Source organism: Eleutherodactylus coqui, chromosome 4, assembly GCF_035609145.1.
Source record: "Eleutherodactylus coqui strain aEleCoq1 chromosome 4, aEleCoq1.hap1, whole genome shotgun sequence".
NCBI lineage: Eukaryota > Metazoa > Chordata > Amphibia > Anura > Eleutherodactylidae > Eleutherodactylus > Eleutherodactylus coqui.
In genome coordinates, this window is record NC_089840.1 from 199,394,680 (window position 1) to 199,466,768 (window position 72,089).

Genomic DNA, 72,089 nt, shown 5'->3' on the forward strand with positions numbered 1-72,089 from the left:
CAGGCTTTGTTATGTTGTTCCATAACTCCCATAAAGTCAACACAAACAGCATAGCTTGCTGAACTGCGCTATTTATGTAAGATCCATTCATTAGTATGGGTGTTATGGAAACAGCACAGCCTGGTCGCACTTGGCTGTTTTTGCCCTCATGCCAAGTATTGTTCCCATCACAGCCATCACTGTTCCCATTACAGCCATATTTGACCAAGTTGGTAACATCTACTGTAAGACGTACAGGGTGTCCACAGAAATACCTCTTCAGGATCAAAAGAGATGTTTCCAACTTTGCACTTGGTCATGTGTGTGCAGCATGCTTGTTCCAGCACTAAAATAACAAACAGTTTCTGATTGTAACTGATAAGACAAATGCACAACTTGAAACAAAAAAGTGAGCTTTATTATCCTACAGAAAATGGTCAAAACAACTTCCATCTGTGGCTTTACTAAGATGTACATGGTGGAGCAAGGCAGAATAGGCTACACATAGCATTTCTGGAGTCAATGTTTAACAGGCCACTCATACCCACCTCTCTAGTTTGCCAACATCACGAGGTACTGCTGGGTATCCATCATAAACAGCTGCCTTAAGGTGACCCAACAAAAAGAAATCTAGAGGGGTCAAGTCAGGCGAATGTGGTGGCCAAGGAACAGGGCCGTTTTGTCAAAACCAGCGACTTCCAAACTGAGCTGCGAACCAAATGAGGTCGAGCATGGAACCAAACCCAAGCCCAATAGCAAGTCATCAAGCTATTCGTTAATTGGATTGAGTCCCTTTAGTTATTTTAGCACTGGAACAAGAATGCTCCACATAGATACCCTCATGCAATGCTGGGAGGATTTCTTTTACCCCTAGACAGGTATTTCTGTGGACACCCTGTATATATCTTTACATCCCGTTTTTGTACCTACTACTACTTACATTTCCCTGCCAGCTGATCTGTTTAGTAAAGTACCTGTATTTATAAAGTTGCTGCTCATCTTTGTACTTCTCTTAACTATATTTTGGGAGTTCTCCTTTCTTTTCTAATACTTCTATCCTCTTAACAAAGATTCAGATTAATGATCCCTCATTCCTAATTGTCAAATTTCTTTTACTTCATCCTGTGTCTAATCACCAGTGACAGAAACCATTACGCAAATGAGAGCAGACGCCTTGCCACAACTGTTCTCTTTGGTAAAAACCTTGTAATTTAAAGCTTTGATTTGTAAAAAGAAAGCTGTGTTTCCCCAAGGCGTGTAGGCATCTGTTCCACATACACGACAACACCATGCACTTCCTTTCCTTTTCCTTTCACCCCCGTCACTGCCATTGCCAATTATTCCTCTGCTTGCAACAAATATTTGACTTTGCAAAGCAGTAATTAGAACTTACTTGGCATGTGTTTATCATGGTAAGATCAGATGTTTTTCCGAGTCATCATCTCCCTTTACCCATATTTAGGTGAAGGGTTCATTAATCACGAAGTTTGGTGCCTTTGCTCAACTGATTCACTCGACATGAGATCCAATATCGACCTCCTCCAAAAAGTTGGTATATAAACCTAATGGTAACCACTGATACTATTACGCTTTGATTGCACTGACAGATCAGGTGTTGTAATGGCGGCACTGATTTGGAGCAGACCAATAAAGTGAACAAGTTTTACACGATACGGCCATCAATTAGCCAAGTCTCACTTGTCTTGAGCACCTACATTGGTGGTGAATTTAGGAGTATTGCAAAAAGTAGTGTTTTGAATAGAGTGCAAGGAGGAAAATCTGTTGGGCAACACAAAAAAAAGATTTAAAGTAAATATAAACCTTTAAAGAGATAATATACCATTGTTTTAATTAACTAAAACCAGATAAAGCAACATTTTTCATTTTTCTAATGTTTTTATTTTCTTAATGTGGAATTCTTTATTCTGTCATCTTTACAGGACTATGAAGGCGGCCATCTTGCCTGAGCTAGATTTCACAGCATTTAGAGATATGCTTTACAGCAGCCTCATGGGCCATTTACACAATGGACAGGAGGAAACCCACTGATTTGTATGGGAGACTAGTCTAGACATGCTCAGTTACCTGTGCAGAGGTCATTGTGCAGGAAGGGGAGTAGATAGTGACAGCTTATACTTACTGTGAATGGTCGATCCTGTATTATCTCCTCTAAGTGTAATCCTGCCTGTGATGTTAGTGAGGTGACTGCTGAAAAGTTCTCTCTACAGATCAGGAAGTAACTGCCTATTATTAGGCTATGTGGTCAGTGTGAAAAATGCAGGATTTTAGGATTTTTAAAAAAAATACAGATTGTGACCGAAAATAATAATTTAAAAAATCACCAAAAATTCTGTAAAAATGTTTAATACAACAATGTTATTTAAATAATAGGTCATGTTTTGATGACACATTCCCTTTAAACAGGGTTGTCTAATCAATAAAAAATATGGGGCGACGATTTTCTGGTATGATATTATTAATTTAGCAATGGCACATAATTTTTACATGTGCTTCTGACCCCTGTTGTCCTCCATGGTCATATAACCCAAGAACGCAATGTTTATCATTGCGGCAAGATGTCCTATCTACCAATCATGTGATTTCCCCTACTTGCCCCTCCCCTTAGTACAGTACAGACGCAGACAGCATGTGCACCTAAGGGGCAGGGCATGCTGAGGAGGAAGTCACATGATCTGTAGATAGCCTGCTGGAATGATAAATGCTATACTCTTAGATCATGTGACTGTGGGGAACACCGGGGATTAGAAGCACAGGTGAAAATAAAGTGTCATTGCTAACTTAAAGGGGTTGTCCCGCGCTGATGCGGGTTTTTTTTTTTTCAACCCCCCCCCCCCCCCCCCCCGTTCGGCGCGAGACAACCCCGATGCAGGGGTTAAAAAAGAACACCGGAGAGTGCTTACCTGAATCCCCGCGCTCCGGTGACTTCTTACTTACCTGCTGAAGATGGCCGCCGGGATCTTCACCCTCGGTGGACCGCAGGGCTTCTGTGTGGTCCATTGCCGATTCCAGCCTCCTGATTGGCTGGAATCGGCACGTGACGGGGCGGAGCTACAAGGAGCCGGCATCCAGCACGAGCGGCCCCATTGAGGAAAGAAGAAGACCCGGACTGCGCAAGCGCGTCTAATTTGGCCATTAGACGCCGAAAATTAGACGGCCTCCATGGAAACGAGGACGCCAGCAACGGAGCAGGTAAGTGAAAAACTTCTTATAACTTCTGTATGGCTCATAATTAATGCACAATGTACATTACAAAGTGCATTAATATGGCCATACAGAAGTGTATAGACCCACTTGCTGCTGCGGGACAACCCCTTTAATTGTATAATGCCAGAAAAACATTGCCCCATATTTTTTTCATTTTTTTAGCAGACAACCCCTTTAAGTCAGTCCAACATTATGTGCTGTTTAATTTCAGAGCGCAATTTCACTGATACAAAGCTTCAATTCCTTTGAATAGCCAAAGGGTTAGATAACATTTTGGCTGCATTCACCCTAACATTAGCCTTATGGCCTTAGAAGATTGCTATTTAATTTTTGTCCATTGAACTCAATAATAAGAGCACATTCATTGAGCTCCAATGCTGCCCTTTGTGGTGGTTGCAGTCAGGATTTTATACTGAACCTTTTAGGCTATGTATATTTTTTAACAACTGTAAAAAATCTATTAAGAAATTAATCACCATGTTGGACCTATTCCATGTCTTTTCCTCTAAAGATCTAAAAATGTAATGATTGCCAACAACTAATGTACTCCTCAAACAGGTCCAGTTTTTCAGAAAGTTTGGGCTGGTCCCCACCTGACCAACTATTGTAGCCACATAAAAGGGGAAGTAACCACAGAGCCCTCTTCATTGGACTCCATAGATGTTATGGAGACAGCCGAACCAGTGACTCACGGAGAATTTAAAAGAGTGATCCATATGCATGAATGACCATTTCTCTACCTTGGTTATCAGAGAGGGTGTTGGTGGACACTCACTATGTCCCTAAGTTGGTGGAGAACCCAGGACATATGCCCTCCCTAAAATCTGTCCCTGTTTCCCATTCATTACTAAGCTAATTTGTAATTCAGCAGTTTGGGGGAAGTAGGCTAACAAACCCTAGTATTTTTTTCTATTTTACTGAAGAGGACGACTCAAGGACCAATATAAGGAGCAAGTATTTTTTGAAAGATAATTTTCCCTTAAGATAAAGTCCCATATACTATACTGTACCTATTCAAACCTCTAACTAGTACTTATAGTAACATAATGTTAGGCCAAAAAAAAAATCTGATGCAGTACAAGCCAAATTTTAAGGGAAAAAATTATTTCCTGACTCCAAGTCTGGAAAGCCGAATAATCCCTGGATCACCAACCCTTCTGAAGTAATTAGTGATTATGAACCTCTACGGACAAAAGTGCTCCTTGCATTATCTATGGAAGATTTGAAAGAGGTCAGGGACTTCTACTTTGCCAGAGATTTCTTAATTTGAGTAAAATTTTTAAACAGAGTGAACTAACTCAAGTTGGATTGAAACATACATGGATCTTCACTTCACATACCTATTTCAAATATCAGACAGATATTGGGGTACTTCTGCATTTTGTGCGGTCTTGCTTAAAAATTCTGACTTTCTGATCCAAAGATCTCCAATTTCTTAATAACCATGTCAAGTTTTCCAGAATACACTTTCCACATGTACAGTATTCTTAATAAATATCAACGATAATGATATTCACGGTTTAATGATAAAATCTTCTGATTTCTACATTTTGGTGGCAGATAATAATCAGTATGTCTTAACACTTGACCTCCATTCTCATCCCAAAACCTTGAGCTAACCACTAGAGAACTTGTTGCCCTACCTAACTAGGAAGATAGATGCTCCTAGTACATGGTACGCTGGTTACACCTCTGTAGGATGGGCCCAGCCCATCCCTAAGGGCTCTATTCTAACCCTGGGTCTGAGGGCAGGAGATTCAGATATTCTGCGTATCGGAACAGCTATAGCATGAAGAAACAAGATGCAACTATTTAGTTATATCTGAGTTGGATTTCCTTTAAATAACATAAATGGTGAATCTGTGAATTTATGGACCCGTGAACCAATTATTATATAACCTACTAGATTACGGTAGGTATGCACTGAATGCAAAGGAGTATATAACTCACCACTACACCACAAAGTATACGGAAAAGTAGACAAAATCAAGATGTACTGAACCAGGAACCGGAAAGCCAATCAAACGTATCCCTGGTTCTCATTTTGCCTAAGTGTCTGTACTAACTACTTACATATTTCTATGAATAGACACCAAATTATCAGTTAGTTTGAAACAACGTAAATCCTCAAATTTCTCACATCTATAATTGAATACCATCAACTGTAGCCCTGTTCTGTAGATCAGCTTCTTGAATACCTTATACATCCACCAGTAATAATGTCAAGAGCCTGTGAGGTAGCGATAAGGGAACTTGCCATATCCCATGCTATACTATGCATTACCCTGCCAGTTATTGCTAGTCCCCAGACCCCCACTATTGATGCACCCAGAGCTATTATTTCAGTATTACTCAACAGTGTGGGAGGTCTCTCACAGGTTTCATCTAGCTGACAGGATTCCCTTTTTCTAAATTATAGTCAGTTGTTTGATGCATAAGAATACTTAAGTGTGATAAAGTACAAAACATACTGGTAAAGTGATCTAGCACTATTGTATATTGGTTTGTAGTAACAATCAATTAAGCTTGAATTGCATTAATTTAATTAGCCAGCTCTCATACTGTGAAATTTTGATAATCTAGACAATCTGTATCTTTTACTAACTAATCCCTCATCCATGGCATGAATTGGCAAATAAAACCATCTTGTTAGCCATGCCCGCAGACACTACCTGAGGCTATTTGTCCTCGGCCAATTATCTGCAGCTCTCTTTAAAGGTGTGTATTCAAAGTTTAAGGCCCTTTTACACTCAATGATTCTCGCTTAAACAGATGCACGACTGAACAAACTGACGACAATTTTGCATAAAATTTCTCGCACCTAATCATCTCTATTTTCCTTCAGTCACTAAAGTAAACTCAATAGCAGCTGTTTGCTCAGGTGGGCGTGCGTTTATGCGGCTGATTATCTGGCCAGAAGATTCTATTATCTTCCCATGGCATGAGTAAACAGTGTATTCACTGTGTATGCCAGGCAAACAAAACCCATCGTGCAGCCACTCAAAACACTGGACGAATTCCATTCAGAAAAAACATCTTTTGAGCAGCCGAACGATGGTTTTTATTCTGGCTAAAAACCTGCAGCTAACGACAAGTAAATGAATAGGGCATGACAGCCCGCGTTTACACTTAATGATATCGCTGACTTTCGGTCGCTTGAACAAAATTTGAGCAATAATCATTACATATAAAAGGGCCTTTAGTGTTTACGACAGACCATTATGCTGTAACATGAAATTAGCATGACTACTACTGTGTGATCTACAGGGGCACCAAGAATTTGATTAAACCATGACCTGATCTCCTCCATAAAGAGGAGCAAAGGCACCTAAGGTACTATAGGAGCAACTATAGGAGCATGAGTATACATTCAACAATTATTCAATTTTTCTGCAACAAGTGCTTCATGATTTTTAACAACTTATTGTACCAATTATTTTCCAACATATTTTTAAAGCCCCAAACCCATGGTACTATAAACATAATTTAAAGGATATGCATAGTCTAGACTAAAGAGTATTTGATTCTTCTTTTTGGAGGGAGACTCACATTCAGTGATTGGCTGGACCCAATTGTCTTTTCCTTTCAATTTGACTGAAGTAGCGACTATATCTGGTATGGTCCATCAAATCTCGATTCCAGACTTTTTTTTTCCCATATGTCCTTTTGAGGACAGCCCAGTCACCTATAAACACAACTATGCGACTCCTCTTTGAAGTCTGGATCTGGAATCAGGGAAAATACACATTTATGAGTGACAGTTAACTTCAGACATTATTCACGATGATCACCTTTTCTGATGCGGTGTTCCATCTGCACCGACGGATATGGCATTCTAACAGAACTCTGAATGGAACCATTGACTTTAGTTAAACGGACACCAAAGGTACAAAAAGAGTTCTCTGACATGGTTTCCATGCGTTTCAGTTATCTTGGAGGATAAAATAGCATTAGTCAATTATGGTGAGTAATACTGCGATATTCTGTCCTTCAAAAAAATAGGAAAACCTCAGTCAAAATTGAGGTTATTCACTTTAAAAAAAAAAAGGCGGCAGAGGGGTGACGTCATAACTATGTATAGCTATATCAGGGGACAGTACAGAGATCTTTCCCATCATCTATTTATACCCAGGACTGTGACTGTACCAAGGGGGCATCCCCTGCTTGTAGAGGTAAAAAGGTTTCTACACAGACATAGAAGAGGGTTCTTTATTATAGATGAGCGAGTATACTCGCTAAAGGCAATTGCTCGAGCGAGCATTGCCCTTAGCGAGTATCTCCCCGCTCGAGACTGCAGGTTTGGGTGCCGGCAGCGGGCATGGAGCTGCAGGGGAGAGCGGGGCGGAACGGAGAGGAGATCTCTCTCTCCCTCTCCTCCCCCCCCCACCCCCAGCTCCCTCCTGCTGACTGCCGCTACTCACCGCTCCCCCGTGCTGGCACCCGAACCTTCCGTCTCGAGCGGGGGAGATACTCGCTAAAGGCAATGCTCGCTCGAACAATTGCCTTTAGCGAGTATACTCGCTCATCTCTATTCTTTATTGTAAGAGCAGTGAGACTATGGAATTCTCTGCTTGAGGATGTGGGGATGATGAACTTGATAAAAGTACAAGATGGGCCTGCATGTCTTGCTGGAGTGATACAATATTATATGATATAATCATTAATAACTTCGGAAGGGTCGGTGATCCAGGGATTATTCTGATTGCCAGATTGGAGTCAGGAAGAATTTTTTTTCCCTAAATGGGGAAAATTGGCTTCTACTTCATAGGTTTTTTTCCCCCCTGCTCTGGATCAACATTGAAGGGTAATAGGTTGAATTGAATGCACGTGTCTTTTTTTGGCTTTACATACTATGTTAACAGAATCTAATGACAAAACACAACTGACATTTTTGTGGGTCATAATAGACACGTTTCCCAAGAAAAAAAAATACAGTTTTGGAAACCTGTGGATCTGTGACCATGTGATTTATTTTGCATAAATTGGATCTGCATAGCAATGCACCAATGCACATCTGTGCTCTAACACAGTAGCGATAGGACAACAGACGCAGTGAGGCAGAGAAAGTGCTGAGTTCAGGTTTTCACTCTGGAAAACAAGCAGACATTGATGACGACTCAAGAATACCTCGCTGCCTATGATGACGAGATGGCTTATTTTAATAAATTCTATATTGGGAAAGGGACTGCAGCAGTTTAATAATCATATAGTATATGGAACAGTTTCTCCCATTGCTTGTAATTTAGATTGCCCATATATATTGTTAGAGCACACCTAATATACCATTGAAGTACAAAATGCCAGATGACTTTTTCAAATTTACTTTTTTAATTAGATTGGGGAATACATTAGTTCTTAAAATACAGAACTTGCAGAACCTATGGCTAATACAAAGGGCGAGATTTATGCCACATGGATGTGTAGCCCGCCTTCCTCAGATGGTTAAGAATATTTGCTCATGCTGCTGCTAAGAAAAAACAGGTCTAGACCTATGTTTTCAGACAGAATATGGCGGACGGTCCGATAGACTCCTATGGGAGCATATGAGAGATAGCGGAAAAACAGTGTCTCTGCTAAACTCCCTCCCCCTCTCCACCCCACTTGCTGGCTGCCAGCAGAGTGATGTGGCAGGATGGAGTGGGAGATTAGCACACTAGCTCCCGCCACGTACTGCCCCCTCCCCTAGCTGGCAGCTAGCAAGTGGTGATGAGGGGAAGGAGGAGGGAGTTTAGCAGAGCTAAACCCTCTCTCCGCACCTGGCGGTATCCCGGCCTGCGGCGTAAACTTGCCACACCTGGACTGTCTGAATGGGCATTTAAACGAGAGATGAAGCCGTGACCTGGTCACGGCTACCTCTCATTCATGCGTTTTGCGGCCATACTGCGGCCAAATGAAAATCACAGTGCCCGTTTGAAGGAGCGCTTAAAAAAGATGTATGTGCAAGTTTAAAGAATATTAGTAGGGTCAGTAAAAAGAAAAAAAAGGCGTATTGCGGTCAAGAAGGAGTTAATAGAAGCTCCGTATGAAATGAAAAGTCACATGTGAAAAGAATTTTCAATTCCCTAAATAGAAAGATTATGCCACGGAGCAAAAATTGGAGGCATACCTGGATTTGGCATTCAGCGGACCAAAAATAGGAACAGGTTATTTCAGTCTACCTCTATTCTAACGCTGTCTTCATGAGGCCAAATAGGTCCAAACATTTTAATTGTTTTCCTTACAGTAAATAAGTCCTAAGTAATTTTTAGCAACTTTCATAAAACTGTATGGAGTGGTTCAAGTTATGCATCTCTGAAAAATTCCATCAACCAGCCGTTGCAAAAATTAGAATATATGTAGAATACATTTAGATGAAGTAGGATCTGCTTGCAGATAATATTTACGAGTGCAGCATTCTGTAAAATTTCAGTCATTAATGCAATACCGAAGAAAATTGTGTAGTCTAGTCAACACTTTGACATGTAAGCTTTCGCCATGAGATGCTAACGCAGTGTACAAGCATTGACAGCTTGATTGCGCCCTCTAGTGGCAAGCTGAGGTATTCTATATGTATCTAAAATGAATTACTTGCAAGTAGCAAAATAAAGCAAATTAGTGAATTTTATGTCAACTATAGTGTTAGTTCATAATAATCCAAGATACATTACAGGCCAGATCTACTCAAAACAATGAAATTAAATTTAAAAAAATGTGGGGAGTAAAATAAAGCAACCGACTATTGCTGTGAAATTCTGTTTTGACGGATCTAATAGTTGCAACACTCATGAACACAAGTTCTTATTACTGTATTCGGGGAGAAAAAAAACCCAAAACATAATAGTGCACGCCTTATCACTCCATCACCCCGTCCGCATATAATAAAGGGACGGTCCAGTTTCAGCAAATAAATGCTGTTCTTTGTACACTGAGTTATACAAGTTTTCCCACCCTACACAAACTATAATCTCACATTGAGGAAGAGAACGTTAGGAAAAGTTCTCATGTAACCCCTTGGATATAAACTGTGCGATCATTGTAAAGCTCTTACCCGGTCTGTGATCAAATCAGTTACTTTACACCCTTTTTTCTTGTTACTATTCACCCATGTGATGGGTGCTTTTAGATGTCCCTGTGTGTTATATACATCTTATTGGTAAATTTTATGAATGTTTTTTTTTTTACTGGGATTATCTCCTTACTGTATATGCGATACCTGATATCATTGATCATTTTACTTTTTTATGTCAGACTTGTGCTTGATAATGGAGTTTTTGAAACGCGTTGCATTGCTTCTACAAACCCTGTGCTTTGTGATTTTTTACTTAATAAATTGAATACACTTCATACCACCTGCCACTATTCATTTGTTGCTCACCATTCGGAGCACTTTTTGTTTTTACCCGATTTCCTGTGAGGTAAGGAGTCCCCGGGTACCCAACCAGATTCCCCCTCTTGCCTATATAGCATCACAAACAGATGCAGGAGTGGGGCGTCTCCCAGAGCGCAGGAGAACTTTTTCCTAACTTTCTCTTCCTCTCTGTAATTGCCCGAGATATTACGCATATCCTGGGAGTCTTCCTGCTTGCTCTCCAACGTGGATGTCCCGTGGACAGGGCACTACCTCATTTACCAGCTATCATACCCCTGGCCTACATGGACCACCCGGGTTTGGTTGCTCCATGCCAGGTGAGTCCCCTCTTCCTTGATACCACTCATTTGTGCTTAATCACCCCAACCTTCGGCAGAGGAGCCGTCTTGATAACATCTCCTCTCTTATCTCACACTGTTACTTCTCCTTGCAATCCTTCAATAAGAACTTTCATTATTTACGCACAAGGGATAAAAATCCATCCAGGTCATGTGATGCGCTTCTTTTCAGCCTCCCATGTTCGGCACTTTCAAAAGTAGCTCAGAAGGTGCAGTTTTAGCAATTAGGTTTTAGTCATACTGTAGGACTACAGGAAACCAATTTTACGACGCTGCTGATGTCTACTTTGGCTTTGTCAAAGCGGTTTTTCAGATAAATCCTACAGCATGTCCTCAGGATAGGACAACAGTTAATCAGCTGGGATCCGCTGCTTGAGATTCCGGCCGATCAGGCGCCAGCTGTCGGTGCCGCAATACACAGGGTATGGAGCAGAAGCTGCAGCTTTAGTCCTTGTGTAGTGGCTGGCACTTGTAACTATAGGCGCCGCTCCAAGTGATTTTTCAGGATAGCTGCACCTGCAATTACCAGCATCAGCCACTATAGAGAGGTCAGAGCAGTAGCAGCTTCCACTCCATACACCTGTGTGTTGTGGAACTGACAGCGGGCCCCCCGGTCAGCTAATTGGACAGAGTCCCGAACGGGAGACCCCAACCAATCTACTGTTGTTGACAAATCCTGAAGGATATGTCATCAATAGTATTTCCCTGGAAAACCCCTTAAATAATGCAAATCAGGCTACCTGCACACCTGCGAGTGCGATATCAGACTGAGAAACCTGGCCTGACATTGCACTTGTCCTTGTGCGTTTTACCTGCGGATGTGAGACATTTTAATTCAAAAACACCTTTTCGTCACTTCTGTAAAATTCCAATCCTCCGGCACTTGTTTCACATGTCAGAGGATCGGCAGGTGTTTCCTATTGATTTCAATGGGAAGCATCACATCGTACGGCATGCAACATGCTTGACTAATCCATTAAAAACCGGTTCGAGGGACAGGAAAAAAAATAGGACAAGCAGCAAACTTTTACATCACAGCACGACTCCGCGGGATACCATTGCTCAAGTGTAGGACTCCAGTCAAAAGAATGGAGTTCATATTCACGCGTGTTTTGTGCATCATGCAACGTGCGCGATTAATGCTCGTGTGAGTGCAGCCTGACCCTGACAAAATATCTGGAAATTTACTTTTTTGTATAAAACGCATCAGACCGCGATCTCATCTAAGTGCATGCAATACACAATTTATACAAAATACTAGCTAGATATAAGCGAGCACCCAAATGCGTTATTCGAGTCGAGCTTTTCGTAAAATTCGAGAGCGCTACTCGAGTAACGAACCCCATTGGCTACAATGGGAGACTCGAGCACTTTTGTATGTCGGACGCCGGGTGCCGAGCTTTTTCCCCTAGGTTCGTCCATCCATCTCTCTCTCTCTCTCTCCCTTGCCTGCCAGACAAAAAAATTTGCCAATGACGCGTGCTGCATCGCAGCGGGGAGGGGCCAAAACAGGCACGTCACAGCGGGGAGGAGCCAAAAACTGGGGCGGGGGTCGAACACGGCTGGATGCTCGTTTGAGTAACGAGCACCATCGAGTACGCTAATACTCGAACGAGCATCAAGCTTGGCAGAGTATGTTCGCTCAACTCTAATACTAGCATTATACAATTTAGCAATAGACCGCAAGAGTCTGATGCATCTTCATATAGAGCGGCGGCGGCCCTATCCTCACAACCCATCTGTCCCTCCTGTAAGGTTCTAATATGACTGGATAGATGCTTGGTTCGCCCACCACCCTCTTGAGCTACACTTGGACCCTCAATAACCGACTACTCCATTTCTCCTCTATCTACATGGTAAAATTATATGAGATGCACATGGTCCTCCATTTAGAACAAAAGCAAGCGATGCACAACGCCCTGGCCCATTGCTTACACTAAACCTAAAGGGAATCTATCACCTCCTATTAGAATTAACTAAGTTATGGTGTTTATAGGACATGTCCCAAGGAAACCAAGCCACCTTTTACACTTACCAGCCTCCCCCTTCTTATATGGTCACTCTGTGAAGTCAGCGCTCTGTCCATAAGCGTCTTTTCTTCAGTCCATGCACTTCTACTGTTCTCTATGGGAGTGCTCAAACACTGACTGAAGAGTCACGCTTACAGACTGAGTGCCGGCTTGCTGAGGTAACAGGAAACTTGGCAAGTATAAAAAGTACACCCCGGACTCCTTGAGGCCATTCTTATGAGCACCATAACATAGTGCAGGACACGAGATAGTAAGTCTTGCAGATCGGTTGGTGCAATAGTCATTACTTAATCAACAACAATCCAGTGCATAGTCTCTTCAGTGCAGCCATTACACATCCCTTTTAATCCACTAACCATAGTAAAACTTATTTTCCCAACAACTGATCACTTTTTGAACTTTTACAACCTTCTAAGTAAGAATATAACTACAGAGTTTCTGTGGCTTGCACTCCTCACCAATGCACTGTTGAGTTGTATGGCCTCTGTTTGCAGATTCTCATGGAGCCTTAGCCCGTAATTCTCTCTACACTACCTATACGGAGAACCAGTACTCCCCAAAGCTTTATCAAGGACCCGTCATCCTGGCAATCAGTATCCTGCTTTGTACTGACAAGGGACAAGAACCCTGAAGCAGTTGTCTGCAGCGGGTTGTCTTCCTTTTTGGAAAAGCCTCTTGTTTGATCAGAGATAGTTTTCTACCTCCTGAAGGAGCGCAAATTTTGCAAGCTGTCTGCAAATTAAGTCAAAATGTATTTCTTTCCTCTTTAGTTAGTTCAGTGCATGAGAAGTATTATCTTAGATGGAAGTAGAATCAAGGCATTAGCCCAGACCCACACAAACGGGTCAGATTCCGCATGTGGATATTCGAAGTGGAAGACCTGCAATCAATCTCAAAGAGTAATTGCGAAAGATCGCGGATGTGTGCGATTTCCCACATGGATTGACACGTATGCATAGAATATCATCTGCACGGAAGAAAACTCGAAAACAGGGAAGGACATTAGAACATCGCCCAGATGAAAATTCATTCGATATATATCTATAAATTCATTCATTTTCTGTGTGTTCTCCTATGAGCGTTTCCATCCATCATACTCAATGTTAATAGTGTATTGGCTGCGGTCCACTCGCATGCATTGCCTTCAATGGAAGCCATCCGCGCTAAAATACAGCATGCTGCGATTTTTCTTCCAGTTGCGGAATCCGCCATTGGTACCCGCAAGTGTGAGTAAAGATTCAAAAATACGTGCCTTTCAATGCCCGTGTTTTATCATGGATCTTCCGCGCAGACGGCGCTTGCGGAATCTGCCATTCAAGTCTGTTCTTATAAGTCCGGCCTTAGTCATTTTAATTAACCACTCAAAAGTACCTATATCCGACCTTCTGGAATCAAACTGTATACATTAAAATAGAATACAGATGCAAACATTTTATTAAAATGCGTAGAAAGTCATTCTAAAGACATGTAGATAGAAAAAGGCAACAAATGGTTTCCCTCTAGTTACAAAGAGTCCGGGGAATTGTTTTAATTATTTAATAATGAAAAATACATTAAAAAGCAGCTAACATTGAGGGCTGAAAATCTAACTACAAAATGTCCATTAAATGAATGTGCACATTAAACCAACATAATTGGAGCCTGAAGTCGATAAGTGCAGGAAGTGAAACCCAACTGCAGTGCTCCTAGAGCAACTGTACCCTATGTCATAACACTTATTGTAGCTACAAGATAGCTTTCTTGTACCGGCTTTACTTACGCTACATGATATCTTGTAAAAATAACGTCAAGGCAATATACCATAAGTATCAGAAAAACAAGTACCAAACTGATTGTTCCAGCAGCAAGAATAGCTATAGGGTAAAACCGGTCACTACTCCCTCTGCATAGTACAGCACAGTGCAAATCGGTGATGGGACTTGTGTGTTCTTACCATAGAAGACAATGAAAAGTTGCAATACTGATCCATAACCATCCGAATTCCATTATCCTGACGGCAATTGTGTTGTGAAGTCAAGCTCATACTGTAGCTAAAGCCAAAGTTGAAGGGTCCTCTGTAAACAATGTAACACCCCTCTAGTCAAGCTCAAAAAAACTTAGTTGAAGGGGTTGTCCCATCAGAACATCTGTATGTCCTCCATCATTTCCCCAATTAAGACCCTAATCTATAGACCAGGATCAAGCCTACAGATTGTGAGAGACACTGCTTGAAGACCCCAATGTATTAAATGGATGGTCATTAATATGAATGGCTGAATAACCGTGGCTGGCTGCGGTTTTCCCTGGCAAAACCAGCCTTCGCCGCAAGTTGTAGAAGGCTTTCCTTCATCCATTAGTTGATCAGCAAGGCAGCGTCCATGTTAAAGGCAGACTGGAGTGAAAAAGGAGGTGAAGCAATGCCGTGAAGGTAGGCTAGATATTCTCACTGGAGTCCCATGTGGTGCCTCGGTGAAGGTCTATATGCAAAGATTTGTGTGGAGGGACTGCCAACTGGAGTTGTGCCTGTGTGCACAGGGCATGAAACTGGTAAAGAGATGTAGGTAGAACTGCTGGAATAGGGTACAAAGCCTATTGAGGAACCAGTTAGGTAGAAGGAATTTTTTGTTGGACGAAACTAAAGGCCAGCAAAAAACACTGAGCATAACAGCTTTCTATTGACGTCTTCTACCCTGTTGAGTCCCTATGCATGACCAACTTATCCCCTTACAGATATGCTTGTGCTTTAACCCAGCCAAACTAAGAGGCTTTCTCCTCGAAATGCATTTTTTGCTGGCTTTTAATTTCATCCAATAAAAAAATTCCTTTTTATTTGAAGGGTTGCGCCCTATTCCAGCTGTTCTATCTACATCTCTACCATGTTAAAAATAGTCTACTTATGGTAAGAAAATCAATTTGTAAAGCAGCCCCCTAAAATTCTTCAAGTCACACAGGCTTACAAGAAGCTGAGAGATGGGAGATGTTTGAAGGGTACTTCCTGCTCTATCAGTTTTCCTTCCTGGTCGCTTTTCTTGACAGTAACCATATTACATGTTATAGTCACTGATTACTTCAGAAGGCTCAGTGATCCAGGGATTATTCCGATTGCCAGATTGGAGCTAGGAAGGACATTATTTTCTTCCTAAATGAGGAAAATTGGCTTCTACCTCATTGTTTTGTTTTTTTTTGCCTATTTCTGGATCAACATTGAGGAGTAATAGGCTGATCTAGATGGACATAGTATATAAGGCTAAAATAAGACCTATGTTACCTTGGACCCAACACTCGTTACTTCTACTCACTAATAAAACTCCAGCCCAGCAGGATCAGAAGAAACGAAGGCGATGCTTTGGTTCACAGCTTCACATACCTTAGTTTTATGGCTTATGCGGGGAGCAGAAGATGAAGAACTTCAGAGTGAAAATTGGTTTTAAGAGGATTCATATCCATCTATATCATTATCACACCTACATATACAGTTAGATTAGGCTGATTGATTGACTATGACAGCAGTTCTTACTTTAATAGTTTTGGAGGGGATAATGAAGCATTCCGTATTAATGTCAATTCTGACTTTAGCATTGTCAACTAGATAATTATTCCAAGTTCCAAATTCACCCCTATATCCTTTATGTGGCAGGAAACCGTCAATTAAAAAAAGATATATACATAGTGATGCATTAACGATTCATTAAGCAACTCATTCACAAACATAATTGTTCAATCGCTATAAAATAGAGGAATTTATTTATGCATCGGTGGTGGCTTTTTCACACAGTAGAGAATCGCGCACATTCTTAATAGGGTTGTCGCCAAAAATCCCATCAACATTCACCAAAAAAAGGAAATTAAATTTGCACAGCAAACTAAAGCCCCCCCCATTATTTCACAGTAAATGACACCATTCAATACGCACTGTATCCACAGAATGAAAATGTGAGGCTTCAAAAAAAAATAATAAAAATTATAAATCATCTGAAAAGTACAAAAACAGCAAGGAAGACTAGCACTAGGTTGATGTGGGCACGTAGAGATCAGTAAGAATTACAAATTGAGTTTCCATTACAAAGATTTGGCGGAGACTTCCCTTTGTACTATATCCTTCAACAACACACAGGGATTGATATGTTTTACAAAAAGTTCTAAATTCAAAAAGACTAATGCGTAACCTGAAATATTGTGATATGGCTGCTGCCGCCAAGTCCAGATGTTAGGGAAACGTTGCCTAACAATCACATCCCCTTGTATGGATTTGACACGCAGCACGGCCCGAGTAACAAGTCTCTCTCCAGTAACTCATGTCTGCAGCTCAGGATACAATGGCTAGTGAACTGAGATCAAAGTAGAGGCAAGTAGGGTTGGCAGAATGCAAACATTTCCTCTTTAAGCCCTGTTTAAACGGAACGCTCATTGTTCAGAAAGTTGTTCAAACAAGCAAAACTGTACAATAATCAGTTTAAACACGGGCAAACAACTAAATAAACAAGAATCGCGAGGATCTCGTTTGTCGTTCAGTTTCAGCCAGCATAAAAATCAGCGCCGGCTTGTGCATTTGTTGGGCAGTTTGATCAATCATCTTCAGTGTTTCACATAGGGAGAGAGAGTGGGGGGGGGGGGCGAGAGGGAGAGAGAGTGGGGGGGCCAGAGGGAGAGAGAGTGGGGGGGCGAGAGGGAGAGAGAGTGGGGGGGCGAGAGGGAGAGAGAGTGGGGGGCGAGAGGGAGAGTGGGGGGCGAGAGGGAGAGAGAGTGGGGGGCGAGAGGGAGAGAGAGTGGGGGGGCGAGGGGGAGAGAGAGTGGGGGGGCGAGGGGGAGAGAGAGTGGGGGGGCGAGGGGGAGAGAGAGTGGGGGGGCGAGGGGGAGAGAGAGTGGGGGGGCGAGGGGGAGAGAGAGTGGGGGGGCGAGGGGGAGACTCGAGCATTTGGGTGCTCGCTCACCTCTCATAGGAATGTGAAACATTAAACAACTAGTGAACGAGGACTACATGATGCCCAATGAGAATTGTGTAGTCTTAACAGGGGGCCCGAGCGCGTGATGATGTCACCAGCTCATCCGCTCAGACAAACGAGAAGCGTGAGATTCTCGTCCCGTGTAAAAGGGCCTTTACTGCCAAATCAAACATTTTTATAAATTGAGGTGGTGAGCTATTTTAATTTTAGTGTTCCATTGTAGCCTATCCAAAGCCACTTTGTGGGTTGCACCAATACTTTTGGGAAAACATCTTACCGATTGGTTACCGAATATGTCACTGAGGCACTTTACAACTACCATTTGTAGATTTAGACTAATAAGGAAGATGGAGCAATACCTCTGCAGCGCTACCTATAGGATGGCAGCATACTTGCAAATCAATGTTCAACACTTTATATAAGTCTTAAAGAGTGGGAAATGAAAAGCAAGCCAGATTCCATACACAGACAGCTGTTTCTGGCTTAGTTAGTGAAAGGCCTGTGACGTGAGTAAAGTTGGGTAATTTTCCTCCTTGAGTAGAGCACCTAGAAGGTGAGATTCAGACTAGTACCTATGAAGTAAATGGTCATAATCTGTTCAGAACTGTGGTTTCCTAGAATATTTGCTGAAGCAACAGAATGGCTTCCCAAGGTCTATGTAAAAGCCCTCAAGTATTAATGCACAGAAGCCATCCCGCTAGCTGATTATATTGCAGTCCACATCAAAACTTCACAATCATAGCTAGCCATGAACTCCTCAGGGGCGGGACTGTGGGCATATTTAAAAGTAATGTGATTTTAATTTTGCTGTTTTGCTTGCCTGGAGGATTTGCTGTTGTAGGTAATAGGAAAGTCCTCGATTTGGTACAATCCACTCATATTCTGATATACAAACACTTCAAAAGCAGCAATGAGAGGTACAAACATGGATTTAGTTAGGTTTCTGCAAATGCAATTTTCAAGGGGATAAAAAAAAATTATTTTAGAGTTCCAAAACATGAATTCCATTGAAGGTCCTAAGAAGGTCCTAGGAGTCAGTAGAGCAGCCACCGCCATGAAACTCTGTGTGTGCTTGCCAATGGTGAAGGTATCAAGTTGTGTCGCAGAAAAAACAAACAAATTGCCTGAGTAGTCATCTTGCCTTCTTTAAAACCGTTAACTTTTCATGATGTCTGTATGGCGCAAGTTTCACCCTAAAAAGAAAACTGAAATATTTCCATGGACTGCTTTAGAAAACAGAACTGAACGGGAAACCGATAAAGTCCACGGAGAATACCTTGGTTAAAGCAAAAGATCATCTCAAGTCTTTGGATACTGTACTTGATGCAGTGAATGGATGAAGTAAACACTTTTTTGCAAGCAGACAGGGTGGGCGACGGGCCGCAGCCCTAATGTCCGCTGTCTGCATAGAGTGCAAAGAACGACCTTAGATGTTGCATTGTTTTGTTACTTTCTCTTTGCCAACCGAAACATTAAACAAACAAACATTAAAAAAAAAAAAGAAAAAAAAGACTATTAACACAGTAGTGAGTGGTGTAAACCAATGTACAGGAGAACGTTGGCCTGTTAAGTGCTTCCAATCTGCAGTATTTCTTGTCAGTCATCTCAGAGGTGAACCAAGATAGCGGCAGCAGTCTCAAACACGTATCGTCACTGCTCAGTAAGCCAGCGTTAGTCGTAGCGCCCCTTGATCATCGTGTTTAACAAAGGACCGACCTGTAAAAAGAGTGGGGAAAAAAATAAACATATGATAAAAAATTCTCAGCGGAAGTATTTAGAGTGATGGTCTATTTCCACTAGCCAAATTCTTGACCAGATTAACCAGCGCTGATTGATACGCAATTCCATCAGCGCTCATTTACTTTTCTTTGTTACACAGGCTGTGAAGCAGCTTACAGGGACTAACAATCAGTACTGCGATTGTTTGTTTCCACCGACCGGCTGTACATCTCCCCAATTACAAAAAAATAACTCATTTATCCATCAGCGTAGATGTCGGAGGCCTTATTTTTTTGTTCAATGAGTTGTATTTTTCAATGGTGCTTTTAATGTAAAAAAAAGTACTGAAAAACTTTTAAAATGTTCTTAGACCCCATCATCGCTAGTGATATTGCGCTGCGGGGGAGCTCTGACGGAGAATCGCGGCAAATCGCAGTATGCTGTGACTTTAATCCCGCGGAGAATCGCTATGATTCTCCGCTCGTGGACATCGGGTTGCGTTTTCCATAGTTAGCCTATGGAAAGCGCTCACTGCGTTACCCGTGGGGCCGGATTATCACCGCGAATAACGCAGTGACGTATCAACCGTGGACAGGCAGCCTTAGTGGAGTGAAACGGGGAAAAAAAACAATCCCACCATCTTTTGGGGGGAGAGGGGTTCTTGTTTCTACGGAGTACACACTACAGTAAAAATGACAATGCTATTCTATGTCAGTACGCTTACGACAACACAAAAGTTATAGTTTTTTTTGTTGTGCTACTTTTAAAAACAAAACATCTTCGGGAAAAAACAAAAACTAATTTTCTGCCGCCATCTTATGGCTTTTTGTAGGATGTCCGGTAGTTTCTATTCGAACCATTTTGGAATACATACGACTTTTTGATTGTGTTTTATTACATTTTTTTCTTAGAGATGAGTGACCTAACGAGCGGAATTCGGACACTATATTTTTTGTTCTAACGATGTTCACAGTGTAGGATAAATGTGTTGCTTTGATAGATCAAACTTACGCTGGGACCTGTGCTCCACTTAATAATGGCCGTCCTCACATGAGTGCGTTGATACAGTGTATATATGCTGTACCACTCTCCCATAGGCGGCAATGTTACCGCTCACATGAATTGCGTGGAATACACGCGCAAGAATAATAGCAGCATGTTCTATCTCGGCACCAATTACGTGCGCACACAGGCCAAGAAAGTATATGGCGATGGGCTGCACACAGCCAGTACGCAAAGTCATTGTGCACATGCGTGCGCGTATATCTCTCAGCTTATATGCTGTGAGATATGGTCATGTAAGACGTAAGCCCGGCCTTAGGCAGCTAAATCTGAATAAAATATATATTTTTTATATATATATATATATATATATATATATATATATATTTGACTAAACACTGACAGGATGATTGTATTATTGAGGTGAACATGAATGACATATATATATAGTTTACACACCATTTGATTTTAGGTTTCATAAAGGCCTATGGAGTTGAAACGTCACATGTGGAGGGATTAACCCTTTCCAATCCACTGTCTGACATCTCAAGACATTCTGATTGAAGGCTGTACAGCTCCAATGTCAGAAGACATCAGGCTGGGTATTCTTACTGTAGATTACTGGCTGCTCTGTTGTCGGGGGGCCTCTCCATCATGTCCCATACCACAGTACTGGCTCTAGTCAGCAGATGGCGCCATTGTATAATGTCAGAAAGAGAAAGCCCCCTAGGAAACCCTGAATCCAAAATTGGATTGCAAAGGGTTAAGTTAGATCTTAATGTTGCACCTACTGCACACTGATGAGGGGCAAACACCCCGAAACAGCTGTAGTACTAGTTGTGCCAAGGCTCTGTTTTTTTTGTAGGGACATAATGCAGTTTCTATTGGTACCATTTTGAAGTTGATATGACTTTTTGATCACTTTTTTTTTTATTTCTTGGAGGTGGGGTGACCAAAAATGTGCAATACTAGCATTGTGTATTTTTTCTCCCTGAAGACATTCCGCTGCAGGATAAATAATGCATTTATGGACGTAGAGATATCAAATGTGTTTGATTTGGGGTTTTTTTACACTCAAAGTAAAAAAATAAATTAAAAAAAATCCCTCCCCTGGAAGTTTTCGGAATTGGATGAACTTTCTGTGTGTGATTGTAACGTCAATGTAAGAGATTACAATAGCAGAGCAAAAGGAGAATTAATTGTGGAAAACTGACCCCTTGTAGGGAGGCTCTAGCCCAGTGATGGTGAACCTTTTAGAGACAGAGAGCCAAAACTACAACCCAAAATGCACTTATTTATCGCAAAGTGCCAACATGTCAGGGGCGGGGCTTATCACGACGTATGATTTTAGCCCTGTCGTTTTAAAAAGGACAGGGCCGCTTCAAAATAGACAGGGAGGAACACTCTGAGTTTGTTTCCTAGTTGGAGCCCCATTGGTGCGGATTTTGACTGGAAATCAGCCACGTAGTCGCAGCTGATTTCAGACTATGCGGCGCTCCCCCTCACCTCTTCCGAAGGCTTCCTGCTGTCAGCGCTACCCAGCTTCTGGTTCCCAGCAACCTGTAGTGGCATCAACTAATCAGTGGCGTCGCACATGACCAGGCCACAAGGAATCGGAAGCGCCACATAGTATGCAATCAGCTGTGTATATGTGACTGATTTCCAGTCAAAATCCGCCGCAATGGAACAGAGTTTGACTGGTTTTTGGATGCGGGAATGCTGCAGAATTTGCTGTGGACATTCCACAGTACTTACGGTAACTTTCGGACTTGCCCGTAACTTTTAGACAGTGTTAGTAAATAAGCCCCTAGTGTTATAGGCCCAATGTACACGGGCGTATTTGCACTGCGGGATCCGGAGCGAGCGTTTGCCTCCGGATCCCGCCGCAAATACTGCCCATAGACATGCTATGCAAAACGCTTTTCTATGCCCACAAGCGGAAATCCACAGCGATTTTCTGCTCACAAGAAAGGGGGGACAAAAAAAAATTGCAGAATGTCTTATTCTAGTGTGAGCCTCGCATGGACAGCTTCCATTGCAGTCAATGGAAGCAGTCTGGGCCACGGCAGTTCGCCGCAGATCCGCACAATCGACGGTGCGTCATTCTCTGTGCTGCACATGTGCAACAACGCGCCAGCCGGCATATCCGCAGCACAGAGAAGAAAACAACTGACAGGTACGTGGGGGTCACCGCCAGAGCACAGGGTCTGATTCCGCTGCGAGATCTCGCAGTTGGAATCCGAACCGGCCGTGTGCATTCGGCCATACTCCAATGTCCCTTCACATTAAACAAAAGCAAAAACAGTCCCCAGAAGTCAAATCATAAAAGAACAAATAATGCCCATCTGCCTAATCCCCCAGACGGTCACTTACCTCCTGTGGGTTTCCTAGAGCTTCTCCCAACATCTTCTCAATGTTTCTCATTATTGCCACCTTTTGGTGTGCTTTCAGTGGGTATTCTATTCTTTTTGGAGTTGGTGCACCCTAATTCAATTGGAAACAAAGTAAAATAAGATCAAAATATGAGATCACAAAAAGGGGTTCTAAAAACTTATGGATCTGGAAATCAGCAACAATTTGGCATTAACCCCTTAAGGATGCGGCCCTTTTTTCTTTTTTGTTTTTTCCTCCCCAAAAATCATAGCTTTTATTTATCATTTGACTTAGATGTCTGAGGACCTTTTTTTTTGCGAGACGAGTTGTATTTATCAATGGTATTATCATTTGATGTACCATATAATGTACTGAAAAACGTTCAAAAAATTCTAAGTGGAGAGAAATAAAGGGGGGGGGATGACTACATGTTTTGTATTTCAGTGTACTGTGGCAGGGTGTAATAGGAGTACCAACTCAGCAGACCTGGGGGCCTGGCGATCATGACAACCCCTTTAAGCCAATGGGATGCCAAAGAAGATCTGTCCTCCGTTTACTGGGATCACACGCCGCAGTCTCTTTTGACCGTGGCAACTAAGTAGCTGAACAGCCAAGGTCGCAGTTATCTCCAATCCCCCGTAGTAGGTGGGTGTCTGCTGTGTAACACTGCCGCCCACCAACATGTATGAAGCAGGCTTATCACCTGAGCCCATTTCATTCACTCCCCTGCGACATGTGATGTATAGATATGTTACGTCAGGAAGGGGTTAAAGTATTTCAGGGATTATCTTTACAAAACCGTTTGAACAGCTTCATAGTCGCCATGTTTTTCCCAGAGAATTCATATTAACACTATGCATGCTGTATCCTGGCAAGAACCTAAACGACACATCCGACATCTATGGGGAGAAAAGGCTTTAACCCCTTAGTGACAAAGCCTGTTTGCACATTAACGCCCAACTCATTTTTCGTTTTTTTCCATTGTTGCATTCCAAGAACCATAACCGGTTACTTTTTTCCTCAACATAGCCGTATGAGGATTTGTTTTTTGCGGGACAAGTTGTATGAGCCCCGTGTGGTGCAGAGTGTTTAGGCAGCAGAAATGCAGTCCTAGGCTCTCGCTTTTTTTTTTTCAATGGCATCATTATTGGGTACATCTTTTTTTTTTAGAAAAGCTATACAAGACATTATAAGGGGATTTTGAAAAAAACAAAAATTCTGCCATGTGTTTTAAGGATATCATTTTTACAACGGTCAGTGTGCAGAATAAATAAGGTGATAACATTCATCTCTGGGTCGGCACGATTCTGCTGATACCAAGCTTACACGTTTTTTTTTAGGTTTTGCTATTTTTGAGCAAAAATTGTATTTATTTTTATAAAGATTTGCTTTTGTGTTGCTGCATTCCAAGAGCCATAACCTTTTAAATCTTTCCATTGACAGAGCTTTATGGGGGTGGGGGTTGTTTTTTTGCGGGATAAACTCTAGTCTTCATTTATCCAATTTTTGAAAATATGTAACATTTTGATTGCTGCTTTTTTTTTTCTAGAGGCAAAATTAACAGTCTACAATTCTGGCATTTTATTTTATTTTTAACAGCGTTCACCGTGTAGTACAAATAATATGTTAACTTAATTCTGTAAGCTGCTACCATTATGGCAATATCAAAAGTATTTTTTGTTCATCGCTGCGTGCAAAAGACATTAACATTTTTGTTTATGAAAATGGTGCTGTGTGAGGGGTTTTAATAGCTCCATTTGTTGATCACTTTACTATCCGGCTTTTTGTAAAGCAAGACAGGCAAAAACCAGCTATTTTCATCATGTTTTTTGTATTTTCTTTCATGATGTGCACTGTGTTAAATAATGTACTAGTTTTTTCTCAAAATCATTCCCAACGCGGTGATGCTGCATGTGATTTTATTTTTTTTACATAGTAAAGGGGCTGGGGAGGGGGAGTGGAATTTTGACGTTTTTATAATTTTTTTTTTTTATATATATACTTTACGGTTTTTTTTCTCCCACTAGGGAACTTAATTATTAACCTATTTTAGGATTCTTCTAATACACTACTATACTTCATTCTCATAGACCACCGTAGCTGGCAGACCCAGAAGCTATATTCAAGCCTCCAAGCACCACAACAACCTATTGGGAAACCGCAATCACATCGTGAGGGTCAAATGGATGAGGGAGCCCATTTCCTCTGTCAGCCTTTTACATGTCACGGTCACGCTGATCACTTTGTGTAAAGGGTTAAACAGTGCGGATTGGATGTCTCTTTGGTCCTCACTGTTAGAGCAAGTGCCCAGCAGTCAGACAGCCCACTCCCCCTGGCACGGGAGACTTGCGTCAGGCTTCTAATGCAGAATAAAAGCCCCTTAACAGCCGCCGTCAAAAGATGTATGGGCTGTCGTTAAGAGGTTAAAAAGACCCCCCAATACTGGAGAAACAAACAAAAAGATTGCTGAACCTCTTCTCTAACTACCTGCTGCACTCTATGTATTAGTATGCATCCATAGTCTTAGACTCTACATGCTGCTGTGATTGGTCAGCATTGTTCATGTGGGCAGCACTGGCCAATCACAGCAGGTGTACTGTCTTATACTAATGATGCAAACTAAAGCGCAGTGTGCATCAGGTAGTCAGAGAAGCGGTTCGGCCATCTTTGTTTGTCCAGGACTGGAGGGTCACTTTAATAAACGTTGCCCAACAACCACTAATTACCTGTCAGTCAACTACAGACCGCTAGATTAAACATTGATAGAACCTACCTTGTACCAGAAATTCACTGTGATTGTTGTCCCTCCGTCCATAAGTGACTCTATATGGTGCCACCTGTAATAGTAATAAACAGCTTTACCACACAAAATAAAAAACAAAGGCCCCTGTCTGACATGTAACCAGAGGATACGTATCAGACATGGCACATTATTTACATGCAAAGACAGCGGGCAGATATTTCTACTGAAAGTTTGAGAGATTTCTGGTGCAAATGTGCCAAAAAACATGTTTATTGTGTGTTTTTAGAAACTTTTGAACACTTTTTACAACTTGTCCATCAAAGGGCTGTAGATTTGTGAAAAGGGGCGTGGCATAAATGTGACACCATGCACCAAAAACTACATGGCTTCTGGCTTTGCTTTCAATTCCCGGCTTGTACAGAGTCTAACATTGACTTTAGAGATTGCTGCCTTCCAATAGGTGGCGCTGTGGAGGTATTATCCCATCTTCCTCATTTGCACACTCCTATGTGAAACACTGAATGATCAGTGTTTAAATGGCACGATAAGTGCACAAGCCGCTGCTGAAACTGGATGACGAGCGAGAACCTTGCGACACTCGCTCATCGTTTGCCTGTGTTTAAAATGAACGATACTTATCGTTCTGTCTAAACGGGGCATTACATAGCAGCACGATACACATACGGCTCTGAACATAGCTGTCCTGCCACTCCCTGGTCTCGGGAGGGAGCTGTAGGCCATCACTCTAATTCTCCGTCAACTGAGTCCCATTCTTTGCCATTACTCTAAAACCTTCACCCCCTGCTGTATCATCTGTACATCTTTTAACTATAGCTGCAAATGTGATAAAATAACAAAAGTAGCGGTACGTACCCATCCTCTCCCCTTAGGATCCAGTGCTGCACCTCGCGGTGCTCCTAGTTTTTGTTCAGAAACAGCTAACACCTGACTGCAGCAGTCAATCGGAGGCAACAACAGTCATGTACTTACATGCTGGATGCCATGATGCCAGGAAAATGCCACCTCACCGCCAAGGCCTCTGAATGGCGGTCAGGTGGCTGCCGTTCTGAAACGAAAACTGGGAGGACCGGAGGCCGTAGCGTCGGATCACCAGGGAAAAGACGTGCGAGTACCCCTGCTGGTATTATTTAACACATTTGCAGCTATAGTTAAACTACATCGTCTGACAAGCTCTGTAATAAAACACAATTGAAATAACCCTCTTACCAGTACATTGGGATATACAGGACATCACCGGGCCCCACAATAGCCTCGTAACCATGCACATTTCTGAAGTTAGGAAACCGCTCTACATCGGGGTTCTCAAAGTCCACCTAGCATTTAGAGGAAAAACAAAACATGTAAATGTTAAATACTGGACAGTGCCCCCCTTCATCCCAGCAACAGCCACAAACCATACCGAAGGACATAACCGCACTGCTGTAATAGTGACTGTCTGCGGTGAGAGGGTCACAAAAACCGGATGTCAGGAATGGTATAATCCTATTCTAGGTCGTCTCGGTGTCGCTGTCACTTCTAGACTAGAGCTGAACTCCAGTGATATAACAAGGGGAGAAGCAGAAGTCTGATACTGCTTTTACACTGGACTATCGTTGGTTGCACGAGCGAACAAACCGATGACGTCATCACCAGCTCGTTCACGCAGGCAGATTCATCATTGACTCATTCGAAGACAATCGTCCACTGTTCACACTCGTATGTGAAACACTGAATGAGAACGTGCTTAAATGCATGTTCGTACTCAGGCCGCCCATTTAGACTATCTCGGGCACTTATTGTTCAGCGTTTCACATTCCTATGGCACAATAAGTAAATGATTTATACTGCGATGATTTGAACGCCGTCCGAAACTGAACAACAAATGAGAACCTCACGGTTCTCGCTCATCATTCAGTAGCTGGCTCATAGACCTGCATAGGGGGAGGGGGTGACACCTCAGGAACCAGGGAGCAAGCGGGTATAAAAATGTATCACTGGCTCCCTAACAGCGCCATGGCTTAGTTTATGGTGCAGTAGGTAGGTGACAGGTTCCCTTTGTATTCTTTAACCCACTTATTAGCAGGAGGAGTCTGATAATAGAAGGTTTATGGAAATAAAGCTCCTCCGAGCCATCAGCTGTGTATGTAATCCTGTACAAGCCTGAGGTTACATTGGGCGGACTGATGGAGAAGAAAGAAAAGTTTTACAAGACTGACTCACAGCATTCTCTGCTTTATGGAGATGTAATGTAGTTACCCTGCGGCTCATATTAGAACAATGCTTTTCATTCTTCTTACAATGTCACTATGTCACGTGTGGATATACATGCCCTAGACATTGGTCGTCACATTAGAGGGGATTAGTGCTGCATACACTGTAGGCAGTGCGCTGGTAGTAAATCTTTACACTCCTTGCCCAATAAAGTTAGGTAGACGAGGGTTTTCCTTTAAAGACAACCTGCCACAGGATGAAGTCTTCAGGGTCGGCTCCATAGCTCTGCAGTCGCTGACTATTCCCCCATAGTCATGTCCATCCACCCTGCTGGGCTCTCATTATGTCAGGCTCTATCAATGTGTCAAAAAGACGGTCCCAGCCGCTCACTGTCAGTGGGTGACATCACACTGGACTGACAGCCTTAAGTCACCCATTCACTGTAAACAGTGGGGACTGACCAATTGACACACCGACAGCCAAAACTAAGAGCAGCCCATCAAGCTGAATGGAGGAGAGCATGAAAAGAGAAAACAAATAGAATCAGAGAGGCCATGACTGCAGAGCTATGGGCCGCCTGCACACGGGTGGATTTGCATTGTGGAATCCGGGGTGGGCGTCCGCCTCCGCGTTCCATAGCACGCTATGGAAAAGTGATTCTTCCAGCACACGAGTGGAATTCAATTGTGGTTTCTACTCACGAAGGAAAGATCTCCATTTTTCTCCAGATTCCACGTGGACAGCTTCCATTGTAGTCAATGGAAGCCATCCGACCTGTGCCCCCAGTTTCCGATTCATCGTCTAGCGATGGCGCGGAAAAATCTGTACTGCGCTTGTCCAACGGTGAGCCGTCCGGACCATACGCAGTACAGAAAAAGATGATGACTGACAGGTACGCAGGGACGCCGGCCACGGTCAGGGCGGGATTCTACATGCGAAATCCGGCTCTGCCATGTGCAGGCTACCTAAAGGGAACCCGTCATCACGTTTGCACCTCATAAACTATGTTATGGGACTCAAAAGGTGAGAGAACGGGGAGCTGAGTTTCACGTTTCCACGGAGCTGCTGCGCGAAGACAGCACGACTCTTTTCAACCTCCTGTGTGTACATTGGCTCATCATTCCTTCACCTCTGAATTACCACTTTGTTAGGCTGCTTTCACATCTGTGTGGGGAATTCCGCTTTCCTGCTCCGTTTGGGGAGGCGTAAAGGGGAATCCCCGCAGCTGGACGGTTCTGTCTCTGGATGGAACTGAACAGCACTGGGTAGACCCCATTGACTATAGTCAGGCAGACCGAACCAATATTACGGGCTAAGCAGTGTTGGTGCAACGCTATTCTACCTAACCTTAGATCAACTCTTGTTGGTGCAACCGACCCTAAAAGATCTAAAAACACTGAGGAAGCAAACTTTGTGAGAACCAAACTTTGTATCAGTCTCAAAACTTTTGCTAACTTAGTTCTGCCTACCCCATCTGAGGAGCAGGGGGGCATTGAGTGCGTGACAGTTCGTCCTCTAAGAGCAATATAGTAAACAATCCGGTGATGATAATTAAGAGATGAACGCGGCAGCCCTGACATTACATGAATGTTATAACCACACGCTAATACTGACCACAGCAGCGCTGTAACTATCTGCTCCCGGTCACCAGAACATACGATATGTTCTCACGGACATCAGGCATCTGCAAGTTGGCCAAAACCTGACTCTCACCTGGCTCTGTCTGTCACAGGGATGGTGAACCGGATAAGGATAGAGGCATTCAAACTGTTCGGGTGGAAAGAGGATACAGCGTTTGTATCCTCTAATCTGGGCAAAGAAGTTCTGCTGCTCGTCATAGTGCGCCGGGGTCACATTCCCTGCAGGCAAACAGACAGGAGGTTAGACACGTACACAGAAGAGCAAAACATCCCGACACAGAAGAGTGGAGAACGGCTGAAGGCATTCATTATTTACGAATACTATTCCATAATTAAATGCATATCCAAAAATCTAACAATTCGCCACATTTGTCAGACATTTGTGTTTTTGTGTAGCTGATGGATGGTGAAAAATGTGCATTTTAGTATCCATTACCCATCCATCAGCATCAGTTGCACTGTGATAATGCGGTTCGTACAATGTTCCTCCTGACCATTCCCAGGATCAGGAGGTATCTGCTTCTATACATTTCTCATTCACCAGCACCCATTAATAATGGTACAGGGTGGGAGAGAACAGAACCGTGGTGTGCCATGCTTTCCAGGCTGATATTAAAACACTGTGGTCTAGGAAAAGAATGCCCCCTCATTTTGAAGCCAACCCAAATTATGGACTATGGACACCTTTACTCCTGTTTTTTAAATTTTTTAATTGGTTCCTAAATGCAGAATTAAGCAAACTTTCTAAAAAAATCTTCATTAAAAATGTCCTATCATTTTGCGGCTGTGGATTGTAAAAGTCCCTTTACACAGGATGACTGGATAAGCATAAGCACCCAACCGCCGTCCCAGCGACTATCGCTTCTGTGCTTTAATTCAGCGGGTCGAGGATCACTTTGGCCAGCCGCATCCTTACACTGTGAACAGGCAGATGCTCAAAAAGTGCTCTTAAGGGTACATTCATGCGGGCGAGTGAGAGATCGCGCTTCTCACGCGGATTCGAGGTGTTTTTCATTCAAAAGTGCCTTGCATCACTTCTGTGAAATCGCAATCCTCAGGCGCTTGTTTCACGCTCGCTAGAAGATCACAAGAGTTTACCATTGATTTCAGTGGGAAACATCACACTGCACTCCCATGCAGATCGCACGACATGCCATATCTTTAAATGGTCCCAATGAAACATTGGGCGATGTGTTCCCAAGAGAACGCAAAAAAATAGGACACACATCGATCTTCATCCTTGCAGCATTGACGTGAGAGAAAAAAAAAATCATTCATGTGACTAACTCCATTCAAAAGAGTGGAGTTTGTATTAGAGCAAGTTTTGCGCGTCTCGCAGCACACAAGATTCGCGGTCGTGTGCAAGTAGCCTTAAAGGGGACAACAGTCACTGAGCAACACATCAGCGTTTCCTTGCTCAGTGTGCTGTCAGCAGTCGCTTGTACACGGGACGACTATCCCCCTGCCCCCGTGTAAAGATACCTCGACTCCTCCACCTGGTTGGTTGTCCTGCTGCTTATGACACATCAGACAGCAGTTGTTTTAATTCTCTCTTCCCTCCTTCGGATGCTTTTACATTGAATGATCATCTTTCGGATTGCCGCGATCCAGCAAGAATCTGAACAATTATTGTTCAGTGTAAATAGATGCTCCGACTGAATGGCGAATTAGACGTATTTCGCATCTCGTTCAGTTTCTGCATGCAGAAAACCGAGCGCCGAATCGTTCCGTGTAAACAGGCAGTCGGTCACTTATGAACAACTGGTTCACTTAATGTGAACGGAGGCGAGCGGACCAGAAAGATCCCCGATCCAGTCTGCCTCCATTCATTATTGATGCTTGTTCCTGTTTAAAAGCACAGAAACGATTATCACAGGGACGAGCTGCCAGGCATCTGCGCCCAACAGGTCATTCTGTGTAAAAGGGCCCTCAGAGAGTGTGATGGGAAGGTGGTGGTGGGGGGTCTGCAAGTACAGGGGAGTAAGGATCCCATAGGGGCTGTGGAATTAGTCCAGGAATGAAGCAGTTCTGAGACATGAGCAAGTGAAGGCAGCAGCATCCTGGGCACACAGACCTCACATCCAGTATGTATTACTGGGAGGAGCACGCCAACATGACAAAAGTCTGTATATCAGGAGAGTCTAAAAAATGACTGAAGGAATGAAGATTGCAGACAAACTTTGTGCTCGCTACTCGGCGGGTCACATACAAAAATGCTCGAGTCTCCCATTAAAGTCAATGGGGTTCGTTATTCGAATAGAGCTCTCGAATTTTATGAAAAGCTTGGCTCGAATAACGAGGACCCGAGCATTTTGGTGCTCGCTCATCTCTATTTGTTATCCCTTTTTAAGTGAAAAAGGTGTACAAAGTTTTTCCAAGTCTTCACCCATCCACTGGATAGGTGAAAACTGATAAATTGGTGGTGATCTGAATCGCTTTACCGTTACACCACCTTTGAGTCCAACTGGTCCTCAAAAACCAAGCACAACTTTCTAAGTATTCCTCATTGATATACCAGAGGGAAAGGGCATTAGGAAAGATGTATTGTCTTTTTCAGGGATAGTGTGCATCATTTTGTCTACAACCTCGCTTTCCCTTCATACTACCCAATACTGATCCAGCCAATCTGCAGATAGGACATGCAGGGTTCACACCTGCGTCAGGGTTCTGTTTACCTGCTCCAATTGGGGAGCAAGAAAGGGGGAACCCCAGGCCGAATGACTCCGTCTCCAATGGAACCAAACAGCGCCAGACCCTATTGACTATAATGAGGTCTGTTTGCTTTCCGCTCAGCTGCCTGGCTTTTAAATAAAAGGGGTTGCGTGCAATGCTTTTCCTTCCAATATTTTGAGCCATATCTGCGGTGGAGCCTCCGTCTGAAGGACCCAACATAGATGTGACACCGGCTTAACTTATCAGTTCTACAAGACTATTGTTCAAAAGAAGGAAGTAAAGTAGGAGAAGGAGAAGGGACCACCTGGTTATTACTCGATGTCTTCCTCCCAACTGCTCTGGTTTAGGCCTCATTTGCACAGGTGGGTCAGATACCGCATAAGGGAGCCTGCAGTGGAATCCGACCCTGCCCGCTGACAAGGACCCTGCGAACCTGTCTGGGTCTGTACTGCGCATGTGTGATTTTTTTTTAAACTCCTGCTTTCCCACGGAATCCACAGCCCGTCCACAATGTCAATTGTCGGCAGGCCGTGGATCGGACGGCTTCCATTAACTTCAATGGAAGCCATTCGTGCAAGAACCGCACTGAAATGGAGCTTGCTGCGATTTGTTTGCCGCATGCGAAATCTGGATAACAAATCCGCATGTCAAAATTTAAGTACGGACACCCATGCTTTCCTATGCGCAGACTCAACTGCGGATCATCCGCAATTCAAATCTGTCCGTGGACATTGGGCCTTATGCAGACAGTGCAGTCCAGTTGGGATGATCTACACAATAGTTATGGTAAAACAGCGGCATATTTTGCAAAACTGCACCAAACAGCAACATTTGATGCGTTTTTTTTTTTTAAAAACATGACTTGACCGCACCATGTGAACAAACACTTCCTGCATTAACCCAGCAAAATGTTCACATGCATGCAAGAGGCCACATATATGTTTTCCATCTAGTAGTAACTTGCACTTGGATAAGGTGTCTTGGGACCTGTTTATATAGAACGACCTGTCGAGCGCAGATGTCCAACAGGTCATCCCAGCGATAATTGGTACTGTGCTTTTACATTGGAACGATCCCCACTAGTGAATGGAGGCAGAGCAGGCGGAGATCAACCACCACCGTCCATAGTAAACAGGTAGTGGCTTATAGACGAACGACTGCCTGTTTACACGGATCGATTCGGCGTTCAGTTTTCTGCATGCAGAAACTGTATGATGAATGAGAAGCGAACAAATTCTCATTCATGGTTCAGACGGGGCGTGCCTTTACACTGAACGATAATCGTCCAGATTCCTTTGGATATAGGAGTCTGAAGATTTATTGGTCCATGTAAAAGGACCCTTAGGCCTCATGTCCACGGGGAAAATCAGGCCCGCTACGGATTCGACATGGAGAATCTGCATCGGGTCCCTCCTGCCCCGCGGACATAGGCGCTGAAAATAGGAATTTAAAAGAATTTACCCATCCGGAGCGGACCGGGAAGGTCTTCTCTTCCTCACGGCCGGAACTTCTTTTTCGGCCGGCGGATGAACTCGTCACGCCGGCGGCACGTCGCCGACGGGCCGCGCGCATGCGCCGGGCACATCCGCCGAGCCGAAGCAAGAAAGATCCGGCCGTGAGGAAGAGAAGACCTTCCCGGTCCGCTCCGGATGGGTAAATTCTTTTAAATTCCTATTTTAGGTCTCCTGCGGATCCGGACGGCTTCCATAGGCTTCAATAGAAGCCCGCGGGAGCCCCGCACGAAAATGGAGCATGGTCCAGATTTTTTCATGCTCCATTTTTTTTTTTAAATCACTTTTATTGACCATCCGCGGGTATTTATCTACCCGCGGGTGGTCAATGCATCCCTATGGGGTGCGGATCCGCGGGCAGGAGAAGAGTTAAAATCCGCTGCGGATTTTAATTCTTCTTTTGCCCGTGGACATGAGCCCTTAGACAAATCTCTTCCTCCAGCGCCCTGTTCCATTACTGGACTTCTGGCTCACGATTCATACATTACTGAGACAAGCAGCGATGGGTAGACACGTATCATGCAGATATATTTCCATGTGTAGTTCTTTACCTTCCATGCCGATGAGCAGCAGGTTGGAGGTTAGCTGGCCCCAGCCGTGCTTCGTCTGTTGTTTGTTAATCCAATTCCAGTTAAAGCCCAAGAAATCCACCACTATTTTTCGTCCTACGGTATCGTTGAGCGTCTGCTGCAGATACAACCTACAGGAGGGAGACATCATCATCAACTGAGAAACTGACATTTAGAATTTGTGCTGACTGTGTAATCCGAATGTTAGCGGATGACGTTTGGACCATTTAGGTAAAGAAGTCAATGCTGCTCTGTTCTAGTTAATGAACAGATTAACAAGACGTTGTCGCCTTGTACGATACGATATTGCGCTAATATCTGCACATTTTACTGTACTTTTTGTACTGACCGCAACCATTCACATAGGCATAGTACACAGCACCCCGAGTTTAAAAGGCTGTAAAGCCTAATTAGTCCCCGATGTGTTCTTTACCCTGCAATCACACAGGACTCAGGTATATATTTGTGCACCCCTGTAGACTCCTATGGGGCCTTCGCTGCGCAAATACACACTAAAATAGAGCATGCGTGTGCAAAACCGATAAGGAGAATGAATCCACTGAAAACAATGGGCGCTATTCTGTGCGCATTTTGCGTTCGCTAATTATACATGTGCGAAACCGCCCTGAGGCTAACTTCACACAGGCGAGTGTAAGATCAGGCTGTGAATCACGGCCAATATCACGCTCGCCAATATGTGATTTCCCTGCAGATATGAGGCGTTTTTATCTCAAAACTGCCTCACATCACATTGGGGAAGTAGCGATCCTCCGCTATGGCTGTCAGCCGCGGTGTCTCTCCCATTGTTTTTAATGGGGAAACCTCACATCGCACCGCGTGCACCTAGCAAAGTGCAATGCTGCCGACAGCCACTTTGAAAACAATGGGTTGTGCAGGGGCATGCACAAAGATAGGACGTGCCCCAATTTGTTTCCCGCATCGTGGTGCGATGGAGAAGAGGGAAAAAAAACTCATGTATATGACTACATTCAAAAGAACTGTGCGAGATTAGTGTGTCGCGCAATGCACAAATCTTGTGCGATTTTCTTGGCCCTGTGAAAACTGCCTGAGTGGTTTTACACAGCTTTTTGTTTTGTTTTAAAGCTGCGGTTTTCCTTGCATTTTTTTTTCTGCAGCAAAAAAACACTCCAACCAAATATTAGCCGAAGGTCAAGAAGTGCAATTCAAGTGACCAAAAAGTCGCATGAACCCCAAAATAGTAGCAATAAGAACTACAGCTTGTAGTGAAGTAATGCGCATATGGTTGTGTCAATGGAAAAATAAAACATTTAGGCCCATCTCAGAAAGTTATCCCCCATGCACAGGAAGGGCTCTGCATTGCGACTCTCACTGATCTCAAGATTTCACCCCCGGCGTATCCCAAAGTTTTCACTTCAATAAGACAGCTTGAGAAAGCCAAGAGCTTCAACTCAGCTATCTTCAGCAGTCCAAATGAAGTGAATGAGTGGAGGCACGTATATGAGGTTACCGCTATCAACACCTCCGGAAGTGCCAGGGGGGAAATCTGGGGATCGGCCACTATCCCAGCAGTTGGACCTTCCCTGATTAGCAAGTCATCCCAATGTTGTAGATTATCAAACGAGGCCCCGTCCTTAAAGGGGTTGTCTCACGGCAGCAAGTGGGTCTATACACTTCTGTATGGCCATATTAATGCACTTTGTAATGTACATCGTGCATTAAATATGAGCCATACAGAAGTTATTCACTTACCTGCTCCGTTGCTTGCGTCCCCGTCGCCATGGATCCGTCTAAATTCGCTGTCTTCTGGCGTTTTTAGACGCGCTTGCGCAGTCCGGTTTTCTGCCTTGTGAATGGGGCCGCTCGTGCCGGAGAGCTGGTCCCGCGTCGTCATCGTAGCTCCGCCCCGTCACGTGTGCCGATTCCAGCCAATCAGGAGGCTGGAATCGGCAATGGACCGCACAGAGCCCACGGTGCACCATGGGAGAAGACCCGCGGTGCATCGTGGGTGAAGATCCCGGTGGCCATCTTGGAGAAGGAAGAAAGAAGTCGTCGCAGAGCGGGGATTTGGGTAAGTAATATATCTTTTTAATTTATTTTTTTTAACCCATCCTTTGGGTTTGTCTCACGCCGAACCCCCCGTTCGCCTATTGAAAAAAAAACAAAAAAACGTTTCGGCGCGAGACAACCCCTTTAAGGGGTTAAATGTCCAAACAATAGAAAGCTTGTTTTCCATGATATTTCCTCCATTGTAACATTTCTCTTTACTACAATGTAGAAGTACTGCGCTGTGCGGGGGACGCGAGTCTCCACTCGTGCGACAACCGCCACGCTGTGACTTTGTGGTGAACTTCGAAGCACATGCAGTAGTACCACTAACGTTGACTAACAAGATAAACATAGAAGGGTGGATATAGCACCCCGCATGGCTAGGCAACTACTGGGCTAATTAAGGGGCCTTTCAGACGAGCCGATTATCGAATGAACGAGCGAGTGATGTCATAATTCGCTCAGACGAGAATCATTCAGTCTTTCACATTCGCTGTATAAGTGACCGACTGAAAGAAAAAAAAAAAAAGTTTCCTCCCATGCTTCGGGCCCACTGTGGAAACTCCGCAGCATTTACAGGAGCAGATTTAAACATCTCTCTCATCCGCACAGAAATAACACATCAGGAACTAATTAGGCTAAATTACCAATGTTTTGTAGCCTGAAAGAACCTATTGGGAAGCATGGGCTTCACATACATGCGTTTTTGTAGCGGTACAAAGTCATGCGTTTTTGTAGCCCGTGTGAAAAAGGCTTAAACCGCCAATTAACTTGGGGCGCAGCTGTGTTCCCCGCCCCAGTGAAATGGCCCAGTCAGCGCGAAAAGCTCAGCAATATGCACAAAGGAGCACAATTGCGCTAACGTGTGCATTTTTGCACATATGTCCCATGTGAAGTTGCCCTAATTCTGTAAGAACAAAAACCCATCCTGATAGATTTGCTGCACTATTCTATAACCTGTTTACACGGAACGATAATCATTCCAAAAATCGTTCAAATGAGCGAAACTGAACATTAATTGTGCAGTTTTAATGCAAGCCGATAACGAATGAGAATCGTACGCTTCTCGTTCGTCGCTCAGTTTCAGCCGGCATATAAATCATCCGTGTCTCGTTCACTTCTCGTTACGTGTAAACACTGATCGTTCATAGGATTGTGACACACTAAACAATTAGTGAATGAGGACTACACGATTCTCAATGATAATGACTGCGCCAGCGTGAACAAGCGGGTGATTATGTCACCAGCTCATTCGTTCGCACGTAGGAGAATCGTTTGATTCTCGCTCAGTGTAAAAGGGGCATTACAGGCGGATTGAGTTAGATGGACACTTCTTGCATCCGTAAAGATATCAGAAACCTTTAGGCCCCATGTCCATGGGGAAAATGAGGCCCGCAGCAGATTCTTCATGCAGAATCCCGCAGCGGGTCCCTCCTTTCCCGCGGATATGAGGCCTAAAAATAAGAATTACTTACCTGTTTGGACGCTGCAGATCTGCCCTCTGTCGCGTCCAGATCCTTTTTTCTTCGGCCCGGCAGATGTGCTCGGCACGCCAGTAGCGTGCCGTGCGCATGCGCTGTGCACTTTTCTTTTTGAACTCCTGCTCTCCCGCGCCGGAGAGCAGAAATTCAGCTGCGAGTGTGCCGCGGATCCGGACGGCTTCCATAGGCTTCAATAGAAGCCCGCAGGAGACCCGTACTAAAATGGAGCATGCTGCGGGTGTTTTCCCGCACACGCAATCCGCACCTCAAGGGAAAAATGACATCCACAGGTATTTAACTACTGTCCAATGCATCCCTATGGGGTGCGGATCACGCGTGCCGGTGATCCGCTGCGGATCTGTCCCTGTGGACACGAGGCCTTATGATCCAGTTTCTGACCCCAACTTTTTTTTATACAATGAGGGACAATGACATTGTATACTTGCTGCGGGCCGCCCATAGCCATGTACTATATTGGCGTGTATGCGCACGTAAAATGCGCCAAGATAGTACATGCTGCGATTTTTCTTGAGCAATGTGATTTCATGTCAGCGGTAACATGGCTGCCTCTGCAGATTGCTACTGCATATTACACACGCAAGACCCACGTGCAGAATACACAGTACCAATGTGGTCATGTGAGCCTAGTCTTGGGAGTGAGCCAATCTGTCAGTCCTAGCAATGAGAGGTTTCACTGAACCGATTAGGAAAGAAACAGAAGAGGCCGTTGCCGTTGACTTGTTTCCAGACACACCAACTACCTGGGATCGGCAAGTCCCGTTCCTCCGACTGTGGCAGTGTGCACCTATTAACACAGATTCCAAGGTGCTCAGCTTACCTTTCCTCACCGCCTCTTTGCTCTATATCTTTGAGCTTCTCTACAAACTCTGGAAACTTCATTTCTTGCCTCATGGACTTAGGTTTGAAAGTCTTAAAGTTAGCCATTTTCTTCTCGTCATAATAAAGAAATTTGTGGCTGTTGGCATTGTACACAGAAAAGTCCCCATTTCCAATGTTTTCCTTCAGATAATCCAAGTCCCACTTTAGTGCCGAATGCACAAGATTTGTATCAGTCAGGACCACCGGCTCCTGGTGCAAAAAGAGAGAGAAGTTAGGTGGTCAGATGTGTCTGGTATTTCTGAGCTGTCAGCATGGCTGAGCGGTAATGCGATGGTTGTTGGTATAGGTCACACAATTACGGATGGGTTGGCATAGCAGACCAGGGCAGCAATGCATGAATACCTATTAAAGGAAGCCCGTCACCTGCATTTTGCATGAGCAGCTTATCATTACATATAATGTGCTATGGATCAGGAAGGGTATTGACTCTCCTTAGGGAGAGAACCAAGAAGGTGAGTTAGGCTGCCTGTCCATGGGTATGGCGATATCCTGCATCCTCCACCGCCACGGGGCAGGAGAAAGCTGACGGTTCTCCGCACTGAGCCTGACAGATAGGCTCACCACGGAGAATCACGGCAAATTGCAGCATGCTGCAATTTGAATCCCGCGAGCAGAGAATCGCTACGATTCTCCGCTTGTGGACGCCGCGGCTGCGCTTTCCATAGCAACGCTATGGAAAGATTCAGACAGCGTGATTCGACAGTGATTTATCACCGGCGGAATCACGTCCATGGACATGCAGCCTAAGGAGACCTATAAGGCCATGCAAGCTCCTCTGGGAAATGTATGCAAAGAGGGAAGATGGAACAATACCTCTACAGTGCCACCTATTGGATGTCAGAATTTTATTTGCCTATTACCCAGAGGAGCATGAATGGCGTTATAAGTGTCCTCACTCACCTTCTTGGTGCTTTCCCTAAGGAGAGGGGTTACCCCTCCCGATCCACATCACAGGCCTCTCACTAGCCAAGCCAGGATCCTACTGCACACTGATAAGGGGGAAACACCCAGAAACAGCTGTCTGTGTATGGATTCTGGCTTGGTTTTCAATTCCCAATTATTGCTCTACAGACCTGTATAAAGAGTCAAGCATTGATTTGACCAATAGGTGGCGCTGCAGAGGCATTGTTTCATCTTCCTTATTTGCATATAATGTGCCAATCACAGGTGAGTCCAAAAGCTGTTTTTAATGTTCTTCGGTGCTAACATTTACCAAGAACCCAGTTTTCGCTCTTCCTGCCCAGTATGTAAAGCACTACCGCCACTGTCTGATGGATGGTTCCACTGGCCAACTGGTCTGGGACCCTGTCCACCTCCAAAGCACTGAACTACACCGCCGAGGCTGTACCAGTTGTACTGAGTCTAGGCTGCACTTCACTCTTCGGTGCATGACATAAATAAAGTTTGGAGAGACGAATAGATGTCATCACGCCGAAGCTGGAAGCGTGGCCGGACACTTCGGAAGTTCCCCACAACTACTGCACATCATCTGGAACGTTCTTGGAAATGGTTTTGTATATCAAATCTTTAAACAGACCTAGAACATTTGTACAGGCCGACTAGAGGACGCCCGAGGGAACATCGCGCCTTTCATGTCCCTCTGACTTCACACAGGCGTATTTGCGCATGCTAAATTTGTGTGCGCAATACGCAGTGAATAGAACTCATTGATTTCAATGGGCTCATTCACATGTAAATATTTTTCCTGCGCAAAAGAAAAAAGCAGCGTGCCCTATTATCTTGCGTACTTCAGAAATCTGCTTAAAAATCAATGGGGGTGCCCAAATACGTGCGCAATACGCTAGGAGCTGCGTGATAATTGTGCGGTTGCACAGGAAAAAGAACACATCTTGGATTCATTAGACTAATTAGCCATTTCAATGGCTGGGAGCATTGGTTCCTTATTTTTGCACGCACAAAAGCCAGAAAAATATACGTCAATGTGTGCGCAAAAAACATTCAATCTGCAGATACACGGAGCTGATGCGTGCCCAAATACACACTCGTGTGAAGCCAGCCTCAGGCCACTCTCACGCAGGCCCTTTTTTACAGCGTTTAGTGCGGCATTTCAAATACTGCGCCAAACATTGTAAAACGCCTCCATTCATTTCAATGAGGCTTTTCAGACGAGCGCTAAGGCCACTGTCACACGTGTTCACAAAGCAGAGTCCAAAACCGCGATTGTGTGCTGCGTTTTGAAACACGTTACAGCGTTTGGCTGTGTTTAACGCACCCCATCATTGTGATGGGTGATTAAGTGCATTAAAAAAAATCACTAAAGCACGTAAAAATTAGGCGCTGGTCTGCGAAGCCCCATTGAAATGGTAATGTTGTACTACGATTAGTGCGGCATTTGAAAACGCTACGCTAATCACGGTAAAAAGCAGGCTGTATGAGAGCAACCTAAAGTGCAGCGCTTGTAATACTTTGCTTTTTGAGTGCGGTCTGTTCTAATTTTCGGGCATTTCAGCGGTTTTAATTGCGATGCATCGCCCATTGAAAACACTGCTGTTAAAAACGCCATATTGGAACGCAGCGTTGTATGCCACCAGCAGGAAAAGTGAAAGTGGTGAGGTCAGTGGTTTCTACTATCACCTGTGTGAGAGGCGCCTAAGAGTGCCTTTACACGGCACGTTATCGGATAATTCGAATGTGAAGAATAATCGTTCGCGGCCAACGATTCTACGATAATTTGCTCATCATCATTTATATGACACAAACATGACAACCATTGTTGGCCGTTCGCTAATCTGTTTATCGTTCTGTCTTCTCATTCGCCGCTACGGAGAACCGAACAATCCTGTTTATAAATAAACAATGTATCTCTGTGTTTAGACTGACGGCCAGAGCGAACTGTCACATTGTTTCCTTCTTCGCTCAGACACACAATATCTCGCTACGTGTAAAAGCGCCCTACGGCACCGCGTACTACTTATGGGGACGTGCCGCATATACACATATCCCCACAACAAGCTGCTCACTGATGAGGAAGTGTCACCCCACAAGTACGTGACCGAGAACAGCTGCGCACATCTCCTGTACTCAGACGTGCTCCTCCGCTTCCTGACCTCGCAGGAGCAGATCACTCTGCAGTCAGTAACTTCAGAAAGTTCAGTGTAAAGGTTTATCTGCAGTCAAACATTAAAGGAGTTGGACCACAACTTCAAGTCAACCCCCTCCACAGGACAGGGGATAACTTGCTGATTGTTGGGGGTCTCACCGAGAGGGTACAGCTCCGTTATCTCCGCAGTCCCACTGAAAGTGAATGGAGATCTAGTGCACTTGTGCAACCAGCGCTCCCATTCAGTCTCCACCTCAATGCAGGGGTGTAATAATAATACAGGGAGGAGGATGGGGGACACAAGGACCCCCGCTCTAGGGAAACCATTCGCTTAAACGAAAGAGCGAAAAATGTCACAGTTCGATCATTCGCTCGGGCCGCGAGTTTAAAAGCACGCTCTAAACCATTCAGGCGGTGCGATCCGAACGATGATTTTTAGCGCTTACTTTTCGTTCATTAACTTGTCAGCCGTGTTCACACTGAACGATTATCGAAGCGATGGCTGAACACTGATCATTCCATGTACAGGCACCCTTAGACTTGTGTCACACGGGCGTAAGCTTACTGAACTTTCTGTGCACGTAAAAAAAATGCAGCCATGCTCCCATTCATTAAAAAGTCAATTATGTGTAATAAGTCCAATATTTGCTCTTTCCCTGCGCAAATACACAGGAAAATACAGCGTGCTGCGGTTTGTTTATTGTCTAAACAAAATGCGCAAGAAAAATACGCTTATGTGAATAAACCCATTGAAATGGGTTCATATGACCCAAGTTATTACGTTTGTGTGCGTCCGGTTTTAGGTCACTCTCACATGTGTTCAATTAAACGCCACTTGTAACTGCGGCAGTTTACCGTGATTTTGAGCTGCATTTTGGAACGTATGTTACAGCGTTTTATAGCACTTTTTAATGCGCCCCATCATTGAAATGGGTGATGAAGTGCGTTAAAAAGACACGCAAAAACAGACCAGACGGCACTCAAAATTTCCAACGCCGCGTTCAAGAACAGGTGTGCATGGTCCCATCGAAATCACGTTAGTAATTGCGGTAAAAAGCAGCATGTGTGAGAGTGGCCTTAGGCCGCCTGCACACGGCAGAGCGGGATTTCGCATGCGGAGTCCTGCAGCAGAATCCAGCTCTGGCAGCAGCGGCGTCCGCACGTATCTGCTCCGTCGCTAAATTTTCTGTAATGCAGATGGACCCGGTGACTCGCCGTCGCACATGCGCAGTACCGTTTTTTTTTTCCTCCTTATACTGTCGCTAGGCGTGACTCGGATCAGCGATCTGTCCACAATGTTCATTGTGGACAGGCCGCGGGTCGGATGGCTTCTTTTGACTTCACTGGACGTATTCTATGCAGAGCTCTCATGAAAATGGAGCATGCTGCGATTTTTCCTCTGCGAGCGGGATTCACAATTGGTTTCCGCTCGTGTGTAGGAAGCAGCGGATCTCCATACGAAGTAACAGCCGGTATTTGATGTGGATTCGTGTTGCAGATGCTGACTGCCAGTTTCATAGCAAATAACCGCCCATGTGCAGGAAGCCTTAGTGTATGTTCTCCATTGCATAGGTGAAAAATCGTTGATCGGCAGGGATCTGCCGCGCCAGCTGTCCGTACTTGCAGCAGCCCGGTTGGGTACGACAGGCATACAATCCCATTTATTGTGAGTCGTGTCTCAATACCAAAGCGGGCTGCTGCAATGCTGACAGCGCTGTCTGCTTCCAATGCGGTTTGCACTGACAGCGGGTCTGGAGATCAGCTACTGATGACTTATGTGGGGGACAGAACCCCTTAAAGGGGTTGTCCGGCCACGCAGGGTGACATTTTTTTTATAATAATGCTTTCCTTTTACTAACCATTGTAAAACCAGTGTAAAACACAGCATACAGGGACTCAGGCATATTACCTGTTCTGTCTTTTTCTTACTTAGTAAACTGATGTTCTAAGCAAAGTTCAAAGATGGCGCCGTTGTGCTGCTATCCCACAATGCCCTGCGCCTCCCCCCTCTGTGCGCGTGCTCCCGATGACAGCAGGATGCGTCGAACTCATCAGTATGGGACGTTCTCCTGCTCCCGCCCATTCTAGTTTCTATGTGCTGTCTGCTGAGCTGCGTATCTAAATCCCTAAGGTGCGATGCTGTATCCATACAGTATTACACCTGTCAGGCCTCGTTCACATCATCGCTAGGTTTTGTAGCCTGAAAGAACCAATTGGAAACCTTGGGTTTCACATACATGCGTTTTATAGCAAGACTTTGTAGCCCGTGTGAATGAGGCCTCAGGCATTGATACACTACCCCTCCCCAACCCCCCCCCCCCTCAGATTAGATAGACAACCACCCACGATCGACTTAGATACAGCAGCTCAGCAGACGTATCACACAGGATGGGCTTAGATACATCTGCTGAGACGCAGTATCTAGTTTAGATACAGTGTCTCAGCAGACAGATCTAAGCCGCTCCTGTGTGATACGTCTGCTGAGACACTGCATCTAAGCAGATCCTGTGTTATACGTCTGTTGAGACACTGATCGGCTTGGATACAACAGCTCAGCAGACATACCAAACAGGATTGGCTTAGATACATCTGCTGAGACACTGTATCTAAGCCGATCCTATGTGATACGTCTGCTGAGCGCTGTATTTAAGCAGAACCTGTATGATACGTCTGCTGAGACACTGTACCACACAGGAAACAGCTTAGAAACAACAGCTCAGCAGGCATATTACACAGGATCAGCTTAGATACATCTGCTGAGACACTTTACCACACAGGATCGGCTTAGAAACAACAGCTCAAGCAGGCATATTACACAGGATCAGCTTAGATACATCTGCAAGAAGAACCTGTGTGATACGTCTGCTGAGACACTGTTCCACACAAGATCGGCTTAGAAACAACAGCTCAGCAGGCATATTACACAGGATCAGCTTAGATACATCTGCTGAGACGCTGTATCTAAACCGATCCTGTGTGATACATCTGCTGAGACGCTGTATCACACAGGATCGATTTAGATACAGTTGCTCTGCATAGTGGCCCCAGCAGTAAAAGTGACTCCCCAACAGTTGTCCCAGCAGTAATAGTAACCCCCCAACAGTTGCCCTAGCAGTAATAGTGACCCACCCATCCGTCCATCCATCCGTGGTAGTAGCACTAGTAATATTGACCACCGATACTGCCCCCAGTAGTAATACTGCCGCCCGAAACTGCCCCCCACTCACCCTTCAGCTCTGGACAGTTGCCGGTGGATGCTTCTGTGACTGTTCTTGCTTCTGCTCAGGTTGCAGTGGCAGGCTGAGAGTGAGGAAGCCAAAACCCAGAAGTGAAGGCACTACTCATGCCTGACGAATCAAATGCGCGTTTACGAGTAACCGACAAGCACTACTGTGCGACAAAAGAAGACGACCGCAGACAGCATTTGTCATAACTGAGGACGAGGGAATCTTCACCACAGGGGGGAGCACCCATCCAGGTAAGTATATATCTTCTGTACGGCTCATTTACAAGGCACACACTATATTACAAAGGGCTTTGTAATGGCCATACAGAAGTGCATACATGTATTTGTCATGGCCGCACAACCCCTTAAAACTTGGAACAGATCCGTAGCATACAGAACCCAACAGGCTGAACTGTACTGTTCGGATGAAAAACTAAATCCAGATGGGAAAAAAACAACTTATACGCCTGAACCGTACGGCAAAAAGCGGGATGTGAAACAAGCCTTTTGTGATAGCTTCCACAAAGAGAGAAAATCGGGCTACATTCCAACACACTCTGTATTTACGGAAGGACTCCCCTCTGCCCAGGACTTGAGCCCCCATAGTTCCCTCTTAGATATCGCATGCATGTTCTGCTTGTCAGAAGTGATGCCGCGGTCGGGGGGGGGGGGGGGAGGGGGGGTTGCTTGTGCAGTCACATGCCGTTCACTAGCCGCGGCGGTCGTTTATGTACCTGACCACTGAGGCCAATCACGTAAACAAACATATAAACGAGATCATATTTTTAACCCCTTCGTGACCAGCCCATTTTGTGTCTTAAGGACCAAGTGATTTTTAGCATTACATTACAAGAGCCGTAACCCGTTGACATAGTAATATGAGGGCTTGTTTTTAGTATATTTGATGGCGGCACTCCGGGGTCCATATAATGTGTTGGACAACTCTTATTACATTTTTGTGGGGAGGAGATTATAAAATGTCCAGAAATTCCGCCATTCTTTTGGGGTTTTGTTTTCACAGCATTCACTATTCAGTAAAACTAACCCGATCATTTTCTTATCTGATCGGCACAATTACTGCAATACCAAGTTGATGCAGTTTATTTTTTTTACTACTTCTGCACAGTAAAAACAGGTTTTCAAAGAAAAACAATTAAAACTTGTTATTTTCCAGCAACAAAGCGCTGCGAGGTCCTGTTTTTTGGGAGAAGAGCTGTAGTTTTTATTGGTACTAGTTTGAGGTACACGGGGCTTTGGGACTGCTTTTTATTGCATTTTTGGGAGGTAAACTTTAGAAAAATAACAATTCTGGCATTAGTTTTTGAAACTATTCTAATAACATTCATCAAGCGCGATAAAAATTTTTCATTGCCGGGGTCATTATGAACACAATAATACCTGTTAGGTGCTGCTTTTTAAAAAATTTGGGGGGGTATTTTATCCATTTTTTGTGGGAAAAAAAGCATTATTTTTTTATTAGATTTTCTTTCAACTAAACTTGATTAAATTTCTTTAGTCCCAAAAGGGAACTTGAAGATGCAATTGATCGATAGCTATAATAGTACACTGCATTACTTATGTAGTGCATAAGTAAGCCTAGGACATCAAATCTGCAAAAGGCGGAGCCTAATAGGCTGAGTTACATGGCAGACATGGAAGCCGTAGGCCGAACGCAAGGGCCGGGTCGGATTTCACATGCGGGATCCCGCAGCGGAATCTGACCCAGTGCCCAGCCGGTGACCCCTCGGGACCTGTCCGCATTGTTCTTTATCTGTCATGAGGATGTGCTGGGAAACTCGCATCCATCGACTTCAATGGAAGCCATCTGCACCAAAATAGGACATGCTGCGATTTTCCCTCCGCGAGCAGAAAAATCGCAATTGATTTCCGCTCGTAGATAGGGAAATGCGGTTTTGTATAGCATGTCTATGGGAAGTATTTGCTGCAGAATCCGGGGGGCGGACGCCCACTGCAGATTCCACAATGAAAATATGCCGGTGTATTGGGTCTTAGTTAGGCTGCTGTCTGCCAAAGGAACCTATCGGTACTTTGCGAATGCATTGTGGGGTACCGATGGGTGACAGAAGGAGCCCCCTTCCCCTGTCATCTACTTACATGATGCAATTGCTACCAATTGTGGCATGAAAGGGGTTAAATGAGCAGGATCTGAGGTTTCTCTGCTCCTGTGCAGGTGTAAAGCCTGTTAGTGAGGTCGTATTGCGGTCTCTAATGGGTTAAAGAAAAATTACATTAAAAAGTACATAAATGTGACAAAATCTAAATACGGCCGAAGAACGCCGCTGTTTTTGTTGTCTACTATGTCTTGCTGTTCTAAGTCTTACGTCGATACGGATTTTTAACTACAGTTTTTTCACATTTGTATTTTTGTCAGATTTTCTGTAAAAATGTAAATTTGCCGCTTTTTTCTGTCTCTAAACATAAGTATTTGGATTGCATATAAAACAGGCGGTCTCTGGATCCCCACCAGTCCAGTGCGCCCAATCAGATCAACAGTTACAATGTACAGTCAATTAGGGCTTGTTCACCAGTACAGTTGTGGCTCATCAGCGCCATCCTGTGAATGGAGATGGGCACACGTATGACGCGGTCTGAGATCAGGTGACAAACGCTCACGTTAACCTGGAAGCTTTGCTAAACAAATGAAAGGTGTAGTGGTTGATTAACCAGGAACCAAGAGCGCACCTTATCTGATGAGTGTGCCTTGCAGAGCCCGCTCTCCCAACCTCCCCAGAGTGCGCGCTGCTACTGGGCACGCCACCAGTCTGTTATACATTAACCACCGACAAACATATAATGGGTCAACGCCGAGATGTGACATCACTAATGTTTAGGTCTAACTACTCTTAGCCCAGTCCCGAAACATGCTGCAGCCGTCATGTGACCGTACGCCTGATGGCTTCAGCGGTGATACTAACATGATCGCCACCGGGGGGCATCTGACAGGTGTCAGCCACGTGTGCGCAATTTTATTTGGACTCCCACCCTGCTTGTACATTTTTAAATTACAGAAATTCCCTTTGACCCCTTGGTGACCAGCCTATTTTTTGCCTTAAGGACCAAGCGATTTTCATCATCGCTTTATAAGGGCTCCATACCCACGGACGGATTTCCGCTGCGTAATTCGCGGCGGAAATCCGCTGCGTTGCCTGCAGCTATTAGGTTCTATTGAACCTAATAGCTCAGGGCTCACGGTGCGGAATTCCGCACCGTGAAATCACCCATCCTCCCCCGCGGCATGCTCCATTTTCCGCAGGTGTACGCGCGGACGGCTTCTATTGCAGTCAATAGAAGCCGTCCGTCACGCTATCTTCCGCTGTAGCACATATGACGTGGCCGGCGCATCACGCCGAAGCCGAGGACGCCGGATCCGCAGGTAAGTTTGGGGTCTCTGGGGGGGCGTCGTGACGGGCTCCGCCGCGGAATACCGCGGCGGAGCCCGTCACGGTCGTGTGCAGCCAGCCTAAGAGCCATAATTCATTGATATAGCCGTGTGATGGCTTGTTTTATGTGGGACAAGTTGCATTTCGTAATGGCCCCTTTGTGGGGGTACATATTTAAAAAACACGTTAAAAAAAAAAAAAAAGAAGAAGAAGTACTGAATGCAAGAGCCGGAACATTTTTATTTTTCTGTCAGCAGAGCTCTGTGAGATTTTTTTTTTTTTTTACAGTTACATGTGACTTTTCATTGTGTTTTTTTGGGAGGTGACCAAAATAAAAAAAAATTAAAAATAACTTTTTTGACATTAGTTTTTTAAATTATTTTTACAGCGTTCAACATGCGCTATAAATAGCAAACTATTTCCACTGTCTGGGTCGTTACGGACGTGGTAATACCTATTATGTGTTACTTTTTAACAAGGTTTTTTGTGGTATTTTATCTATTTGAAAAGGGATTTTGTAGACAAATGTGTGTGTTTTTAAAATCTGGATAATTTTCTTTAAACTTTATTGAACTTCTTTTGAGCTATTTTTTAGTCCTTCAAAGAGACTTGGAGATACGATTGTTCAATCGCTAGAATAGTACACTGCATTACTTACGTAGTGCATTCTACTAAGCCTATTAGTTAGTTATCACGCTTGAACGACGATGGTCCGTAGCGCCGATCTAGAATGACCAAAACCGAGAGCATTGTTCCATTCAGTGTAGATGTCGGAGGAGGTACTGTTGCCTATCTGTTGCACCCATGATCGCCGCGGACGACCAAGAAACCTCGGCCGTCTCTCGATTTTCCTAGCAATTGCTGCGGTTAGAGCACTGTGGGCCGGGACAGCTTCTGACAAGCGTGCAACATGACCAAAAAGTGTGAGTCGTCTCCTTGTAAGTCTACAACAACAACCTTAGACTATAATGGGCGGACTACTTAGTGCGTCAAGCAACATACAGCAGCGGCAGCTTTCAGCGCTGAGACCGGGGGAACAACGAGGGGGGTAAGTATAACACATTCCCGGACTCCACAGGTCACCTACATTCAGCCCATAAACTTAGCTTATAGGGCTAAAAGTAAGTGAAAGTCTCTTTAAGACAATTGGCTGCAGCAGGAGCCTCCCCCTCTACATTATGATACAAAGATTAAGCCCTGCCCCCTTGGATAATTCCCACCCCATTCCCTAGTGTAGAAAGGAACAGATCAGCAACAGATTATCTCCCGTGTTCTCTGCAGGGTTTCTACAAGACTTGATGTTTCAGGACCATGCAGATGGGAAGAAAAACCAATGCCTCTAGAGCGCCACCTATTAGAAGGCAGCATGAACCCGGTACAGGACGCCTGTTACCCCTGCGGTGTTTCAGAATAGACTTTGAAGTTAGACTCCCAGCTGAACTCGAGTCACAATGGCGGGCCGCGCTGCCTGTCCCCACCCACAGCCACAAGGGGGGAGAGAGCGGTCACTCAAGAAGATGCAGGTGGGAAGAGGTCGGCATGGGCCGCCCCCCTAACTTGGAGTTGAGCTTCAAGGCCAACTTCAAAGTGTATTTATTCTGGACCATCGCAGCGTTTTAGGATAAGACCCCTACGGGGGTAGTGAGCGGTGCTGTCCTGGGTCATGCCACCCGGGGTTCGAGCAGAATGAGCCTGAAGACAGAATCCCTCTAACAGGCCTTGTAGTGATGGCTGTGAATATAAGCCAAGGTCTTCTGCAGGAGGAAGAGATGGTCATCACAAGCCTCCATCTGCTGGTAGTAAGAGGAGAGACACCTAGGAGGGGAGGCTCTTCATACGACAGAGCAGAACAATACCAACAGCAGCACTGGTTGCGGCACCACTCGGGAACAAATGGCACCCAATGGAGGGCAAGAACCAGAACGAGGGCCATCTGGTGTCTGACCTGTCCCCTGGCATCTTCCCAAACAAAACATCTACTCGTTTAGCCAAAAATGTGTGCCAGAGCCTCCGGCTAAGACGTGCCAGCGCCTGACAAGCAAAGTTATGGAGACTTCTATGATCTGTCACCGTCACCTGGGCACAACCCTGCGTCCACCTAGGAAACCTGGGCATGACGTTGTGTCCTCTTGGGTCACCCAACACAACGCCGCATCCACTTAGGTCAACCGGGCACGACCACATGTCTACCTAAGCATGATGCCGTGTCCAATTGGGTCACCCGGGCACGACCCTATGTCCATCTAGGAAACTTAGGTATGACTCAGCATCCACTTACGTCACCCGGGCATGACTACACGTCCCGCAGCGAAGGTGTGCATCAGGGGGTCGTGCCCGGCAGCACAGGTGCACACAGGGGAGAGGGGGCGTGTATGCAGGGGGTCGTGCCCGGCAGCACAGGTGCACACGGGGGAGAGGGGGTGTGTATGCAGGGGGTCGTGCACTGTGGTGCGGGGGGTTGTCACAGGAGGCACAGGTGCATGAGATGGGGGGGGGGGTCGTGTACGGTGGCACAGGTGCATATGCCTACAAAACCAAGTCATGATGCCTTGTCTACTACGGTGACCCAGCATGACCCCGCGCCCTCCTAGGTGACCTGGGCACTGCATCCTCTCACTGGGTCACCGGGCACCAGTGCTCCCCACTACAGCTGTGGTACACGGCGCCCCCCATCCAGTCTCCCCCTCACCTCATTATCGATGAGCTCTTCCGCCCGAGGATCGCTGTGGTGCAGCCGCGGGATCGGACGGGTCTGAAACGGATAGGAACGCAACTGAGCCTCGCTCCAGCCGGGAACCGGGAGCTCGGCCTCCCCTCTGCCCGCCTCATCAGCCGATCCCCCGGCCTCCGCCATCCCCGGGCGGCCGAACAGCGTCACCCACAACAACAGCCCGGCCGGAGCGGAGCACAGAGATGAGCGCTGCGGGCTAGGGCGGCAGTGGCCTGACACACACCACAGCGGCACCTAGCGGCGGCCCAGGATGCTGCATGTACAGCATCTCTCACTACGGAGGCTGAGGAACAATATGGGGGTCCTGAGGAGGAGGGAAGGTGCTGGGGGTACCTGCTTCATGTCCTGTTGGGTCTTTATTTATGTTTTGTTTTTTTGACATTGAAAAACACAAGAATAAAATATCTTTTAAAAATAAAATGGTAAAGTCCGTCTGTGCCCAACATGAGTGGCTCCAAAGTGCCCGTCACATCCATCCATCCACAGTCCTGTCACGTGTTCTGCATATATGTTCGCCATATGTCCCCCTATACAGTAAGCGACACCCACATAAGGGTGCGTTCACACACGCAGTCTTCGGTCAACTTTTAGATGCAGTTTCTCAAGCCAAAACCAGGATTGTATCTACAAAAAGAGGAGGCGTGCCATACTTTACTATTTCTCTCCTTTTTTGATTCCCACCTGGTCTTGGCTTCAAAAACCGCAAAGAAACCTTAACTAAACTTGCACATGTGAACGCACTCTAAGGCTAATTTCACACAGCTAAGCGCAATATCAGGCCGATATCACGTTCACCTCCAATGCGATGTACCTGCAGATGCGAGTCACTTCAGTGCAGTTTGAATCCATTGTTTTCAATGAGAAACCTCGCATGGTGCAGTGTTTTGTGGCCCCATAGAAAACAATGGGTAAGGGAATGCCCAAAGATAGGACATGCCGTGATTTTTGTCTTGCACTGTGATGCAAGAAAAAATTGCTCACGTGTATGACCCCATTCAAAAGAACTGGGTTCATATTCATGCAAGATTTGTACACCTCACAACGCACAAATCTCACACAACTTTCTCGGCCATGTGAAAGCAGCATTAGGCCGGCTTCACACAAGCATATGTTTCACACATATTCAGCAAATGTCAGAAAAGCTAATAATGAATTGAGGCTTACAGCAGAGATCCAAAGCAATAAAAAAGGATTTTGGGGGTATGTCAAAAGCAAAAGAAAAGTCAAAGATGCTATTGGATGACTGCAGGATGAAAATGGTGAACTGGTTAAGAATGATGTTGAGAAGGCCGAGCTTTTAAATTTCTATTTTGTATCTGTTTTCTCTCAGAAAGTAGATGGAATATTAGCTGATCTTCCCTGTGCTATTGGGGGAATAAAAGAATGCAGGTTATCTGTAAGCAGAGAGATGGTGAGGGAACACTTAGCTGATCTAAATGAATTCAAGTCTCAAGGTCCAAATGAATTACATCCTAGGATACTAAAGGAGGCAGCAGAGATAATTGCTGAACCACTCGCCATAATCTTTAAACATTCCAAGAGAACAGGAGAAGTCCCAGAAGATTGGAAAAGGGCAAATACTGTCCCTATCTTCAAAAAAGGGAAGAAGGTGGATCCAGGAAACTACAGGCCTGTGAGCCTGACTTCTATACCGGGAAAGATCTTTGATTAAATTATTAAACAGCATTAATGCAAGTACTTGGATAAAAATGGAGTAATTAACCAGAGCCAGCATGGGTTTGTAACAAACAAGTCATGCCAGATAAATCTAATTTCCTTCTATTGACAGAATCACAGACTGGGTAGATCATGGAAATGCGGTGGATATAGTATATCTTGACTTTAGTAAAGCATTTGACAAAGTATCTCATACCATACTTATTGAAAAAATGACCAAATATGTGATTGACAATGCAACTGTTAGGTGGATTCACAACTGGCTGAGTGATCATACTCAAAGAGTGGTCATAAACACCTGCATATCCAAGTGGAAGAATGTATCAAGTGGGGTACCACAAGGCTCTGTCCTAGGCCCAGTGTTGTTCAACATTTTTATAAATGATCTGGAGAAGGGAATTGAGAAACTGATCAAATTTGCCGACGACACAAAGCTAGGAGGGATAGCTAATACTAGGGAAGAGTAAGAAAGTATTTAAAAAGATCTAGAAAAGCTTGCACAGTGGGCGGCGACTAACAGAATGGTATTTAAGAATGAGAAATGCAAAGTTCTACATCTGGGCAAGAAAAATGAAAAAAGCACATACAGAATCGGAGGAACTTGGTTAAGCAGCACATGTGAAAAAGACTTGGGTGTACTAATAGATCATAGACTGAACATGAGTCAACAATGTGATGCAGCAGCCAAAAAGGCAAACACAATTCTGGGATGTATTAAGAGAAGCATAGAGTCTAGATCACGTGAGGTCATTATCCCCCTCTACTCTTCCTTAGTCAGACATTATCTCAAATATTGTGTCCAGTTCTGGGCACCCCACTTTAAAAAAGAGATAGACAAACTGGAGCAAGTTCAAAAGAAAGTTACCAAGATGGTGAGCGGTCTGCAAATCATGTCCTATGGGGAACGGTTAAAGTATCTAAGTATCTGGGGATGTTTAGCTTGCAAAAGAGAAGCCTGAGAGGAGACTTAATAGCTGTCTACAAATATCTGAAGGGCTGTCACAGTGCAGAGGGATCAGCCCTATTCTCATCTGCACAAGGAAAGACTAGAAGCAATGGGATGAAACTGAAAGAGAGGAGACACAGATTAGATATTAAAAATAACTTTCTGACAGTGAAGGTGATCAATGAGTGGAACAGGTTACCACAGGAAGTGGTGAGTTCTCCCTCAATGGAAGTGTTCAAACAAAGGCTGGACAAATATCTGTCTGGGATGATTTACTGAATCCTGCACTGAGCAGGGGGTTGGACCCGATGACCCTGGAGGTCCCTTCCAACTCTATCATTCTATGAACCTACGATTCTGTGTGTATTTGCACGTACCTGAGCAAAGCATATTTGCGTATTGAACTGTTTTTTTTGCTCACGCATTACTGTATTTTGCTCCCTTTTTTGCCCTCGCAGGGCACGTTCATTTGCGTGTGGCAAACAAAAACGCACTGATTGAAATGTCAAATTAGTTCAGGTGTGTTTTTTCCTGTGCAATTACGTAGTGTTTCACACATGTCCTTGCATATTGCACACGTATTAGCAACTCCCCATCCCCCCATCCCAGTGACTTCTATGGGGATCTTTGGGGCGCAAATACACAGAAAAATGAAACATTATAGATTATGTTCTATTTTTTTTGTGTGTGCAACTGAAATGCTCACACAAAATGCGGAAAAGTGAACAAACCCGTTGAAATCAATGGGTTCTATTCACTTCATATTTTGTGCGCAAGTATCTTCGCAAATACGCCCGTGTGTAGGAGGTATACCTGCCTGTATTACATCTTGTATTCAAGCTAGAGGCGGTACAACAGGGTACTAGAGTCCCCATCGCCACTGGTATCACATATTCTATCCAAGCTAGAGGTGGTACAACAGGGTACTAGAGCCTCCATTTCTACCTGTATCACATCATACATACAAGCTAGAGGCGGTACAACAGGGTACTAGTGCCTCCATGCAGGGGCATACCTAAAGGCTCAGGGGCAAAATTTCAGCTAAAACCAAGACCAGAGAACTGGAAATTTACATTGAACCAGATCATGAGGCAATCAGTTTCCATGTCATCTCCTCTCCGAAATTTCCAGTCATCCTAGGAATCACTTGGTTCTCTACTCACAACCCGGTCATCAATTGGGAATCAGGAACTATCACTTCTCCTCAGAGCATTGTGAGGTGAATTGTCAATCCCAACTGCCCACGTCCAGTCCAGGGCAAGAACCCAAGAGTGCTCCCCTAGAAAACAAGAAGTTGCCACCACAATACCGTTCGTTCAACAATGTCTGCAGCAAAAAGATCAACTGCCCCCTCATCGGCCGTATGATTGTCCTATTGAGCTGCTTCCTGGATCCTCTATTTTGTTTGGGTGTATCCACAACCTTTCAGAACCAGAATTAAAAGCCCTTCGGGAATATTTAGATGAAGATCTAGAATAGGGCTTCATTCGGCCCTCTTCCTCCCTGGCGGGAGCACCCATATTCTGCGTTAAAAAGATTCTACTCTTCAACCAGGCATTGATCACTGGGAACTAAATAAGATCACTATTAAGAATCGCTATCCTCTTCCATTAATCCCCGATCTGCTGGAAAGGCTGCAGGCAGTCAAGATCTTTACTAAACTAGACCTCAGAGGAACATATAATTTGGTGCGGATCCGGAAAACGGCTCTCAGAACAAGATATGGACACTTTGAATATCTAGTCATGCCGTTTGGTCTTAGCAATGCTCCTACCACCTTCCAACATTTTATTAACAATTTATTCAGAGAGCTACTGGATTAATTTGTGGTGGCCTACCTCAATGACATTCCTATTTTATCTGACAACATGAAAAAACATCGTAACCACGTCTGGTTGGTCTTGGAGCGACTCCGGAAGAACTCTATATCAAACTAGAGAAATGTGAATTTGAACATACCAGTTTCAGGAGTATATCTCTCAAGACAGTCTGAGTATGGACCTGAACAAGATTAAGGCTGTTGTGGATTGGCCTGTTCCTAAGAACTTAAAAGATGTCGGGTTTGCAAATTTTTAAAGGAAATCCCTAAAGGACTTTTCAAAAAAATATCTTGCCTATCATTGCTCTCATGAAGAAAATGCAAACATTTGCATAGTCCCCAGTGGCACAGGATGTTTTCGAAAGCATCGACACTGGTCCACCTAAATCCAGAATTGACCTTGAGCATGAGCATGAGGAAGGCCACATAGGCCGAAACATCGCTACCTATGTAATGGAGGAATAAAGAAGCCTTTTTTCACATTTGCAATCCCGTTTATGCTGCCAGTTATTTTCTATTGTGGATTACAACGTGGACCTTTGGTTCTTTTTGGTCCGGACCTGGCTCTGCATCATTTGACCTGACCCCAAGAAAGGGTTGAAGTGTGCTGTTGGTGTACCATATTCTATACAGTGGGTGTGATCCTGTCACAACGAGTCGGAGACACGATGCAGCTGCATCCGTGTGCATTTCTATCATACATCTTATCGCCCGCAGAAATAAACTACGATATTGGGAATAAGGAACTTCTAGCCATCAAGGTAGTTTTCTCTGAATGGAGACACCTTCTGGTGGAAGCTAATCATCTTGTCATTGTTCTCACAGACCATAGGAATTTAGAGTATCTTCGTACACCCAAAAGACTATCAGTGAGACAAGCACGATGGGTTTTATTCTTTTCAAGATTCAACTTTATTGTCTCCTAGTGACTGGGTTCCAGGATTGGTAAGGCTGATGCCTTATCGAGGATTCTGGGTGAATGGGGGGAGAAGGCTGAGATGGACAGTACTATTCTGGCCCCCAAAATTTTGGGGGTAATTCTGAATCCTATAGAATTGCTCACAAGAGTTAAAAAACGGATTGAAATCAACATTTTTCTCAAGCAGCCTTCCTAAGAATTACACATTTCTTACAAAAAGGGGTTCTGGATGCAAAAAAACATACTGTATGTTGCGGACGTGGGCAAGGGAATGGACCAGAGGAAAATTCCTGGGAACCACCCTACAATGTTCATGCCCCTAGGCTCACAGGGGACATCCACCCAGTCCATATCCTAGCTCCGCCCAGAAAGCCAGATCCTGGGATGTCCAGATGCTGTCATAGAAGAGGGAACAACTGTTAGGACTCGAACCAGGAACCTCCCGCACTCCAATCAGTAGCCCTTCTTATTAAGCCATCAGCCCTTTGGTCAGTTCCTCTGCATACCTGTTGCCTTGTTTCCAGATCCTGCTAACCAAGTCCACATCCTAGCTCCGCCCAGTTCTTGAATAAGCTCACTATAAAAGCCTGGCCCTGCCACTCCCCCAGTGCATTCTTATTGTGCTCTGAGCCCTCAGCCAGTAAATCTGCTCTCTCCTATACCTACTCCTTACAAGAGAAGATTGCTGCCTTGTGTACCAGACCTCGGCTATCTCCTGACGACTCTCCTGCTTAAACCCTCTGTACTGCACTGTCATCTTGTGTACCAGACCTCGGCTACTCCTTGACCATGCTTCCCTCCAGTAGTGGCTACAACAGGTGACTCAACTTCTGCACAAGATCATGACAGACACTGCTAGCTTGGATACAACATGTGATACAGGCAGGCATAGAGGCTTTAGTTCCCTGCTGCACCGCTTCTAGCTTGGATAAAAGAAGTAATACGAGCAAGCATGGAGGCTTTAATACTCTGTTGTACCGCCTCTAGCTTGGATACAAAATGTGATAATGGCAGGCATGGAGACTTTAATACCCTGTTGGGCCACCTCTAGTTGAATACAAGATGTGATACAGGCGGGTATGGAGGCTCTAGTAGCCTGTTGTACCACCTCTAGCTCAGATACAAGACGTGATACGGGCATGGAGGCTCTAGTATTCTGTTGGGCCATCTCTAGCTTGGATACAAGATGTGATATGGGCTGCCATGGAGGCTCTAGCACCCTGTTGGGCCACCTCTAGTTTGAATACAAGATGTAATGGAGGCTCTAGTAGCCTGTTGTACCACCTCTAGCTTGGAGTCAAGATGTGATACGGGTGGGCATGGAGGCTCTAGTACTCTTTTGGGCTACCTCTAGCTTGGATGCAAGATGTGATAAAGGGTAGGCATGAAGGCTCTAGGATCTTGTTGGGCCGCCTCTAGCTTAGATACAAAATGTGATACAGGCGGGCATGGAGTCTCTAGTACCTGGTTGGGCTGCCTCTAACTTGGATACAAGATGTGATATGGGCAGGCATGGAGGTTCTAGTACTGTGTTGGGCCACCTCTAGTTTGAATACAAGATGTGATATGGGCAGACATTAAAACTCTAGTACCTTGTTGAGTCGCCTCTAGCTTGGATACAAGATGTAATACAAGCGGGCATGGAGACATACAGGTACTGCATGATATCCTGCAGCATATCACTACACATTTGCTGTAACTGAGGCTCTAGATTGTGCAAACCAACTCATAGGTTGTCGAAATTGGTGTCCAGATGGTCCTAACATGTTCTATTGGTGATAAATCTGGCAACCGGGCAGTCGCAGAAGTGTGACAATGTTTTGGGGGCATTCCTGTGACAACCTTGTGTACGCGGCTGAGTATTATCATGCTGGTCATATGAAAAAAAAGGTTTGGTGCCGAGTTAGCCAGTAGAGGAAAGTATGATTGTTCTCAGCAGGATAAATCAAGTAATCTTGTAGATATTATACCTTTTAATAGCTAACAAAAATACATGATGTTACAGCAAGCTTTCAGGTTCTTCTATCGACCCTTATATTTATGCCCCATCCAAAAAAACCAGTTTCATTAGCCTGATGAAGGGTTGATAGAAGAACCCGAAAGCTTGCTGTAACATCATCTATTTTTGTTAGCCAATAAATGGTATCGTCTCTACAAGTTTACTTGGTTTCTGTTACGGAGAACAATCACACTTTATTCTGCTGGAAAATGCCTCCTGGAAGCCATGGGAGGAATACATGTGGTTGCAGGATGTCCTGAACATATCGCTAAGCTGTCGTTGTCCCTCGTATCACTACTAGGGATGACCGACTGCCATATGTGAAGGCCCCACAGACCATCACACCAGCAGTCGGGGCAGCGTGTCACTCCACAGCAAAGGCAGGATTGAGGCGCTCACCCTGAGGTCTCCAGACACGAACATGGCTGTCATCAGTGCTCAAACAAAACCTGGATTCGTAGCTGAAGACAACCCCATTCCACTCCGTAGCATCCAGTTTCATCATTCACAACCCCGCTGCAAACTGAGCCGACGGTAGGTGTCAAAGACAGTACACATAATGGGCACCGTGAGATCAAATTTCCTTCAGCCAAGCGCCTGGAAATGGTTCTGACAGACACATGGGTATAACAGCAGTGCCACCTGTCTCTGGATGACAGATAACGGAACAGTTGACACGCTCGTGTTTGTCAGATGATCAGATGCTTCTCTCTACTGCTGATCTGTCGAAGGCATCCTGAGCCCGGTCACCTTGTGTGCCCTCACACATCCACAGTCTGGTCAGAATGGCGCAAGTGGCGGCAATTCATCAATATGACCATCCAGCTACTCAGATCCCAATACTGCGCCCCTCTCAGACTCTGGTAACGGGCTGAAATCTCTTCTCTGCGTTGTAGAGGCGTCTAGTGGTCAACAAGCTCTACACAAGTGGAAGAAGAGGTCACTACACACAAGTAGTCTCTGAGAGCCTTTTCTAGGCCAAGGGGGGAACCACACCACAACTCTCATCATTTGGATATCTGCCTGAGATGTAACTGCATGCCGAGTTTTACAGCAAAACAACAACTTTTTCTAGGGGCTGGATTTTTTTTTTTTACAACTAGTGTAGAAGGGTATTTACCTCTATACCAGCATTAAAACATCACAGTCTTTTACAATATTATTCTATGGCTCCAGTATTTCTCAGTATTGATTTTCTCAGGGGTATATTGAAATCATTTCAGTCTTCCACATTAGTACATTTTCACAGGTGTAAGAATAACTCATAGAAATTACAATATTTCAAAGAAATGGAAGTATGTAATGGAAAAGAGGATCAATACTACATAAGGATAATCTAACAGTTCGCTCTGCTATGTAAATTGCCTTTTCTGCGTTACCATCAATATTAAGGTTAATACTAAGACTCAATTTAGACTTTTCTTTTTCTTTGCAGGTTGGCAGTGATTATAAAAGAGAAATGGCAGGAAAATAGGTTATTCCCTATTATTGTTATTATTCAGATGTACCCAATATATTATCCTCAACCAGATCAATATCAGTATTACCAGCTTCTATAGCGAGCCTCATTATATGAAATGTTCCTTTTGTACTTAATGTAACTTTCTATCAGTTACTTTCAAAAAGCCCGTAATGTATTCATAATGATCTTCCTACGTTTTTAGATCAAAAGCCATTAAAGATTTTGTTTCATTAAACCCATTCCGTGCTTATTGTTATTTTAATAGATGAATTTATTTTGTAGATTAGCTTTATGGAATAGTTATGACCCACATCAATTCACAAGCATTTTCCTTTCCTTTAGTCGTTACACCTCTTAAAATATTTATCTTTGATTCCTTTTTATTACGTACAAGGATGAAATAGTGAATAATACATGTACCATACTTTTCTTAGGGTTCTACATTTATGGCAATTATTCCCTAACACATTGACATTGGTTTACGATGATCCGATCAGGTTTATTTAAGTTCACATTACTTTCTGTAGTTGCGATAAACTTTGTTCAAAGAGTGTTTTTCCGTTTCCGTTGACTCTCCCAATTTTTCGACAAGTATATCAGTCTGCAGCATTGTTCTTGCTGTCAAAATGCTGAAACCAGAAACCTGAGGAACTCCATAACAAGTCAAATCCATCAGGATTTGTTGGGATCTGTTCCAAAAAGCGGATCTATCTTAGCTGTAGTGGAAGCAATTGACAGTAGTGTGAACAGAGGCTTAGACTGCTGCACATCAAAACTGACAGTGCGTGACTGTAAGAAATTATGCAGAGAAATGAGCAATATGATATTAACCCTTAAAGGTGCACTAACTTTACAGGCAACTTCTGCTCATCTGCTAGTTTGTGTTAGGGTGGTTTCACACCTGCGTCAGAGGTTCCACTTTCCTGCTCTATTCAGGGAGTAGGAAAGGGGAATCCACATGGCCAAATGGCTCCGACTCATGATGGAACTGAACAGCACCGAATGGACCCCATTGTAGTTTGGTTTCCGCTTAGCTGCCCGGCTTTTATTCCGAAAAAGACACTTTTTCCGGTACTTTAAGCCGGATCTGTGGCAGAACCTCCGTTCGGAGGTTGCAACACACGTCAAGTCGGCCTTAGTCTCACAATTTCTGTTATATACTTGCATTAAAAAATGTGTTGCTTTAACAAATTCCATTGGAAGTGGCTGCCACTAGGGGTTTCCCTTCCAGCTTGTCTGCAATCCACTGTTTGTCGTTAAGTATAGAGCTTCCTTAGTAACTAGTATATAGGGACATTAGCATAGCAACAAGGGGAGGGGCTGTCTTCACAGCACTTACAGGCTGCAGGCTCACAGATCTGCAGACATTCTGATAACGATCTCTATAATATTTGCCTCTTCTGCTGTTATACAGTGTGGGTGTGTGTCTGTACACATTACATACACACATTATAGTGGGTTACTAACCATTTGGCCTGAATGTCTCTAAATGTCTGGTCGTCTTGGGAAAGCAAAGGGGCAGGCATTCAGATACTGCCTCCATGCTGATTGGACCAGAGACAGTGAAATGTAGCATGGAAAGTAAAGGCAAGGAAGTCAGGACAGTGTACTACTGGCAGGAATTTAGGCCTGCAACATGCCTCCTCTTTTAAAGTGCATAGCAAACTGCAGAGCAACAGAAAAATGGAGAAGACAAACTGAAAAGCAGAACTTAGAGACATGAAATAGGGTGCAAACAGCAGCAAATAAGTTGGTAAGGGGACCCTGATGTATTTTAGAAAACTTGTTCAAAACTCAAAAACGCTTTAACCACAACAGCCAGTTTTGGCCTCTTTTAGTTTTTTCATCCCCACTTTAAAAGAGCCATAACGTTTTCATATTTCCATTATTGTAACCCCAACTTGTTTATATATTTCTCAATAGCACCATTTGGGGTTACATTAAATGGAACTTGTCACGTCCCCACAGCACCATAAACTAAGGTTATAGATACACTGCTCTCATAGACTTGTATAGGAGACTTTGAAAAGAGTCAGATTTTCCAGCACTGTGCAATCTTCAATTTGCGATATTTATAGTTTAAATAACAAAAATGTATAATTGTAATATATAACTGTATTTAATAAACCCAAAACACCCATAGCACAGGCCCTCGCCTTGCCCAGCCTCCCCCTCACTTATCTCAATAATGATGAGCCCCCAGCAGTAACAGCGCCCCCCCCACAGCGGCCCCCAGCAGTGACAGTGCCCCCCCACAGCGGCCCCCAGCAGTGACAGTGCCCCCCACAGCGGCCCCAGCAGTGACAGTGCCCGCCCACAATGGCCCACAGCAGTGACAGTGCCCCCCCACAGCGGCCCCCAGCAGTGACAGCAGCCCCCAACAGTGACAGTGGCCCTCCACAGCGGCCCCCCAGCAGGGACAGTGCCCCCCATAGAGGCCCCCAGCAGTGACAGTGGCCCCACACAGCATTCTCCAGCAGTGACAGTGCCCCCCGAGACCCATATACTTACCCCCTCCAGCTCATGGAAGTGCCGCTCCTCCTATACCCTCCACGCCGCTAGCAGTGATGATCTCCGCCGCACACTGTGACGTCAGTGCTGACGGATGCCTCCTCTCCATGATGCTCTCGCGGAACTAAGTGGTAGGAGACATGAGGGGAGGGGGGAGGAGGATCCCAGCTGCACACTGACATCACAGTATGCGCCTCGATCAGCGCTGTTTAGTGAATACTGGCAGGAGAGCCGCAGCCCATGCCGGTATTCACCACTAACGGGGTGAACGGCCGTGTGTCAGCGACTATGGCTACGCGTGTCAGTGCTGACACGCATATCATAGGTTCGCCATCACGGCACTAGCCAGTCCCATATGCAAAACACATCAGGAAAAAAGTGGATGTGCGGTAAATTACGAAGTTGCGGTTGCCTGCAGCCAGCCAGGGTGGTATATGAATATGCGGCCAGACCAGGTCAGCTTCCGAATCCAACCACTGCTTCTTCCCTCTGTAAAAATGTCTGTCAATGATGCGGGCAAGGGTCAGGCAGTCCTATGCCACCCAATGCCGTAGAGCAAGACACGGTCCCTATTACATCTCCCTACCCAAGCCAAATCACTGAAAGCCTTTTGCGAGTGTTTTAAAAATGTAGAAGGTTGTCGATTGCACTGCCATCTTTGAGGGACCTGTTTTGGGAAAAAAAATAGAAAATCCCTAAATAAAGATTTTCTAAAAAAAAAGAAAAAAGAATGTAGAAGGTAGCTTAATGGGGAGTACCTGAAAGACGTCAAGAAGTCTGGGAATGATATCCATCCATATGCGGCCCTGCAACCTGAGACTATACAAATTATACATCATAACATCGGAAACAAAATAGGGAACCAATTCCTTTACTTTATTTTAGAGTAAACATACTTATTTTAAAAATTTTAAAAAATATATATTTTTAGCTTTTTACCCATAATAAAACAAAAACAAAAAAAAAATATTAAAAAATATCCCTATATGTGATGAAAAAAAACGCAGCAAAAATAATTTTGGTAGCTGAAGAAAAAATAGGGCTTAAAACCACCACATGGGTAAAATCCCTAAAAAGTGTCTGGTCTTTTAGAACCAAAACACCCAGGTATTTAAGGAGTTAAAGACCTCACCATTTTTTTCCAAAAGAGGAAAATAGTTCAAGCTAAATAGCTAGGAAGGGTCAGAAAGGATATAGAGTCCTAGGCAAGTAATGGAAGATGTATGCCAGTTGACAGGACAGGTGATCAACTTCCTTAGCTGAAAGAGTAACATTCAGGGCTTCCGACTAAAAGATTAACCTTGAAATTACTCAGGTTCCTGAACCTAGTGAACATATATATATATAGGGGCTGGACAAAAATATGGAAACACCGCACGAAATGCATGAAATTTTAATCATTAGCACTGAGCTGATCTTTTGACCCCTGCTTGGCGGAGAGCTTTCCTGCCAAATTTGTGTTTACTTCACCTCTGGCCCTGCTCTGGTTGGTTTTGGGATCCAGCTGGTAATAGCAGCTGAGTGACTCAAATCTCTGACCAATGGAACCTTGTTGCTTGGGTGTTACAATTGTCCTGGACTGCCAACAGGACTCTGGGATCACAAGAAACTGGGGCAGCCAGGACGGACATGTTATATTGCTTTACTGGTAGCTAGGCGTAGGAACAGACAGACAAATAAGACCCTAATATCCGCCTACCAATGGACAAATGGGTCAGGATAATTTTCGGGAGTCCGCCCACCAAGAGACAGGTAGGACAAGTAAACATGAACTGGGCATCCACCAATCAGTGGACGGGTAGTACAGATATAGGGCGGAATAAAGACATAAACCAGACTGACAAAATGACGTATAACACTCACCAAACATAGCAGCACACATAAACAGATGGAATTGCTATAATAAGTACAAGGTATTAGTTTGTGGATTGGCCACATCACTTAAGACCGCGAGCCCACTTCAAGGGTCCTCGTCTCGCAGGTCATTACTCTAATGAAACAACCCCAGGAAACCTGCCTGCAAGCATGGCGATCGCTCCGATAAGGACAGCCCCTTATAGCAACCTAAGGACCTAACTCGCACAGAGATAGTAAATGATCCAAGCAGCACAGGACACAGTTCACACCAATACAGCATTGAAAGCATACAAAATGGAACAGGACTGTTCACACCACATGTTTGGTAACCAGCACAGACACACAGAACATATCGCAGCTCACATCCACGGAGCAACAAGCGTGAATGCAAACACAAAGGGGAATGAAGAAACCAACTCGCTCCAGCTAGAAGGCTGATATTTATATGCAACAGACTGGTGGTGATTGGTTGCCTGGAGAACACCACACCCAGCCAGCCAACCATGCCACATCTGTGGCCATGTGCTCCTGATAACCCATAGTACTATAGGTCCCCGAAGCACACCTTAAAATCGGGCAGATGTTCACTTCTACCTGGCTGCATCTGTGTCATATTACCTCCACTTAAAATGGGTCTCTACATGATTTATAATCTTATGTAATTTAAGGCATGCATTTTCTACGGTGTTTCTATATTTTTGTGCCCCCACTGTATATATGGTTTGTGAAAAGTAAAATGTGTGGGGAGAATGTTTTTGCTGGTAAATCTAAGGTATATCAAGTAGTGTTGTAGTGAATGTGAAAAGCACTGATGTTTTGGAACTGGTTATTATTGGATTATTATAGCAAATGTCAGAAATAAAACTGAATTATTGACTGGGAATTACAGAGGTGGCCTTCCTAAGACAAGCCGCATGTGATGGAAGATTAAACAACAGACACGAGAGCTTCAAGTATTAAGTGAACACAAATGGACAAAAAACTATTGCAAAAATGAAAGCAGATGTATTTGCATTTTGAAAATCAATAATAAATGCGTTTGGAGGATGAAAATCAATTGGAGCCGATCAATCTGAAGCAAAGCGGGCAGACGACAGACGCTGATTTAGAAAGTATTTTAGCATCATTACCTAGGAAATAAATGGAAGAGTGTCATTTATATCTATTTGCTGTAATATTCAATACTGGGTGACTGAGTACAACAGTAAGGGGGAAGTCGATAAGAAGTCCGGGTGGGTAAACACGTATCGCCATAATGAAGTTTCCTATCCGAATTCAGTAAATCGTCTAGATTAAGGGGAATGCCTCATTTTTTTAGTCCACTGTTGTTGTGCATAGGATGGACAATGCCTATTGTAAATTATATTAGCCCATGGAAAGGGCTCTTTCACACCAACGTAAATACGCAGCGTATTATGAACTTATTTTTTAAGCTTGCAATACGCAGTGGGAAAAGCCCATTGATTTCAATGGGTTCATTCGCAGATACATATTTTTTATGTGACTTTTGGTCACGTGATAAAAAAGTGCAGCTAATCCTATATTGATGCCTATTAGGCTGGGTTCCCATTGACATATATGCAGACGCAATATGTAGAGAATAGAACTCGTTGATTTCAATGGGTTCGTACACATTTCCGGATTTTGTGCGCGCATTTCGGCCACACACACAAAAAAATGGAACATGCTTTATTTTTCTGCGTGTTTGCACACCAGAGGTCCCCAAAGACATCAATGGGGGTGCATAAATGCACTCGCAATACGCTAGGAGATGCATGAAATGCTGCATAATTGCACTGGAAAAAAGTTTTAAAAAAACTTTTCCCAGTCATCTCATCAAAAAAAATACATAAATAAAAAAAATGGTATCACTTCAGCCACAGAAATCCAGATTATTAAAATATCACATTAATCCCTGTAGCAGTTAAAGGGTGAAGTGGTGGATGGAATATTTCTCCCTCCCAGGCTCTTAAAGGGGTTGTCCCGAGGCAGCAAGTGGGTCTATACACTTCTGCATGGCCATAATAATGCACTTTGTAATGTACATTGTGCATTAATTATGAGCCATACAGAAGTTATAAAAAGTTTTATACTTACCTGCTCCGTTGCTGGCGTCCTCGTCTCCATGGTGCCGACTAATTTTCGCCCTCCGATGGCCAAATTAGCCGCGCTTGCGCAGTCCGGGTCTTCTTCTTTTCTGAATGGGGCTCCGTGTAGCTCCGCCCCGTCACGTGCCGATTCCAGCCAATCAGGAGGCTGGAATCGGCAATGGACCGCACAGAAGCCCTGCGGTCCATGGAGACAGAGGATCCCGGCGGCCATCTTCAGCAGGTAAGTATGAAGACGCCGGACCGCCGGGATTCAGGTAAGCGCTGTGCGGGTTGTTTTTTTAACCCCTGCAGCGGGGTTGTCTCGCGCCGAACGGGGGGGGGGTTTAAAAAAAAAAAAAACCCGTTTCGGCGCGGGACAACCCCTTTAATCTGGACAGGGTGGCGATCCAGTCCAGAGTTTCAACCTGGTTCCCAGAGAACTCAGCTGTAGGCACTGACCCCGTTACTGGGGCATAAAAGACTGCAGCCCTTGGGAGTCAGTGTCTGTCAAGCTGAGGAGGGAGCAACAACTCACCTCATGGACCTGAGCACTCTGCGTGGTGCATTTGTTGTTTTGAGAGGACTTCTCTGTTTTGCTTTGTTTGGATTTTACATGAAATAAAACTGAAGCAATTTTATGCACTTTCTGCTCCAGTGTGTCTTTGCCCCTGGAAGACCCACTTATATTCCCCACAGAAAACGGCATCCAAAAATATACGTAATGCCATAATTATGTTTTTTTTGTGGCCAAAATGAAGTCAGAAGTGAGCTCAATAGTTGACTACTAGACAGACGGATTGGGCGTGCAAGGTGTGGTGATAGTAAACTTCTTCCTTTGCCTCCACATTCCCTGGATCATACACCTTCTGATTTGTGTCTCTGGCAGAGTGTTAGTTTACATGCCCCCCTCACCATCCACCATGCATGATCTGCGGCATCACAGAAGCCATTGCATCAGTCAGTCCTAATCCGCTACATGTGTGTCTTCAGTGACAAAGGGGGCCACACTGATCACTTCTGATGGGGAAAACATTTTTGATGTTGTGCAATAGAACTTTTTGATTTCTCTTTCCATTGATAAATGTATGTATCTGAGTTTCCATTGATATCAAACAGTGTCTACTGGTCTGACTGATCACAGTAGTTGCCAATGGATGTCAAAAACAGCTGATAGCCGCCAACTATGGAGAAAACGTGGCTCCCAAGTCCACTCTATATGCCCTTCACAACTGCATGACGTATATTGATGTGGTCAGACAAGTGGAATTTACTTTTTTTTAGCGTTTCCATCACTTATGTAGCCATGTGTTTTCATAGGTTTGTGACAGTTTTTACATTAAAATGTATATATTTTTCACTGCAAAATCTTTTTTCTTTATAAAGTTTTACAGTTGAATACTTTTTTTAACGCATTCGAAAACATTAAACTTATAAGTGAAGCACATGAAAATATACAGCCTTACGTTTCTACATTTCCTATTGAGTGTAATGTAAAAAAAAGCTTTTTTTGTGTGACAGAAATGAGTGGTATGCTAAAGTCAAACGAAAGACCGGTCAAAAATAGTCAAAGGTATAGGTATGTACTTGTTAACTAAGTTTGACCAACTATAGTCTATGGATAAGTTTTTGTATTAAAATATATAGATTTGACGGATGGCTTAAATGTGATGTGAACAGCCCTGAAGACATGGTGGTATCATCATGGTGCTTCCTTTAGGTACAGTCAGCTCAGGACATATGTACTGTCAATAAGTTGGAAATCAAGGAACCGGTATAGAGCAAGGGAAGGGTGAGTCATGTTCTTGTGGGTTGTCAGAATACGGCTCCCCATCCACACACATCTTTGGTCACAGAAGTTCAGCTGGCACCCATCCAACAAACTTTAGAGAGGCAGTTTTGGTAGGTACAGATCCAGCATGGCGCACTAGATCTGTTTATTCAACATGCCGAAATATCATTTAAAGGGGTTGTCCCGCGAAAGCAAGTGGGGTTATACACTTCTGTATGGCCATATTAATGCACTTTGTAATGTACATTGTGCATTAATTATGAGCCATACAGAAGTTATCAGAAGTTATTCACTTACCTGTTCCGTTGCTAGCGTCCTCGTCTCCATGGTGCCGTCTAATTTTCAGCGTCTAATCTCCGGATTAGACGCGCTTACGCAGTCCGGTCTTCTTCTTTTCTGAATGGGGCCGCTCGTGCCGGAGAGCGGCTCCTCGTAGCTCTGCCCCGTCACGTGCCGATTCCAGCCAATCAGGAGGCTGGAATCGGCAATGGACCGCACAGAAGCCCTGCGGTCCACCGAGGGTGAAGATCCCGGCGGTCATCTTCACCAGGTAAGTAAGAAGTCACCGGAGCGCGGGGATTCAGGTAAGCACTGTCCGGTTTTCTTTTTTAACCCCTGCATCGGGTTTGTCTCGCGCCGAACGGGGGGGCTATTGAAAAAAAAAAAAACCCGTTTCGGCGCGGGACAACCCCTTTAATGCATTACACTATTTGCTTAGCCGTTACTATATAATGACTGTCGGGCCGCGCAAATAGTGTAGGTGTGCTATGTTAACAACTCAATTTAAGAAGTGCTCCATCTGTACTAATAGGGGTTACTAAAAAGTGCAGATACTAAAATGGCACTTGTACATGAGGTGCTTAACCCCTTAAGGACACGGTCTATTTTAGCCATAAGGACACAATGATTTTTTTGTGAATTTTCATCTGACTTTCTCGAATGTCAGTTTTTTTATTTTTCCGTTGACATTGCCGTATGAGGGCTTTCATTGATCCATGCACTTGTGTGTGTAGACACTGTGTGTAGATACGCACAAGATATAGATCGCAGCATGCTCTACTTCTCTGCGTATGTGTGCAGTGTATTCCCTCTACATTGGTATGGGTGGCGTTTTCATACACATCCTCATTCTGAAACAAAGCAGGTCATTAAAAAAAAAAAGTCATACTGCGCATGTCCGTGTGCATGTGATATGCGGCTATGTGTAGTGCGCACACAACCATATGCGATCTTTGCTTGCAGAGCCTGTGTTTACAAATATTGGTAAAACTCTGTGGGGAGACTAGCAGCGTTTTACCAATACCTTCGTGCACATGATGTTGCGGCTTGTAGGTCGCGACAGTCTCGTGGCATGGTGGCCTCGACGCAGGCCAAGGCCTGTCACCTTGTTATACAGGACAAGGGTTAATGCACCATGTGCAGAGACTGCTGGTGCTGTCTTTCTTTGCTGCTTGGATGCATGCTGGATTAGTCATGCCTGGGAAAAGGTTAGGGATGTGGTTTTCTAATTGCTCTGCTGGTCCTCAAGTGTGGAGTAGCCTTATAGTCTCACCTCTCCCTTTGCTCAGTGCTGCTTATTTGCTGTGGTTTATTTTTCAGTTATATTTTCTGTTTTCTTTTCTGTATTGCATTGCTGTTTGGTTCATCGCTCCAGGTGGCCTATATAGGGACAATCGGGGCCCGGGAAGAAGACCGTGGGGCCGCCTCTATTGAGGTGATTCTGCTTCTAGGCAGAGACCCTTCACCCCCTGCTAGGTTAGGGCCAGACTTCCTTCTCCCTGGAGTGGTGCTATTGTTCATCATAGCATGGTGTGCACAGTGCATAGTAATTCAACTGCGTCTGTGCTGAGCGTGGTGTTTGTATGCCGCATGGACGTGACACATAAGCTCTTAATCACGCAGCATAAAGGACATGAAAATGTTTTTCTGCAGGCTAATATGCTTACGACTATACCAAAAGTGGATTGTCTTGGATCCACACGTGGGTCCAAGACAACCCACTCATCTCGTCCTACCCTCTCTGGACTGCTACCACATGATGGCCAATAACAGATGACCGGAGGATGGAAGAATTTCAAGATGCTTATCCAATAATTAAACAATACGTTGTAGCTATGTAATCTTTGACCTGCCCAGATGGGCGGATATGTTAAACTCTTTAAAAGAGGCTGCGCGCCCAACAATAAAGCAGAATTGGGAAGTTTATACATGCTGAACCTGTGTCAATGTGAAATCTTCTTATGCGCATAATCAATTCGTAACCAATCAGGAAAGGGTGCAAACATTCCTACTTGAGTAGGCTGTGGACACAAAAAGGGATTCCATGACACCATGTTGGGGTAAATACAGCTTTTATGATCACTTTTTTTGCGTTTTTTTTTTTTTAGGAGGCAAACAAACAAATTAAACATTTTGCGTTATTTTTTAGGTCTTTTTTTTTCAGTTTTTGCTGTGCTGGATAAATAGTGTGTTCAATTTATTATACAGGTTTCTATGGGCACAATGATACCACTGTTTTTAAAACATTTTCTTTTACTTATACAGGGAAAAGTGCGCAAAAGGAATTTTTTTAACATTTAAATTTTTTTTTATTGTTTTATGTCCCTGTAGGGGAATTAAACCATAAAAGTTATGATCGCTATGATAATGCATTGCAATACTTATGTACTGCAATGCATTATCGATTACAATAGCGTTCACAGACAATGGCAGGCCATGGCAAACCATCGGCCCTTCACGAATCTATCAATGTACATTGATCGTTGCATGTATGGGGTTAAAAGTGGGAATAAATGTTGTCATTGATCCCCGCTGTTGCAGGGGTAGGCCAGCTATCAGTCACAGCCAGCTCCTGCTGCAGGATGGCGCAAGCTCACTTCTGAGTCTGCGCCATCCACAGGACGTCAGTTTACAACCTGTTACTGTTAAGTACTTACCAGCCAGGAAGTAAACTTACATCCTGTGTTAGGGTGACCAGATTTTCCTACGGTCAAAGTGGGACAGAGAGGTGCAGTCAGGAAATGGGACTTATCAATACGTATGATGTTTACCTTCGTTGTTATAAAAAGGATAGGGCCATTTAAAAAAAGCTAGGAAGCAAATTCAGCAGCATTTCCGCGTCCAAAGAACAATAAAAAATATGTACCATTGGTGCCGATTTTGGTTGGAAATCAGCTGCATATCCGCAGCTGATTTCATACTACGCTGCGCTCCCCCTCACTTTCTCCAAAGGATTCCCCCTGTCAGTGCTCCCCGGCTTCCAGTTCCCAGTGGCCTATAGTAGGTTCACCTGACCAGTGGCGCCGCACCTGAGCAGCCCGCTGGGAATCGGATGTCGGGGAGTGCTGACTGACTGATTGTCTTTTGGATTCGGAAATGCTGCAGAATTGCATGTGGACATTCTGCAGCATTTCCACCATGTGTAAACATACCCTAAGTCAGCTTGAGCTATGCTGCCATGTGCAGAGTGACCTAAATCGTAACAGTGTCCCCTATATTGGGCCCAGTAGTAATAGTGACCCCCACAGTTGCCTCAGTAGTAATGGTGACCCCCCCACAGTGGCTTCAGTAGTAATGGTGACCCCCACAGTGGCTTCAGTAGCAATAGTGACCCCCACAGTGGCCTAAGCAGTAATAGTGACCCCCACAGTGGCCTCAATAGTAATAGTGACCCTCACAGTGGCTCAGTAGTAATGGTGACCCCAACAGTGGCCTCAGTAGTAATGGCGACACCCTATATTGGGCCCAGTAGTAATAGTGACCCCCCCCCCCACAGTGGCCTCAGTAGTAATAGTGACCCTCACAGTGGCCTCAATAGTAATAGTGACCCCAACAGTGGCCTCAGTAGTAATAGGGACCCCAGCAGTAGCCTCAGTAGTAATAGTGTCCCCCACAGTGGCCTCAGTAGTA

At 44.4% G+C, this 72,089-nt stretch overlaps 1 protein-coding gene across 1 annotated transcript; it reads right to left on the reverse strand.

Moving 5' to 3' along the window:
* Positions 1 to 18,753: 18,753 nt before the first annotated feature.
* On the reverse strand, positions 18,754 to 51,298 carry HIF1AN (hypoxia inducible factor 1 subunit alpha inhibitor). The gene is made up of 8 exons (XM_066600540.1): positions 51,070 to 51,298; positions 38,631 to 38,881; positions 34,266 to 34,414; positions 29,604 to 29,749; positions 26,907 to 27,013; positions 25,710 to 25,773; positions 22,937 to 23,047; positions 18,754 to 19,558 (listed from the first exon to the last, which is right to left on the reverse strand). Exons 1-8 carry the CDS (start codon positions 51,232 to 51,234, stop codon positions 19,514 to 19,516), a joined length of 1,038 nt encoding a protein of 345 aa, XP_066456637.1. The 5' UTR covers positions 51,235 to 51,298; the 3' UTR covers positions 18,754 to 19,513.
* Between the last annotated feature and the right edge of the window lie 20,791 nt (positions 51,299 to 72,089).

Bases quoted from the DNA above. Each gene is read 5' to 3' on its own strand.
- HIF1AN (XM_066600540.1), bottom strand. From the start codon at position 51,234: ATGGCGGAGGCCGGGGGATCGGCTGATGAGGCGGGCAGAGGGGAGGCC. The intron at 38,882-51,069 runs GTGAGGGGGAGA...TTTTTGCACCAG, and splicing joins AAGAGCTCATCGATAATGAG to GAGCCGGTGGTCCTGACTGA. The intron at 34,415-38,630 runs GTAAGCTGAGCA...TCCCTCCTGTAG, and splicing joins CAAAGAGGCGGTGAGGAAAG to GTTGTATCTGCAGCAGACGC.